At 46.4% G+C, this 71,525-nt stretch overlaps 3 protein-coding genes across 3 annotated transcripts in view; 1 reads left to right on the top strand and 2 right to left on the bottom strand.

Moving 5' to 3' along the window:
- Positions 1-7,250, bottom strand: part of SLC9A6 (solute carrier family 9 member A6) — a 20,731-nt gene extending 13,481 nt beyond the window's left edge. The window contains exons 1-3 of the mRNA XM_084269156.1: positions 6,974-7,250; positions 796-995; positions 359-436 (exon numbers count right to left, since the gene is read on the bottom strand). Coding sequence (XP_084125282.1) covers positions 359-436; positions 796-995; positions 6,974-7,235 — 540 coding nt within the window. The 5' untranslated portion in view covers positions 7,236-7,250. The remainder of the gene's footprint in view (positions 1-358; positions 437-795; positions 996-6,973) is intronic.
- A 1,046-nt stretch (positions 7,251-8,296) lies between these two features.
- Positions 8,297-12,605, top strand: MMGT1 (membrane magnesium transporter 1). The gene is made up of 4 exons (XM_084269118.1): positions 8,297-8,418; positions 8,878-8,930; positions 9,813-9,916; positions 10,467-12,605. Exons 1-4 carry the CDS (start codon positions 8,334-8,336, stop codon positions 10,627-10,629), a joined length of 405 nt encoding a protein of 134 aa, XP_084125244.1. The 5' UTR covers positions 8,297-8,333; the 3' UTR covers positions 10,630-12,605.
- An 8,731-nt stretch (positions 12,606-21,336) lies between these two features.
- Positions 21,337-61,842, bottom strand: LOC311195852 (integrator complex subunit 6-like; the record flags this gene model as incomplete). Its single annotated transcript, XM_084269295.1, has 19 exons — positions 21,337-21,594; positions 21,960-22,336; positions 22,749-22,842; positions 24,673-25,065; positions 25,855-26,086; positions 26,449-26,591; positions 27,150-27,273; positions 27,782-27,997; positions 29,650-29,760; positions 30,497-30,591; positions 36,442-36,574; positions 38,180-38,332; positions 38,907-39,070; positions 40,972-41,100; positions 41,902-42,085; positions 42,384-42,473; positions 43,172-43,321; positions 61,556-61,633; positions 61,732-61,842. The coding sequence occupies 18 exons, from the start codon at positions 61,840-61,842 to the stop codon at positions 22,237-22,239; spliced, it is 2,700 nt and encodes an 899-aa protein (XP_084125421.1). The 3' UTR covers positions 21,337-21,594; positions 21,960-22,236.
- Between the last annotated feature and the right edge of the window lie 9,683 nt (positions 61,843-71,525).

Here is a 71,525-nt window from a genome sequence, read left to right as displayed (position 1 = left end):
GATCATTTTCCTCCCCTTCCAAATCAGCATTTCAGAGAGCTGCTGCTTCTGAAAACCTTCCCACCCTCCCGTGTGTTTGGAAAGTAAGGATGGCTGCAATGGCCCAGCTGACCTCACCCCCCCCTCGCACACCTGAGCTGGAAATGGTGAGTTGTTGACCCTTCCCAGGGCAGAGCGAGGGACAAGAAGGACCGGGGCACTCTCAGCCCTGCCTCCTACAACCCTGCGTGCGCGAGGGAAAGCCGTCCCCAGCTCGGCAGCCTTGCCCTGCTGAGTAAGCACCCAAACACTCTCCAGTATTAAAAAATGCTCCAGAGGCAGAAGGAGGAAAAAACGTAGGCGCTGTGAAGGCACGTACCCTTTTCAAGCTGTAGCCTGCATAAAATATAATTGGAGGAAGCAAAATGTTGAAAAATACTTCAGGATCAAAGGTCACCTGTTGAGAAGGGGGAAAAAAAAGAAGTTAAATGGTTTGTCAAGACTCTGCAAGACAAAACACAAGTACAAATGTCATAAAGTACATAAAATGCTGATGGTTGAACACTAAGGATGTGCCTGAGACCTTTTGGAGACTCGGCCCAGAGTCTGAGCAGCTTCAATTAAGATCAGCTGAAACCAGAGTTTCATTTCGTTGTGTTCAACTTAAATTTTATAACTGATCACAATTGGACTGAAGTTAAAAAAGAATGTTTTAAAATAAAAAATAAAATATCACTGAATGCAGCAGACAGTGGATCCGTTCCCATGGAGGGAGCGGGGAGCACCGGTCTCCTCTCCAATTGCTGCCTCCCCTACCTTTCTCAGCATCTCATTATCCTGGACGTTGTTGAGCTCCTGGGCGCTGATTTCCCCCTTCAGGGTGTACTCATAGTACTTCCCACTGACGTTCACCAGCAGCGTGGCAGGGCTGGTCTGCACTTGGCAGCTCAGCGTCACGTTGTTGACGTCGCTGGGGACGTGGATGCCGTAACGCAGGACCACACCAACCAGGACCCCTGGGGAACAGACACACAGCAGTGAGACACACAAGAGCAAACTCCAGGGTGAACTCTTTGAGCGGGGATGCAGCATCAGGCTCTCCAGGATCCTGACCCCCTGCTCAGCTGCGGAGTACAACCACCATCCTCATAACTGCCCATCTGATATTAAAACATCCACACCCTCCCACGAGCCACGCAAATGCTCATGCTGGCTTTCTAACCCCAGAGGTGGACTGGTCTTGAAGGCTTTTTAATTACCCAGCAATTAGTCAGACCCTCATGAGGCCGATGGCCAACATCAAGGGCACGATGCTTTTCTTCAGGGGAGCAGCCTTGCACTGCTGGCACGAAGCTGGGGACCTGGGCAGGCACTGTCCAAACCTGTCCCCAAACCAGGCAGGTTGCACCTGCAGACCTGACAGCACCGTGTTTCGCTCCTACAGAAAGACATTAAACCCTTTGGTTTTGGAGGGGGTTAAAAAAGGTACCGAGCAACCACCACGAACACTCTGAGGACAACAAGCACCCTTCCTGAGGTGCTGCAGCACCACCCAGCTTCCCCCCCAAGGAGGGGGGGCCAGGGAGCTCACAGCAGCGATCCCCATTTTATCACAAACACGAAAGTTCTGCTTTCCAGGCCAACCACCCAGGTCTGCTCCTCGCCCCCTCCCAGTTTCAGCTCCGGAGCACCAGCGCCAGGGCACCCCTATGAGCCAACTCTGCCTCCGGCTCAGGTGCCGCACAGGAGCACCGTGGGGTTAATCTGCAAGTCAGCGATTTATACAGGACTCCACGCTCACAGCACAGCTGATGAGGCTTCTGGATTAAAGGCATTCACACGGTGCAGGCTCCTCCCGCTCCTCCTCACCCACACTGTGTGCCCCGAGTGCTCTCCTGGAAGAGCTTTGTGACATCTGTGGGCTGGGGAGGAGCCATGTAGCCTTCAGCACAAAAAGCTTTGGGAACTCCTTGATTAAGGCAGCGCTGAGCCACCACAGAAACCCGGGATCTTAACCCCATCCCTGAACCACACGCTTATGAAAAGCTTTCAGGCACGTGGGAACTAAGCAGAGACCGCAACACTCCGCAGGCTTCTCCATTTGCCTCCCAGGATCCTCCTGTTTCTCCACTGTTGCCTTAATTAAGATCTTGCTCTGTGCTTTCCTATATGCAGGGCACAACCCTGACCGAAGGGAATACCAGACTCTTCCTCTGCCACCGTCTCGTGGGAGCAGAGCTGGGGCAGGAGCTCTGATGGGGCTCCAACACATCCAGCATCTCCTGCAGCCAGTTCCTGATCCACTGTTTTCCAGGACAAGATTTGTGTCCAGAAGAAAAGCGCCCACCTCACGCCCCAGGGGATGTCACAGACAGCAGCAGAGGCAGATGAATTGGCTGCAGAGACTCGCTGCTGCTAACTCATCACACCAGTGACGCACAGCTCACCTCGGGGACCAGGCTAACAGACCCAGGAGCTGCACCCAAAACCCAGCCCGTGGCACTTTCCCAGCACAGCTGAGCTGCTCTCACAAAGCTGCCGATGCTCTGAAGCTGTGCACAGGCAGCTGGGCTCACCATGCACGAGGGGCTTTGTCCTGTGATGGGCCACTGATGGGCAGTCGCCCCAACAGGAACAGGAAAGGTCTCGGTGCACAGCCAGGCATGGGCAGCTCCAGCAAGGAGAGCTGCTCTGGGGAACCTCACCCATGCAGAGCACGAGAGCTGCCCTTCCCCCAGCATCGGTACCAGGGCACACCAAGGAGGAACCCTTCCGCTTACTCTTCTGCTAGCCCCTCAGCCCTGGTGATCTTCCAGCACTCTGGACACCAGAGAACCACAGAATGATGAGGCTGGAAAAGTATGAAAGTATGGAAACAAAGGCAAGGATGTCAAGATGTCGCAGCATGTATTTACATGGAGAGGGTGCACGGTGCCACAGCATCGGGTCACAGACAATGACAATCCCAGAGGTACCAAGGGAAACAACCAAAAACTCTTCCCTGGGATAAAGCAGCTTCAGAGGGTTACTGGCATCTGCTTATGACTATTAAGCAGCTCTGAACAGTTACAGTGGGGATTGCACTGAAAAGGAGGAAAGCCAGACTGCAGAGCTCATTTACCCTCTGCCCTTGCAAGCGCTCCTCCACTCCTGCGAAGCAGCAGCACCAGGTACACTGTGCTCTGCCCAGAGCTACCTGGGGTGGCTTTGAAAGAGTCTTTATTTAAGGGGGAAAACAAAAAAGAAGAACAGAAAAAAAGAGTTTATTTTAGAGCTTCATGCAGGGGCAGAAACCTCCAGCAGCAGCAGCTGCCTGCAAACCCACCCAGCAACCCCTTCGAATGCCCAGGCTCAGCACTTCAAATGAGAAGCAGGATGGGCAGACATCGCTGCTGGGAATTCACAAAGGATCCTGACTCACCCTCCTCTCCACTCCTAATCCCTGTCCCCAAGCAGCTACATCTGATAGCCCCCTGCTCCTCCTCACCGTCTCGCTTACCCGGGCAGCTGCTCCCAGCCCACGTGCCAGCCACAGCCAAACTCTCGCTCTGACCAGGAGTAGGGAAAGGGATAAGGGACATGTGAACCACAATATCTGGGGCTCCAAGAAGCAGGCATTTCACCCTGCCCTGGAACACGCTGCCTGGGAGGCTCCCAGAGCTCCCCAGACCTTGGTGGGAAAAGACCCCCACTTGCAAACACACATCTGCACCCAGAGCTCTGGGGTGCGAGCCAGGCAGCGCAGGGATGCCCCAGAGCCGCTTCCAGGGGAGGCACACTGCCCCCCTGCCTAAAGCCCACCACTCTGCCCCTGCAGAGGTGACCCCACCACAGCCCCTCCGGCCAGCAGTGGGTCTCTAACCCACCTCCTCACCTAACAGTGCTCACCGGAGGCACCTGGGGTGAACCTGACTGGGATGCCAAGTTTTATCCGACCCAAACCCAGCGCTGGGCTCAGGCCACCCAGACCAAGCCTGGGACCTTGTGGGTCACGTAGGGATCTCCTGGTCCTGACAGTCTCTTAGGAAATGGTTCAAACTCCCCCAGGGCACAAAGGGACATCCCAGCAGCACCCCTGAGCCGCTCTGACAGCACCGACGTGCTTTTGCAGCCAAAAGTTTTACAGAACTGAGCCCTGGGAGGGGGCAGACGGAGGGAACCTGACACCCAGGGAGCTGCCAGCCCAAAGCTGCGAGGAGGAGGGAAGCTGAAGGCAAAGGTGGTGAATTAATTGAGTTATTTTATGCAAGTGCAAGGGATTATTTCCATTGCATCTCTCCCAACTTCATTAAAGAGAACAAAAGCCCATGGGCTTTTTCTTCTCCTTTTTTTTTCCAGGTGCTGTTGAACGTTTCCGAAGTAAGGTTTTAAATGAAGACTAATATATTACCACCCCAGCACTTCACAACCATGGAAGCACACAGGATCCCCAGGCGAGCATTAAGCTGGACACCAAAGGCAAAGAAAAACGTAGAGAGCAATCAAAGCCATCCGGACAGCCAGCAATTTAGATGTACACAACCCAGGGGCCAAGTGGGAACAAGCACATAGAACCTAAACTTCTGGAGATGCTCCTGCCACATCCTCCATCAGACCCCGAGAAGAACCAAAACAAGATTGTTCAATTATTCATCCTAAATGTTGAGTACCTCGGAGGTGGGAACCTCATCTTAAACACAGAAGTGAAGCTTAAGGGCTACTAAACACCTCCTACCACCATGAAACGACTCCAGCCTGTGTCCAGCTCAATTCAAAGCCGACAGCATGACCCACAGGATTTAAATCCACCCAGAGCAAGAGCTTACAACTTAGAGTAAAAACACAGACCCCAAGGAAACTCTGATGTCTTTCAGCAACAAGAGGTACATGCAAAAGCTTGGTCTGACTTAGTTGTGGGGTTTTTCCCTCATCAGTAAAAGGTAAGGTTTTGCAGATTGCTTCTCTTGCCTGGATGTCAGGACCGTTTCACAGCCTCCTGCTGCGGCACTTCCACATTTTCAGCAGACTTCCCCAGGACTGACAGCATGGCTGAGGGATGGGGACGGCAAAGGAGAAGTGGTACCTGCTTTGTTCCCTGCAGTTTTGAAGTCACTGCTGTAAAACAACAGCATCTCACCACTCCTTGGGAAATTACACATCCCTTTTCCTACAGCAGCCTCCACAGCCTGAGAAGCAAATGCCAAAAACCCTTGACAGCAGGGAAAAAAAGGAAAAATCAGGATTTTCCGCACGGCCAGAGAGGTGACGGTACCGATTTTGCCAGCAGCTCTCTAAGGACAGTCTGCAAAGGAGCAGACAGAAAAAATGCAGTTTATGGATTGGCAGGAGACCAAAAAGACCCAGGCTGTCCTCTGAGAGCAAGAGGAGAGCCCTCAGGTGGGCAAGAACCAAGAGGGAGAAACTCCAGGAGAAGAACAAGGTTCAGGGCAAGTCTGGCAGCGAGAAAGGAACAGAATGTCCATGTGCCAGGAGTTCCAGGGCAGGAGCAGAAGGAAGACCTTCCCTGCTGCAAGCACGTGCTCCCACGGCACAGCTGCTGTCCCATCCCGGGAGGTGACCACCCCTGCCCAGGCACCCCAGCACCGCCTGCACCGCACAGCCCTGGCTGGCAGGGACCTGAACAGGCAGACCAGCATTTCGTGCCTCCAGGCTGACACAAGTGTCTCCACCCCTTTCATTTGGACACTTCCAATTAACTGACATTTCAGATCACAAAAGCCAACGGCCCAAACGGGTCAAGCCACAGCCTTCAGAGCACAGCCTTCCGATGCACACGGGAGCCAGGCATGGTGCTGCTCCGACCAGGTTCGGCCACACATCACCCACAACCAGCAAGGACACGGGCAGCAGAGAAGAGGCACGAACCACAGCACTCAGCAGAAGACACCTCTTCAGCCCTGAACTCAACAGATCTCATCTTGGTGAGGATCCGTAGCTGCACTAATCACTCCACCAGCACAACTACAGTCCTACTGTGGTTGATCCCCAAGTCGTGGTAGATAACCCTGTGCATAGCAACCCCATGCATTGGTTCAGGCCACTTCGTGAGGCCATGTCACCCTGGTAAGTCACAGCCACCCTTAAAATCCAACCAGCCACAGACCTGCTCCCCTGACCCACAGCCTTCCTCCACTTCTTGTGGGGCCCTCCACTGAGAGGCCCTGCCACTGAGAGAGGAGGAACTCCAAAAGCACGCAGGTCCCAGAGCAGCAGGAGACGAGGCTGCTGGCCCTGCATGTCCCTGCGCACAGCAGAGGCTGAGAGCATCTCCCCAAATGGCTTTCCCACTCTTCTTAGACAGCTTCTGGAAATGCAGGTGCTCTAAACACAGGGTAGAAACACACCCTCTGGCCCCCAGCATGCGGGACATCAGGCTCCTGACCAGCACAAAGCAGAGCTGTGCCCCCACTCCCAGTCCTGGAGCAGGGGTGCTCAGCAGGCAGCGTGGCTTCGAGCCCGCTCGGCACATGGCAGCTTCACCAGGCCAGGCCGCCTGGGAAAACCCAGCCAGTCCCCCACTGCCAGAATTTCGGAGTCACGCTGCTCTCAAGAGCCCTTGGTATCCAAGGCTTGGAAAACAACCAACCTTCCCTCCAGCAACACCCAGATAACGCCCAGCACAGGGCAGCACAGGGCAGCCAGGCCGGGGTGCACGGCCCAGCTGTGCCAGCAAGACCGGAGCGCCCGGCCACAGCTGGGACAGGACGCGGTGTGTCCCCCTGCGTCCCCACACCCGCAAAACGAGCCCCGAGGAAGGGAACGGAGGGCTGTGGGCCGTGCCGTGACAGCGGGCAGCCAGGCACCCACCCAGCGGGCCCGGCTGGGAGCCGGGACTGCTCTGGACGGGGCTCCCAGTGCCGGGACGGGGCGGGCGACACTCGCTGCCGCTCCCACGCTGCCCTCCCGCTCGGGCTGCCCACGGACGGGGGTGCGGGGTGCGGGGGGGGAGGTGGGGGTGCGGGGAGGGCGTGCTGGGGGTGCCGGCGCCCCTCACCGTAGATCATGGCCAGGCCGGTCTCGTGGAGGAAGCGGGCGCGGCGGTGCTTGAAGAGCCAGATGGTGAGGATGGTGAGGGTGAGCAGCAGGATGAAGACGAGCAGGTTGGCGCTGTCCTGCCGGTGGCTCTCCTCCGCCGCCTTCTCCGACACGATCTCCTCCTCCAGCGCCCCGGGACGCGCCGCCACCACCTCCCCGCCCGCCGCCCCCCGCGCCCACAGCCCCGCCGCCGCCACCAGCACCTGCCCCGGCCCCGCCATCGCCCCGGTACCGGCCAGGGCCCGCCGCCACCAGGAAGCGGCGCTGGGCGCAGGCGCTGCGGGGCGGGGACAGCGCTGCCGGGAGCCCGGATAGGGACGGGGCTGGGGCGGGAGAGCGGGGCCGGGGGAGAGGTTTGGCGCGGAGGAAAGGGGGTTAAGCCGGCAGAGGGAAGCGGCGGCGCGAAGGCGGCACCTGGGAGCTCGTTATGGGGAAAGCGGGCTGCAGGCGAGCAGGGAGGGGCTCGCAAGGGGAGCGGTTGCTTGGCCCTGACGGGAGCTGCGGGGGGGTAAAGGGTCTGCAAGGGAAGGCGGTGGGAGCGCCCAAGAGAAGGACAAAAATAACCCCGAGGCAAACTTGCTGGAAGGAAGGAAAGAAGCAGCTTGCGCGGGCCTTGGCTGTTCTTCTTGGGGGGTATCTGGGGGGTCTCTGAGGCCGCTGCTGGCCCGGGTCCCGGGCACAGGGCCCAGCACTGACACAGCGGCAGCCCGTGCCCTGCCCCGGAGCCGGGGCGGGGGGTAATCCCGGCGAGCGCGGCTGCCAAGGCGTACGGGTGGTGCGGGGAGTCACGGCTGCCGCAGGCGGGATGCCGGTGAGCGTCCCTCCGCGGCGGTGCCGCCGGTGCGGGGAGGGCTGCGGCAAACGCCCCGGCGACCGGCTGGGAGGGGAGTCACGGCGAGCGCCCTCCCCGAAGAGCCGCTGCTGTGCCCCTCGCCTTGGCAGGGCGGCAGAGCCCGGGGGACGCGGCGGCAGGACAGGGGGGGGACGGGGACTGGCCGCGCAGGGTCGGTGCCGGGGCCTCGGTTCCGCCCGCCCCACGCCGCTGCTCCCCCGCACGAGTGGGAACTGCCCCAGGACCCGGTGGGTCAGCGCTGGGGGCCGGGGCCGCCTCCGCCTGCGCTGCCCCGGGGCCGCCGCGCCCCGACGCTCCTCAATGGCCGCGCGCCCGCGTGGGAAAGCGCAGGGGAGGCCACGCCCCCCGCCCGGCAAAGCCACGCCCCCTCGGGCGAGGCCTGGCCCCGCCTCTCCTGACGCCATCAGCAGGCGCCCGGCCGCGCAGGGCGCCCCTGGCGGCGGCGGGGCGAACGGCGGCGGCGACGATGGCGGCCGCCTCCTCGGTGTGGAAGGGGCTGGTGGGGCTCGGGCTGTTCGCCCTGGCGCACGCGGCCTTCTCGGCGGCACAGCGTGAGTGGGCGGCGGGGACGGGGACGGGGGTGGGAGCGGCGGCGCCGCCCGGGGCGGGGGGGTGGCTGCGGCGCGGGAAGGGCCCGCCGGGCCCGGCACCCCCCGCCCGCCCGCCGGGCCGGGCCGCGCCGCATCATGCCGGGCTTCGTCCCCGCGGGGAGCCCCGCGCCGCCGCCAGACCCCACCCCCGGCCGGGGTGTCCCTGCCCCTGCGCCGGGAAGTTCCCGGGGGGAGCGCGGGGCTCGCCCCGTGCGGGCGCCGCAGCGGCCGGGACGGGGAAGGGAGGGGAGGCTGCCGGCTGCCGGGTCGCGGCCGCTTCCCGTGGCCTCCGCCGGCCGCACGGCCGCCCAGCCTCCCGGGTGGCAGCGGGGGGGCTGCTTGGCAGCGGCCGAGTCTCGGGGCCCGGGGCGCCGGGGGCTGCGCGGCTCTTCCCTGACGCGCCTGTGCTTCTGCCCGCAGATCGCTCTTACATGCGGCTGACGGAAAAGGAGGATGAGACGTTGCCCATAGATGTAAGTTTTAAGCCGTGTCCCTCCTTTAGCCTCTCTCGGTTGGCCTTTTCTGCAGGTGTGATGGGCGAGAATAACGGGCAGGGCAGGCTGGGAACTGCCCTTCCCCTTGGCTTCCTCTGCCAAAACTGTGTTTGCCATCCCGACCTCTGCAGTGTGCTCATCGGTCAGCAGCAGCAAACCCCGGGCCCACAACGCCCTCTCCTTCCTTAGGACTCCCCTGAAGCATCTCGGCCAGCATCTCCCAAAGGGAGCTCAGAGAGCTCCTGCACTCCTCTCTTCCTCCGCAGCACAAACATCCTCCTCCCTCTGGCTTTTGTCGGCTGACATTTGTTTATCCAGCGTGGCCTGTTAGATCCCAGCACAACCTGCTTTGGGCAGGGGGGTGGGGTGGCTGTTTTATTGACTAGGGGGTTTTTTTGAGGTTCTACTTCAATTCTCCCGTGTTCTGCTGAATCAGGGGGGTAAGGAAACCCAGTACCCACCACTGCCAGACGTGGCATTTGGACCCAGCAGCAGCTGCCCCCGCTGTGTGTGTTGGCCGCCCGCTCGTTTCACAGAGAGGGGATTGGATCCTTCGTGCACCTGAGCACAGGGCTTTGGTCTGAGGGTCTTGCTGAGGAACGCTGTGAGTCGGTTCAACCTGTGCAGTGCAGAGTGGCTGTCAGGCAGCTGAAGCACTTCTCAGCTCTGCCTCCATTTCACCATGCTAATTAAGTGGGGTGTTTAATCGTCCTGTGCCTCAGTTTCCCAGCCACTGGGTCACCTGCCCCTGTCAGGCACATTCTGTCACTGGATGAAAAGCACAAGGGACACTGAAAGATGAGGGGGGGTTGGTAAATGTGAAGTAATATGTGTGCTGCATTGTGCTTCCCTCTGTTACAGATAGTCCTGCAGACTCTGTTAGCCTTTGCAGTCACCTGCTACGGGATAGTCCATATCGCAGGAGAGTTTAAAGACATGGATGCCACTTCAGAACTAAAAAATAAGTAGGTTTTAGTTCTTCTTTTCTTAAGCAACTCTACTCTGTATATACAAGCTGAACACTGCAACAGCTCGCTCTTTGGCTCGCTTCTGTAACACTCGGTGTAGACAGTAACACTGAGAGGAACAGGCACACCTGGGAAAGCCACAAACACCTGGAATTTCAGAGAGAGTTAGATAACCAGAACAGACTGAATGAACTTCTTGCTTTTCCTCTTCCAAGCTCTTGCTCTGTAGACTTGGTAGAGGAACAAAAGGTCTGTGTGGGAAGTCATCTCACCCTGAACTACCCAAGGCAGAATATCCAAAAGACTTCTAAGAAAATAAGGGGTTTGAACTGATGCTTCAAAGAGGATGTGAAATTGGGTGGGCGGTTGTGGCCTCTCTGGTCATTTCCAGCAGCACAGGGGAGTATGGGGAGTCAACAACTTGATGTTGTTGTATTGAGAACTTGAAGTGTGTGTGTGTGTAAAAGCAGGTGTACCCAAGGCTGACTGTTCTAACCCCCCTGTCCTGCCAGGGCGCTAACATGGACTTTTTACATTTATTTTGAAGGACATTTGACACGTTAAGGAACCATCCATCTTTTTATGTATTTAACCACCGTGGTAGAGTATTGTTCCAGTCCCCAGACACAGTGAATTCTTCTTCAAACCAAGATGCTTTGTCATCCAGCTCGTCACTGAAGTTTCGCAAACTGGAGCCTCTGCGCCGCTGAGACTTTTTCAGATGAGAATCCTCACAGCCCAGGACACTGAGATGGAATATTCAAGTCGGGGATGTAAACACTTTTTTTAATTTCTGGAGCAGTATTTATATTGATCTTCCAGACTTTATAAAGTATATATATATATATATAAACTAAGGACCTTCTTTGTACACTGTTAATGAAAATGACTGAATTGTGAATTGGCAAAGCAGTGTAAATTACAGTTACTGCTGTGAAACACACCTTCAAATTTTCATATATTAAACCGAGTTGCAGCTGATTTAACTTCAGTTAAAACAAAAAGCAAGCTAGTTTGTACTGCAGTTGTTGTTTGGCAAGAGGGAATGTCTGGGTGGTATTTATTTTCTCCGTTTGCTTGCACTACAGTGGAGGGAGCTCCTTCAGAAACACTGTGTGCACCACACTGCTTAACAGCAGGAGAAGGGGTGACGTCTCCTGTTCCTAGAACGCCTGGGAGACCCAAGGGTGTGGGCAGGGAAGGCAAAAGGATTGCTTTCATTGTTGTTTTCCTTACGATGCTGGAGGATAGTTTTGTGAAGGGTTTTATTTTCTCCCCCTCGTTTTTCATCACCACTTTATTCCCTTGTCACCCTCCTCTGTTTAAGTGTAAACTGTCCTGTGTTGCCCCTGGGAAGTGGCTGGATGTTGGGTGCCTGTGCAGGGGAGGCAGCTCAGCTCCCATCATGTAGGAAACCTGCTATGCTCAGCTTGTTTACCCAACGTCTTTGTGTCCTCTGTGAATATGGGAACGTTCTTCAGATGGCTTCAATGCTGTCTTGGCACTGGATGCAAGTTCCCCAGCCATCTTCTACGAGAAGTACTTAAATATCAATAAGAAATACCCATTCCCAGCAGCCTGGGTAGGGTCCAGCAGCACCGTCTGCTGGCACTGGGACAGGGAGGGTGATGCTACAGCTCCCCCTCTTCTGCCAACAGAGCCTTTCACCTCCATTTCTCTTTTCCCAGCTGAGCCCTTTGTTGATTTAAGATTACTGTCTTGATTTTGTGTGTTAGGGCAGATGTTACAGTCCTTAACTCTTACTGACATCTAAATTCTCACCTCCCTGTAGGGGCTTGAATCACTGCTAAAATTACTCCTGGTCTGGCATTTCACCTCCCTGAGGTGGCAGAGGGAGGGTAGTTTGAGATACTGATGAGGCCAACTAGAATTTTGCCTAGTCTGAGGCTGTCTTGCTGCTGCTGTGAAAGCTCCTTTTGTCCTAGCATCCCTTTTATTTGTAAACTGTTGAAGGCAAAAAGCTTAGTGAAAAAATACTGTGTAAACCCAAGCCTCTTTTTTTTTTCTAGCTCTGCCCATCCTATGGAGTGGGTGCCCCAGTGCTAGAGCAATATCTGTAGCTGCTGCTCTACAATCACTTTTAAGCATCTGGTTTGGTTAGAAAGGGTTACTCTGCCAGCTGCAACCATCCTGAGCTGCCAGCCCGCTTCCCAAAGTGTCCTGGATCCCCCCTAGCTGGTGGCATAAAAGGCCTCAGAAATAGCGTCAGGTTAGTGCTGCAGACAGAGCTCTCTCCTTGGGGAAGAGGGCTGATGTGAGGAGGAAAGGGCTGAGCGTTGCCTGGGCGACCTTGGACAGATGGAATTAGCAGAGGGAGGGAGAGGCAGAAGGTCGGTAACCGCTGTACCAGCCTGACACTGCGACTGTGGTTGGCAGTGAGCTGTTTGCAGAGGGTCTCTGAGAGCAGGGCTGCTCACCCTTTGTGTCTGAGAAGCCCCGTGTGTGCTACGTAAGGCTGGGAGGACCTGGGTGAGGCAGAAGGTGCTGCTGTGGGACGTGTCTGCTCCTGGGAGCGGGTCCCACGGGGAACACCCACCGGCCGCACCAGCTCCCTTCCCGTGACAAGCAGCCTTACTCTTCAGCAGCAATGGTTATCTCACAAAGCTGTAAAAGTTATTTTTTCTTATTGATTTTGCAATGTCCAATAAAAATTGATCTCCTTAAAGCCTTTGGGAGTGAGCTTGTTTATTTCTGCCCATCCTGCTGCAGCGAGTGCCCCAGGATAGAGTCTTTAGAAGTGACTGTGACAAGAAGCGATGGTCCGAGCCTGGCCTGGGGTTCATTACTGAGAAGATCAGCAGGGGGAATTGAAGTAGCATGGTGCAAGGAGCTAAACAGAACACTTTCAGAGGGAAATGTTCCCAGCCCGGGGCTATGCCCACTTTTGAGATTCCTAGTCCACCTCTGGCAGAGCTGGTGTGTTTTCCAGCTTCCACTTCACCATAGCAGAGGCTTTCCTGCCATGTGCTAATCACCTGCCCGGCCAGGGGAGAGGCTCCTGCAAGGTCTGCTGTCGCAACAGTTGCTGGAGGAAACGGCCTAATCCCCGGGCTGGAGATAGTTAAAACCTTGGACTTGAGCAAGAGGACTTTTCACTCCCTGTTCTGCTTTTCTGTGAGGGAGGTTGGGAAGTTGGCAAAGACCTGGAGGAGTTTGCTTAACTACCACATCCCTCGTGATTGCACCAGCAGGAGCAGCAGGCTCACTCTTCACCTGCTTTCCACGCTGCCACAGCTGCCTGCACCCAGCACTGGACAGGAGGATGGAAAAGAAACAATCCTCAGTTTGAAAGCCTGAAGGAAAGGGCACCTTAACCAACTCCCGGAGCTAGCTCATGCTTACCTTGCAATGTGCTGGCACCACAGATGAGCTGCTCTTCTCCAAAAGCAAAACAGAAGTTGTGCCAAGAGCTTCTTGGATCAGATGGAAGAGCTTCCAGCCTCATCTGGTACACACTTAATGCCATCACGCCTTGACTTGCTTTGGCTACAGGACGTGCTATTTCTACTACATTAAATACTAACACCCCCACCCCACCCCCCCAAGCACTGGTAACTCGTGTTCATTGCTGGAGTAGCAGGTTTAATCTGCATTTATTTTCCTGTTTTTTACTACTCACCCACCAGAGAGGGCTCAGTGGCTTTGTTTAAGGAGGGCAGGTCATTTAGACCCTCAGGAGGTGAGGAGCCAGGCACCGCAGCTTGTTGCTGCCCTTTCGGTCTCAGCAGCTGGAATCTTGTCCTAGAGCTCAGGGAGGGCTGAGCGTAGCACTGCCGGGGACAGGAACTGGCTGCACACGAATGGCAGCTGCAGAGGAGCTTTGTGCTTCCTGCAGTGCAGGAAAGCCAAGTGCAGCTGTGGGACCTGTTGGCAGGGTGTGTAAAGGGTGAGGCAGTGTGCCTCTGGAGACCTGGTGGGTAACAGCTCCTGCTCGGGGCTCTGGAGCACCAACACGGCCCCCTCCCTGGAGAAAGCAGGGAATGGAAACCACTTTCTAACTCTAAAATGATTTTTAGCTTCCTTATTACTCAGTTCCCATGTGCCAGGTTCCCTTGCCCTTCACTGTGCTGCTGCAGAGCCACTCTCCTCTGTCCCCAACTCCTTCAGCAAGGACATTAGCTATGGGGACATCCTGCAGCCGGATACAGCCCCCCTCATCCCCCTCCTGCCCAGAGTGATCACAGATTCTGCTCCCTTTCGGGAGTCACCCACACCAAAAGGCAGCAGATTTCCACCAGACAGTTTGCACAGGCTGAGGCTGATGCTGCAGCAGCCAGGGCCGCAGTGCTGCCACTGAGGTCCCTGCAATGACCCCCCCATCTCCCAGGCTCGGTGGGGCGGGGAAGCTGCAGCTCCACTTGCGGTTCCCTGCGTGGCTGCCTGAGCTGGCAGGCTGCCCGCACAGAAGGTGAAGGAAGGCTGTTTTGAATGTTAAACAAGCAGGAAAAACTTTGGAACCAGTTTTCCACAGCTGGCACCAGCAGCCAAGGCAGAACACTCCCTTGGTCTGGCCTTGAGGTTCACCTTGAAGCCGTCATCACCTTTGGGAGAACCACGGCGGAAAAACCCCAGTGCTTGGGCTCTCAACCAGCCCCAGTTGGTGATCCAGTATCATTTCAAAACACTTTCAGACTGCAACAAAAGCTACATCCTTAAAATGGCAGCTAATTAATTTTCCTGTCCTGCTAACTTAATCCTTTTTCCAGCCAAGAAAGGCAAACGGGAGTTCAGGCCGCAGCCAGGCCCGGCAGCCTGCAGGAGCACAGGCCCCAGGGCTCTTGGCAGGGGCCCAGGCCCTGCCACAGCTCACCCAGCCCTTTGCAAAGGAAGGGGAAAGAGGAATCAAGTAATTAAAAGGTGACATGGAGATCATCAAACCAATGGTTTGCCCTATGCTAGTGATCCAGGGAACCCCCCCCACTCCAGACAGAGGTGGCCATTTACTCCCAGTTGCAGCCCCAGTGCCCAGTACTGGCCGTGCCCTCCTTGCCTGAAACTGGACCAGTTTCCATAGGGATTAGCCAGAAGGACAGCCGTGCTGCAGCATTTAGGATCTTAATGAAGGAAAAAAAAAGATTCCCCCTTCTCCTCCTCCTCCTCACCACCCCAGGGCAGTTCTGCTGTGTGGTTCAGAGCAGTTTGGGCTGCCCCAGCGTCCTCTGTGCCCGGGTCTCTGCTGCAGCGCAGGATGCAGAAGAGCGCCTGGTGTGCACAGCAAGTGCTGAAGCAGCGATTTACTTGCCCGTGCTGGACATAGAAGGGCACGAAAGATTCAAGTTAAGACAGGAACACTAAAAAAATCCCCCCAAAATAAAGCAAGTCACATTGGAGGCAGTTCCAGGATGAGCAGAGCAGACATCCATCACCCCCTCATGAGGCACTGACTCCAGCTGTGCACTGAGCACGTGTGACAGCCACCCCAAAGACACTGCCTTGGTGCAGGCTCCCACCTTCCTGAGGAGCTCCCCACCCACAAGACCGTGCCCAGGGGTGTGCAGGGCAAAGCCTTCACCATCATTTTCAACCTCTTACTGGTTTCTGTCCCGACAAGACCAGTCCCCTCCACTTCCTTGCTTTCACAGCCCCTTCTTGCCTCACTGGGCACACTGAGCCCTGGGGTGCAGCGCATCACCCCTCTCCTGGGAAGGAGAGCCCGCTCTGCTGACAGCTGCAGAAATGCAGGACTTGGCTACCTGGAACCCAGACAAAACACAGGTTTCAGCTGCCCTGCGAGGTCAGAACCTCCTCAGGGTCCTGTTGTGTGAACCGCTGAAGAGAGCCATCACTCAACCAGCCATCACTCCACCTATTATCCGGCCACAGTTTCCCATCACAGCCCAGGCCGTGACTCGCCAGCAGCCTCCTTTCCTCAGGGGAACTGACAGCCAGATCCCCGGAGTCAGTCTCACCCCGTTTCACCCGCTGCAAGCCGCAGGGACAGGCACGGCAGCAGCTGGGCCAGCATCCTTCCCAGCCCCGCTCGCCAGCACGCCCAGCCCCAGCACGCCCTGCCTGCATCCAGCTCCCAGCACGCCAAACGCTGCCGCGCTCACATTCCCGTTCTCTAACAATGCTCCTGCAGAAGCATTTGCTGAACACAAAGCACTTAAAACGGCCTCTTCCAGAGCTCGTCAGTCCCCCACCGTCTCCTTTTCTGCTAATGATCTTTTTGGATAGTGGCTTCTGCGCTCTGCCCGCTCCTGGCTGGCAGAGGGAGGAGCCCTGAATCCAGGGATGCCAGAGGAATTTAAAAATACACTTTTACATGGCCGAGAAAGAAAAAGCACCAGAGCAGCTCAGGTCAGAAGCCAGAACTTGAAGCAGTACCAACCCGACTGTCTATAGGCCTGGGTGACTTCTCTACAGCCTTTCCAAGGTCCCGCTTTCTTCCAGCCCCAGAACCACACATCCAGCTAAAGGCACCCTCTTCAGCCACCACCATCCCCACCCCGCCCCGGTGCCAGACCCAGGCTGGCAGGTCAGAGCACACAGGGAGCAGCCCACCGACACGCACTGACAGCCCCGCTGGCACTGCAGTGGGATTTTCCACACCAGGGAAATTAATTCAGAGTACAAGGCCGAATTAGGGCATGAATTTTATAATCATCTCTACAACCTCGGGTCAGTCTACAGCCTGTCTCAGAGGAGTGCCACAAGACTTTAATTAGCAGCCCTAGAAGTACTCAAGATAGTTTTGTCTCTCCTCCAAAATAACCGGCTGCAGATGGATTAGAACAACCTGATTTCTGAATTCCACAAGCAACTGGGAGCAGGCAGCTCTCAGAGCAGTCACCTCACCAGCAGCACCAGGCTCCACGTGCCAGCTGTGCAGGAAGGATTTCAATGTGCTGCATGGACTGGGAAATCGCTCCGAGAACCGGTGCTGTTTTCCCATGGCTGGGATGTTGCTGTGGAGCAGCTGCATTATAATCATCTGCTATCAGCAAAATGCTTTAGCACTTTTTAGTCTTGGGGAAGAGGTTCCTTTTTATTTCTGTCCTACTTAGGAAAGCACCCTCGAATCCTGAGGCAGATGCTACCAAGGGATCAGGCAGCTACTACAGCATCGAAACACCTTCAACTGTCTACGATCAAGCCCCAATTATCTTGACAGGTTCTCATGCTTTAGAAGTTGCACCCTGGCAGTAACTGTTCACCACCTCAAGAAACATTACATGCATTTCCACAAATCCAGCAAAACTCCGGCTCCAGTTGCCTATAGCCACGTATCCAAGACCTGGGATGGCTCCAGAGCCGAGTCCCTCTCCAAGGAAAACCTGAGCAGAACCCAGCATCCTTCATAACCGCAAGACAAAGCCAGAGGGGAACCCTCCCAACTCCATCCTTTACAAAAGGCTGAACCTCTCTGATATATTCTACACATTAAATCTTTACAAACAAAATGTAACATTTGAGTACACACATATTTTGGGGGAAATTACCAGAAACAGGCTGAACACGCAGATAAAGCTTTGCTCTTCTATCCACTAAAATGCTTTCCAAAGCTCTCCTCCTGCTCCACTGCCCTGCGAGGCTCCAAGTATTTTACAAGAGGGGACACACCGTGAGGATGCTTTGCTAACAGCCTTCTGTCCCTCCTACCACCTGCTCAGCCATGGCGAGTGGAGCACTGGGACACAGTGAACTGCCAGAGGTGCCCAATGTTTTGAGGGACGTTATGCAAGACCACTTGCATTAGAGGAGTGACAAGTGACTGAGCTGACAGCAAACATATATACATGCCAAGGATCTGGCTACTTCCACTACTGCTGCTGGAGCTGCTCCAGGAGTAGAAAAGAACTGTGAAATTCCCACTGCAGTTGTGGAGATGAAACTTCCCCGAGTTCTCAAAAAAACCCCAAATAAATCTCCAGCAAAACTCCAGCCGGGGGTTTCCATTCCACCGCCTTTCCCGGACCAAAGGGTTCATTGGGAATTCACTCTGAGTTAAGAGCTTCAGCTGAAGTTCAACATCTTACGAAATGCAGCTTCTCTGATGGCTTCCCAACTCATGGGGAAAGGCAGTTTTCTTTTCTTCACGTGGTATCTGCAGTCACCCTGGCAAACCCAAGTGGCCACCAACTTCGGGAAGACATACACAGCAACATCCCTCCACTGCACATGAAAACACCCTCCAGTATGTTTAGCACAAGGCTGAACCAACAGTTTAACTCCTTCCTCGGCACATTTTTCTTCTGAACTCTGAATAATCTGCTGAATTTGCCAGATTTGCACTCCCAGCATCTTATAAACCTTTATGACAAAGGGTCTGAAGTTCAACAGATGAAGTTGAACCAGCATGCAAGCAGCAGCTGCTTTTCCAACTCCACCCAGAGCCTCCCTCCATGCCCCCTGCTCGAAGGACAACAGGGTTCCCACAAAACTGCCACAGTGTTTTAGGCACTACCACGACAGTAAAAAACCACTGAATGCCAACACAGGATGCCAGAACAAAACCACCAACGCTACAGGAAAGCTAACAACCTATTTTCAAGGATGAAACAATGTTCCAGGTTGCAGCTGAACTGGAATGGAGAAAACCAGACAGGTCCAGCATTTTTGGTTTAACCTTTCCTCCCTCAAATGAGGGTCTAAGCAAGGACGTCAAAAACTGATCACAAGGTTCAGATTTAGAAGTACAGCTTAAAAATTCCTGCAGCCACAAACATTTTACTAAATCCCAAGGTCGTCTTCTTCTTCCTTTTCCACTTAAGCCAGACTTCAGCTTGTTTTTGCAGACCTGAAAGCAGCAGCTCCTTTTAAATCCAGTGACTAACATCCTTCCTTCACATCTCTGCCAAACCTCGTTTCTGCCAGATCTGAAGTGTCTCTGGCCTTGTTTCCAGCTTAACTGGGTTGTATATTCTCCAAGACACATGCTCCAGTGTCCGTTTGCTGAAGGTGCTATATTGTCATGTTGAGGGTATGGAACATCATAGTTCAGCTTTATAATAGGGTTTTTAAATGATTTCTGTGAGCCAACACGCTTCCACTCATGTTTCCATTTGAAGTTTCTTCGTAGCTATTAAAAAACAGAAGGAAAAAAACTTAATACCCTATGTTGCTGCCATTTCAGCCAGCCAGCTTAAGAGGCAGAACCTGGAGTAAACTGCCAGCAGAAGAGGGGAAAAAGAAATAATAGCATGTGGGTTGGGGGGTTTTGGTAGTCAATACAATTGCTTGACCACTGCAAAGTCAAGCACAGCACAGTAACAGCCTCTGCAGCTTTTATTCTGGAAGATGACAAGCGCCTGTGATGTTGGTTAAGCCCAGGCAAGAATACTCATGCCCATCCTAAGAGGACTGAGCACACACACGGGAACGACAGCACCTAACAAACACCCAGCACCAGTGACTGGACTGGGAGCTGCCTGGCTACAGGCTTGTTTTAGGAAAAACCTCTCAGTGCTTGTAAGAGAAAAATAAAGATAGCAAGTCCTGAGGATGCCTGGTTAGGAGAGGGTCAGGAAATGGAAGAACCAGCACACACGCAGTATCTGAACTCCAGTACCCCAGCCAGGTCGGTAAGAGCTCCATTTGTTGACCCAGTGTTAAACCAGGCTCCTCCCAGCAAACACTGCAGGCCCTGCTGTTTTCCTCACTTCCAGTGTTCCAGTTGAACTGTCCTGGTTGCACAGTGAAGGTGTATCCTGGTTGCCATCCAAAGCCTGTGGATTTGTTGTGCATTCCACCCACATCCAGCATCATGGCTGACTGTCTCACAACGAGTTACCTCCAATCAAGATCTTCCTCCATATGGAGCATTTACTGTTTCCTAAGCAAGCTATATCAATTTTGGACTCTGTTTGGGATGCAGGACTTCAAATGCATGACTGTCATTCCTTCTTCTCCATCGTTGTGCTGACACAACCTGTGAGGACAGTACTTCTATCTTCATTCTCACAAAGACTCATGTCCAGTTCATCATAAGGGTTCTTCCCCTCTAATATTCTGATCCAAATTAAATTTATTCAGATAAAATAATGGCCAGCCAAGGGGAAAAGTCTCACTGTTTGGAGCTGAAGGGATTATTGTGTCATTTCTGCACACTGTCTGAGGATTCCAATAATAAAAATCACCAGCTTCCTGCAGCTAATTTAGCAGCCAACTGCATCACATCAAAAGAGCAGGTTTGGATCAGGGTTACATACTAATGAGGTCACTAGTTAAAAACTCAGGCCCTGCTCAGACACATCATGCATGAGTGTCTCTGGAACCAGGAGAGAAAATTAACTGTTAACTAGACAGACAAAAGCTGTCTCCTCTTACCACCTACTACTTCAAAAATAGCATATTACATGCAACGTGATGTATGCAACCAGGCCATTTTATAGCAAGGTATGCACAGTATAGCTGACCTTCTGCAACTAAATGCCCTTCAAGCAGTCCAGCATTAAGCATGGGAAGTCTACCAGTGACATACAGCCCCCACGGAATCATTCTGGAGGTGTGAATGCCCCTTTGTGTCGTTCCAAGGTATTTCTGTGGGGGGGTTTTAATGTCCAGCTGTACAGATGAGTAAAAGTCACTTCTAGGAGAAGAATTAGGACACATTTCTAGTAATGCCTTTCCCCACGCCGCTTCGCTCCTGTAACACTGTGACAGAGATTGGCTGTTGCTGGATTCTGTTTTCTTCTTGAATTTCACTGGTGTAACTCCAATGGTCAAACCGCATCTTCCAGAGAGACAAGGCCACTGCTTCAGAGGGATGGAAAAGATGCCTCACAGGCTGGCTAGTGCAAAGAATACCAGCAGGAACAGAGAAGTACTCAATCAACAGCTAAAATCTGTTTCCCTGCCTTTTGTGCACCTGTTAGTCAACCAGAATCCTATTCACAGTACAAGGTAGACAGCTAGTTAATACGAGCACAGCTTCAACTCGCCTTTAGAAGAACACTGTTAGAGGATCAGAGGATGTCAGGTGTAACAACTGAAAACCCACAATTATCAGCAGAGCCGCTTACTACAGGCACATTATTAGTACTGCTTTAAAGAGAAAAAATAGTTAGATGCAGGTGCTTCAGTCTTCTTTGTATGTTTTGCAATATTTAAAATCACCTTTGGACAAAAGAGTAGAAAAAGAGGTGAGGGTACCACCAGCTCAGGTAACCAAGGGTTTGGTGAAGTGGAACTCGCTGCCTTTAACACCCAGTGCGAAAACGTGCACCCTGCACAGCCCCAGCTGAGTGATGGGGCAGGTGCTCCAGGGTACACACACGGTCTGCAACCATAGCCACAAGCTGGATCTGAGGGCATGCAGATCAGGTGCAGCTGCAGTAGCTGCACTACTCACTGGTTTTACAAAAATACTAGCAGCCTGTTGGTAACAGACAACTGGAGGAACTCAGTGCTGCCGCTACAGACTCCTCAGATTAGCGCTTATTAAAAATTAATAAAATGGTTTATTTTATATATACATATGTTCCAAAAAATTTATACAGTTAAAATATCAAATTAGTGATCTGGTAACAATACTGTTCAAAATAATCTCTTTTGTATGAACATTAAAATACACGTTTTTAAAAGCGTTTCCTTTTAGTGCTTCCAAAGCACAGCGTGTGCCAAGGCCACCTGAAGAATCTCCGTCCTCCTCACAGGATGAAAGAGAACTGAAGTCGGGGACCTGGGAAGCCTCAGGTGCACTTTCATAATGTCTGCAGACAAAACAGAAGAGAGTCTGAGGTAGATTGTTTAGTGACCATCGGGTGGTAACAGTCACAGGGCTGTCTTTAGCTTTCATTAACACAATAGCAGTTTCTTTACTCTCAATCTACACTGAATCTCAAGTTTAAAGGCATGGCTAGCAGTTCTTGGGAACAAGACCCTTGTCTCTGTGGTGGCAACATGCAATTTTACCAGTGCAGGTGTTTCTGGGAGGGTTTATTTTTTTGGGACCACACGGGCTCTCTCCACGATGCAGACAGTGTGTACATTTGACAGTGCCCCATTTTAGTGCAACCTGCTGCCTACAGCACGTAAATGTCTAATGACAGCGTTCAAATGAGTAAACTCTCATCACCTGCAGGAGGGGCAGCAATGGTTATTTTCTTCAGCCTGTTGAGCAAATAGCACCCTCCACAGGAAAAAGCCACACCTTTCATAGCAAATCCTTAAGGTTATAGCCCAGCTTCTGCCGATAGAGGTTCTTAAAGTCAAAGCTCCACTGCTTCTTCTCAGACTGCGACAGTAAAATCACTTGACTGCCAAGATGGTGAGGGCAGCAGCTACATCCTCTTCCACTCTTCTGCGGCACAGCAAACTCACTCCTGGTCCGTATTCACCTGGCCGGGACATTATTATCTACTGTTGACATGATTAACTCTGTTGGGTAGGCTGTTCAACTCTAGTTCCTCTAGTATTCTCTCTAAGTGTTGTATTAAGACCCGTTTTTTAAACCTAAAGAAAAAAGAGGGAGAGTAACTTAATTTTTTCTTCCAAAAATACAGTTGCACAACTCAAGACTATTCAGCCATGACAAATCTTATTACCAGAGGCTCTGTTTCCAGTAAGGCAGAGCTAGCTTTATTTCTGGCATTAGAATTAAATAGAAATTTAATTTGATACAGCTGCCCTTCCCCAACCCACCGAACTTCTGAGTCCATCTTCAGTAACGACCCATGTCTCTATTTCACATTTTAAAAAGACAATTTACTGCATAGAAATATAATCATATTTATATTGGTTTAGTGGTCAAAATATGTCCAAAAGGAGAACAGAAATCCTAGTACTGGAAAAGTTTAGGATTTACTATCATCATCCAAATTAAACGTTTGATTTACGACTCCAAGCCACTCATATCTATACAAACCTCGCTGCTTCCTTGATAGCAAATTCAATGAAATATTTCTGAATTTCCATAGGTCCTTGTATCTCCTCAAGAAGAGAAAAGATTTTTTCATAATCTAAAAAAGATGGAAATCCAACCATGTATTAAAACCAAGTCTTGCAAATGCATTATTTTCAATAAAGCTTAGCAGCCAAGAGAGAAGCCCAAACCCAGTCTCACACTGTTGTGTATGGAAATCAGACATTAGTTTTATGAACAGCAAGCAGGTGCTACCAGTCATTTGAAGTGATATTGGTGACCTGGTATTCAAATGTGGCACCAAAGAATTAGGTTCTCTTTAGAAGCCAGCACCTAGAAACATCTGCCCTCAGAAAATTCAGGCTAGGTGGAAAAATAATCCCTGTGAAAACAGTGCCATCAGTTAGCAGGTAAGATGCATGGTAAGCCACCAAGCCCTGTTTTAACCTGGGGCTGTCATTTCTGAAAGCAGAGGTTAGAATTAGTTCTCTTCAAAGGACTAATTATCAATGGCTAACATGAGAACAATTATGACGACTGTTTTACTGGTACAAAGTAAATATATCCACTGCAAAAGAATGAACTGGGTACATTAAACTAGAAACATTTAAAACCAGCATTGTTCCAGTATTTTCTGGAGATGACCCCAGTATGAAGGTATTTATGGTGCTGCAAGAGGCTGCTCAGAGCGATGCAGCAGGCACAGATAGGATGTATGGTCAGAGCTGTCAATATATGTATGTACCCAACCCACTATTCAGCGTCGTTCTTTGATGCCCTCCCTGAGTCTGCAGGTGACTCACACTGAGCTGTGTAACTCTACACCACCGTTTACTAGATATGACTTAGGCAGAAGATTAGATGAACCCACCTTGCAAAATAGAAAGCAAAGACATATCCAAGTAGGAAGCTAAAAACATCTTAAAAAATTAAATACAGAAGCAGCATAGAAACAGCTTCATCAACAGCACCAAGGATTCTACACCTCAGTGAGATTCTGTGTCTGGGAGAGCAACACCAGGAGTTATCAATACTCCATCACAGTAACTACTGGTACTTGATGACGTATTAGAAAAGTATTCAGTAGTGTTATTAGTAGAAATAATTCAGTTACAGCCCAGATATAGCAACATCTGCCATTTCAGGGAGAAGGAGTAATGATGTCCATGGCAAATCCTACAGCACTTAGTTGGGAGCTTCAGGTTTGTGTTTTGTGTTTGATTCTGTATACAAGTACAGGCAAAACTTGCAACAAAAGCTGAGGAGGCACCTTACTTTTCCTCGCAACATTTTAGATTTGGGGGGGTGTTAGAAAACCTTATAGGAGAAAAGAAGAAAGCCATTTTTGGTCTCCAGTTCCTAACAGCTTGCAGCAGTGTTCCATCACTAATGCCACTATCTCACAAAATATTAAAAACACAAAAACCAAACCACTTTGCAATTCACTGTTACAATTTCCTTTCAAACGCATTCCAGGATGCACCTTGTAGCCACACGTGCCTCTGCCCTCCAAAGGAAGTTCTGATGGACACTAACTATATATATAACTATATATATATATATATATGCAAGGAGTAACACAGTGCAAGGCAAGTCTATCTAGTCTCATTAGAACATCAGCAACAAACCCAAAACCTCTGAAAGGTGCTTTCAAAGGGTACCTCACACCACAATTAACACCTTAAGAGCAAACAAGGTACCTTGGAACCCAACCACCCAAGCACTGCTGTCTAAACTTCAACTCACCTGCCCAGCACAGAAGAATTTTGTTCCTTTTCTGTCCCTTCATTGCTCATATGCAAGCAATTAGAAATTATTTAAAATCTTTAACTGTATGTACATTGAAAACAGCTCCTGAGGGCATCAAAGTTTTCCCTGTAGCACCACGTATAATATATTAATTTAAAAAAACCCAAAACAAACTTACTTCTTCCAGGTTTGCGAACCTCCTTCATCACTTTAATTTTGATATCAGCATTGTTTCCCTCCAGCATCATAGGTGTTATTTTAAAGGAGTTTGGCACAGACTCAGAAGTAGACTCCAGCGCCCGTTTCTGCTCATCTCCAGACACGCTGTAGTTTACAGGCCCCCGAACAAGCGCGTTGGTACCGGGTTTATGATCCAGCCCATCTTCACTTAAACAGTTGAACTCAACAGGCAGAGAGTCTAGGTCATTGGGTAACATTTCATCCTCTCCCCCAGCAGCTGCAACAGAGGGAGCCATCTGTGCAGGTAAGCCATCCAGCTGCTTTTCCAGTGACTGACAGTTTTCTGCTTTCTTCTCTCCGTTGCCTTCTTGGACCATGCTGTTGTTGGGATCTGCAAGTTAAATAACATGTATCTTACTAGTGCATAACTGCAGTATCAATATAAACACCCAAAAGGAAATACTGCTACATCCTTTCTTGTTTGAAGTACAAGGTAGTGATCTGACAGGGCTGAACAGCTGTCCAGTACTTCTATTCACAGAATATCCTGAGTTGGATATCCTGAGTTGGACCATCAAGTCCAACTGCTGGCTCCACACAGAACCAACCAAGTCAGAGCTCTGATGTGACCAAGGGAATACTTCCCTTTGGGCTGTTGCCATCTCATATAACTAACATGAAGTCACCATTTTCTGTATTCCTATCACAATGTCATGACTTCTAAAGAAGCCAATGTTCTCCTTTCCTCCCCCAATTCCAACTAAATGAGTTTTCTTCCATTTGCCGCAACAAGTGGGTAAGAAAATTACTACTTGGAGGAAATGAAAACATAGCTATATTTGAATTTTCCTTCCCTACCAGAATACAAAAGCGAGAGCTAAAACCTGTTGCTACCTCCAAACCACCTTGGTGAGAAATTTCACTATTTATTATTTTTTTCTAACAATTCATTAAAATTTGGTGGCTTTTTTCATTCCAGGCTTCATTAGCTATAGCAGCAGCCTGTTTATGTAGGCCAGGAGAATAATCTCAGCCCTAATTAATACTATAGCACATAAACACACCAATACTCCTTTTTGACTCGACACAGAAAGCAGAGAGAACTTTTGGGGTGTTTTTTCCCCCACATGGATATTCCTGCTTGTGGTGATGCTGGCTGCTGTATTACAACTCCATATACCTTTATTTGCTGGGATGCCTTTGAAATTCGGATACGATGGGGACCCAGAAGCAGATGGTGGCCCTTTGCCACCAACATGGTTTGTCACAACGGGTGGGGACTGTGGCCGCCTCAGCAGTGGTGACATGCTGCGCCTTCTCTTCAGCGAGGCTGGAGTATTGGGCTCTCCAGGACGCTTGATCTTATTCTGAGGGCCAGTGACAAATTCGTCTGCTTCATCTATCATCATACCCTGAAAAGAAAGTGTTTATTTAGAAAACAAAACCAAAACTAAAACACAGTATAAAACCCAAAAAGGAATCGTTTCACCAAGGACGGCCTGTGTCCCTCAGTGGTAAAACTCAGGTGGCTTTCAAAACACTTTACAGGTCTTGACAAAGATACCCAAGGTACTTTGTAACCAGAGACCAGCCAGTGTCACTCTGTAAAGCAGTGTGATTCTTTACATGCCTGCCCTGGAGACAGCGCTCCTTTCTGCATGTGACAGGAAGGCTACACAGCTCAGCAACACACTGCAGCCGAGGGACTGAAATTCTGCCCACAAATTATTTCAAGCCTTACATGAAAATACACAGACAGTGTGGATCCTCCTACCTTCTTATCCTGCTTGAACGGATTGCCAAACGTATGAAGTCTTTTTGGCTGATCTGGGTCAATCTCCCGAAGGGGGGACGGCATCATTTTCAGGTATTCCTGGTAATTCCCCATTTGAGCAACAGGAACGCTGTGAAGGCAATCTGCAACAGAACAAGAGATCTTCATTTAGTCTGCCTTCAAATTAAGGCAATGCAAACTTCATACACTTCAGTTGCAAACATTAGCATTTAAGAACTAAAAATGCCTATTTCTTTTCACTAAGGAGGAAGAGCTGACAGCTGCAATTTAAGAAATAAGGCTGGCAAGAGTTGCATGTTAATTGGCAGATGAAAAAACAAGCAAGTTTAATCTCTATGCAAACAACTGCATATTTAGATCACCAGCACCTAACAAGGGTAAAACATAGTAAGCTTTGAGCCACCATCACTATGAAAAACACATTTACTAAGAAGCTCTCCCAGGAAACTTTTTTTTAGAGTTCAAAACAAGCATGACATCTTGCATGAGACAAGACAAAAATGTCTTTATTTCCCTTTCAGAGTCAAGAAAAGGACACTGACTGACACAACAAATGGTGCAACGTCCACTTCTGCTCCCACACCCAGGGCAGAAAACACTGCTTCAGGGAGTTTAAAAAAATGAATTAGAAAATAGCTGTGCAGTCTCCAAACCGTTAGTGAGGAACAGCAAATCCTTACCTTCATCCTGCCCCACAATAAGTCTGTGTGTTTTCAGAAGATTGGCTCTCATTCTAGTGAGCTGGTCTAGAAGACTGTGACGAGGAATATCGTACGCGTTTCTGAATGCCTGGGGCTTTAAATCCTAGTTTGGTAACAAAACAAATTTCAGTGAACCCATCAGTCCTCATGCACAGAGAAATCCCTCTATGAACCATACTAATGTTAACTATGAAAAAAGTTATTCTGAAGTAACTTTAGAGCTTCCTAACTGGATACAGCAGACTCAATGACTGCCTTTCCAACAAGACCTTATTCAGCGTTACCACTTTCAGCTCCATTAAGACTAAGCACATTCATTCCTGGATGAACACTAGCTGTCTTTTGCAGACACTGTCACTTAAAACACAGTGATCTTTGTTTACTACCAGGAGATTTTCAAGCAGCATCCCAAAATCAAACATAAAAAAATTGCATTTACTCTTCTCACTACTTATGCCTATACTGTGTTCTTCCCAATTTGGTGAAAGTACTTCCTCCTTCTATACTCTGGTGAAAGTACTTCCTTCTTTCATACTAACTCCATAAAAAGTTTCCCATTTAAAATAGATGAGATCAACTGCTTAGTAATGCAAGGTCACTATGCTGTTTACCTTGTTTAGAAGTCCGATGTGGAAGCCAGCAAATTCTTTAACATTCATTTCCGACAGTCTCAGTGGAGATTCCCCAGTAATCCCTTGCAGCAGTTGCTTAAAATCCCTACTGTGTACCAAGGAGAGGCCACTGGAGTGATTTTTCACTTTTATTCCAATTTCTTGTGGAACTTTCTTACCCACTGAACCTATTATCCGTTCCGACTCTATTTTTGTCTAAAATGGAATCACATCGTGAGTTAAAGAATCAGCAGGCATTGCAGGATTCCAGCATAAAACACACAGTACATCAACAGAATAAAACTATACATTTAGTCCCCAACTAGTCAAATGGGAGAACTACCTCCCCAGGGATATACTGTATTACATAGATTAGATCTCAAGCAGGAAGAAAACCTAATGTGCCAGCATATAGAAACACATATGTAACCAGTGTATCTAAATTTGTATGCTAGTAGGAGGTCTGTGAGTATCCCTGATTTTGCTGCAAGTCTTGTGACTTTCTTTTGTGTCCCCAAAGAATCATCTTTAAAGGGGAAAACAATACATAACAGAAGGTGGAATGCCTTAGGTTACTGTAAAGCTGCAGCTGAACCAGTATCATTCAGGTACAGTAACGTCATTCCAGATTTCATGTTTCAGACAACCTACAAACTGAGGTTTGCACTACGTGTTTGCAGCAAGGGAGAAAAGTCATGTAAGACATCTGCTTCATCACTAAGTTTCTAAAAACATATTGTTGTCCAATTAGCACAGATTTCTTATTACAGCTACGGGTAATTTTACTGAGTTAAGCTTTAGCTGTAATCAAAGTAAGACCCCCACTTGCGATAGCTCCAAAAAACCCCAACCAACCAAAACCCCAAAACCCACAGTGACTGCAACCCACTTCCCCCAGATCTCATCCTCTGCAGTTTGCTTTATTATCTGTGGGAAACTGAATTTTCAGCAGAATTCTGGAACTGCTTGTCCCTATACAGGAGGTGATAATGCATCCAACACTTAAACAATTTCGTGTGCTAAGAATATCTGTAAAAACAACAGCAGCCCTCTCAAGCCACTCCAGCTCCACACTGCATACATAGAATATGAATTTGCATATCATTAAGTTAGCAAAATACCACAGGCTATCTGATATGTGTCTGATAGATGCTGGGGCATTCAGAGGCTTTTGGGATGTACTTTGTGCATTCTTTAAGGCGGAGGATTTTATCTTTGTCATTTTAAAGGCTACACTGCATCCCCAATGACCTCTAGATATTAAACTGCTGTTGTGAGAACTATTTGTGCTAAGGAGGCATGGCTTTCAGACAGTCAGACCTGAAATGGCACTCTTGACAAAGAGAAAAAATACATAAGACTGTTTCCCACCAGGTTACAATTAACATATAGGATGGATTTGACCTGAAGGAAACGGGAAGCTCAGATATAAAGCTTGAGCCATGACTGTAACCCCCACGGACAAGAACATACACTTTTTTGGAACACACACATTGCCAAGGCACACATGGAGATAAACATGAGACTGAGAGCAAGCCTCTGAGTTCAGCTGTGAAGAACAATGGCAAGAGCAATCACAAATCCAATTAGTGATAATCTCTGGAGTCTGAAGATCTAGCAGATACTGAAAACGGTAGCTGAGAGGGCTCCTTCACACTCCCCTCCACCACTTACAGAAGGCACAATCACTGGCTACAGAATCACTCTGGATTCATCCATATTTGCGATGGAAATGCTCACCAGTCTCCCATTATAATATAAGCTGTACACCCAAATCAACTCCCACAGGGATCAACTGCTTTATAATGAGATTACCACAAACTAAATAATCAACGCACTTCTAATTGCAAAGGTTTTATCAATACTACCTGTTGGCTGAGTTTTTTAAGGTAAGAGATAACACTGTAACTAAGTCCACAATCTAAATTATCTGATATCAGATTTGGAGCTCCCATCATCCTTAGGGCTTTCTTTAATGGCTATAAGGAAAACAAAATACACAATAGTAAGAGAATAAGTCTTTAAAAAAAAAATTTATAAGATCAATTACAGGAAGCTAAGGCACAAGGATTGGTGCTCTAGCTTTTCCACTTTTGGCCACTAAAATCCAAGTCTATTCCATTAACACGTGACGTGAGTTTGGCAGTCTAACTAGCTCGCAATGGACGTTATGCCATTACCAAGACACCACACGGTGTGGTGCCACTGGCAATTTCCACTCAAAGGCTCAGTACCAGAATAGCCGGGATGATGCAAGTCCATATTGAGGTGCATTGTCCAAGCTACATGTAAGAGGTGACACAGTGCCTCCCCCCACCCTTCATTTGGCCCAGGCAATTCTCTTAGTATCAGCTTCCCAAGTTCTAGCACTTCACCCACGTTAATAAACAAACAGATCGGCATTTACCTTCTAAGTTACCAAAATAATGCCCAATTTAATCCCTCTGAACAATCTAAAGTACTTTAAATCAAAGCTTATTTAACAAACAGAAAACATATTTAATATCTTAACATAGTTACCAGTACTCAATATTACTGGAAATTAATTTATTTCTTAAAACTATTTGACCTGGCTCACATACCTCTGCAAAGCAAAATTATTTACTACCTAAAATATCATTATAGTTATGTACACAAAATTTGAGGTATGGTGCACTGGACTCTGGTCACACCAGCCATTATACCCAGGAGGATGAAACAAGAAAAGGAACATACCAGTAAGTAGTAAGGAGGCATTGTTTTTAAGTAGTTGTCAAAAGCCTGTCGCCACTTCAGATTTGGCTTAAGTTTGTGAACCTTAAACAAGTCATCTGCAACAAGGAAAACAAGAGAAAGAGATTTCACTTGTATAGTCCCAGACCATCAGCATTTACCCAAAATTAGACGTGCCAAGTTCCCCACCCGCTTTTCTTCGCCCTCCACCCGTCTCCCAATGGGGCTTCCCCACAAAAGCTGTTCTTAGCCTCAGGTTTGAAGGATTGTGAATCCCCAGTCCTAGCTGCAGTAGACAATCCAGAACAAATCCTCATTACAGACAAACTTACAAGGTACACCAGACTTACAAACTGCACACAACTACTAGCAGCACGGAAGGTTCAACAGATCCACCTGTTAAGTTCCACCTCCCCTGCCTGTCTCTGGGATCATCAAGGACTCCCTGTATCTGATTAAACCAAACAACCACCATTTGATTCAATTTCCATTTCAGACCAGCTTTCCTTTGTTCAACCTGTGGGATGAATTCTGGTCTAAAACAAAACCATTTTTGGGCATCAAAGTAGAAGAAAAAAAAATAGAAGTCTTTCTGTTTGGCTTTGCTGGACTCTGCTGACAACCACAGCACGTACCCCCAGCAGAGAAGGGGGGTACCACCAGCCACACTGCCTGCCTTGTGCCAGAGCAGAAAACTTCCATAGTTGTAGACAAGAGGGAGTAATTAGCTAGAAAACCTCCTGCCCTTTAAGAGAGGGGCAACCAGATTATCTCCTTTGGATACTGCTTCAGCAGTACCTTACACTAGAGGTGTGCATGTGGCTGTTCCCAGTCACTCAGCTGAAGCAGGTACCTACTGGCCATGCGCACTGCAAGCTGGAACAGCGACTGCTGAGCATGGGCAACACACACACAGCATCCTGCAATTTACCATTCCAAATCATGGATCATCAATTGAGGTCAAGCTTCTCCTTAGCAGGGCTGTAACCTGCTAGCAAAGTGAGACTCATAGAAGGATATTCAGGAGTGGAGAAAGGGATGTCCAAAAATTAACTGGGGAGAGCTGCAGCAAACAGAGATGCACAGAAGAGAGTGTGCAAGAGACAGATGCAGCAAGGAAATTGTTTTCTCCAGATTGAGCTTTCATGAAGATATATTTGGAGAAGAAAATTTGACTTGCATAGTGTTCTGCTCAAATCAAACAGATGTTACAATATGGTTCTCCAAGTTCTCAGTCAAACCACACTTAATCACAGGTATTTCCAATCTAAATTAATTCTGTATCACACAAAAACATACTACAGATGCCAATTGATCTCTTTCCTGGCCTGAAGGAAGTGGGGTGGAGTTTGAGAGTATAATTTAGAACTCCATTTAAAATCTCAATACACCACATGCTTAGTTGGCACTATTACCCAAGAAAACCTGTGGTATCATGACATATGGCAAATATAAAATAACATCTATTTTTATCTTCTAAGCCTATTAGCTTTTTTGCAGCAAAATGGAACTTAAACTATGTTCCCCTCAAATTCAAAAAGAAAAAGAAAAATTAAAATGTAGCATGTTCAGTATTATACCACATCCTAATATTTTAAAATCTGTGAGCTGGTTATGAGTACAGCTTGAACTTTAAACCCCTTATCAGCCCTTTATTGCTGTATCACTTCCTGCACTCCGAAGGCTGTACCAGTGTGAATAACCCCTACAGCTGGGCTGCAGAACCACTCTGAAATGGCACACACAGTCGTAATGCCCAGCTAGCTCTGACTTAATCCACAGCATAGCTGTAGCCCCAGAAGTCACACACAACAGCACCTCCCTGATCTTTGCTCTCCAAGTAGGAAGTTCTTTGCTGAAGCTCTTAGATTTGAGATTTGTCTAAGAACAAGTCTCCCCACAGCACAAACTCACTGCAGGAACTCCTGCCCTCTAAAGGAAGACAGTCTCAGTGGTAAACACAGCCACAAGTTTCAAAGAGAACATCACCATCTTACCTGCCTCTATCACAAGAGTTTGAGACATACACTGTCAGCAGATTGCAAAGGTACTTGTTCCACTGTGCCCTGGGCTGCACGTATTCATTTATATAAACAAGCAATCACAGTAACCTGGTTAACTACATCTTTCACAGATTACACCCCAAACTTTTGTAGATAAAACCCAAGAGTATTGAAAAAAATCCCTTCATAAATCAGTTTTAATCCAACCTACTCATTTTCAGATACTAGGCTGTGTAGTCCACTTAAGGAATTATTATCACTTCTAAACTCAGAGGGAGCTAAAAGCACTGGGTAATTTGGAACATGGTATTAAAAAACACTAGGAAAGGGCCACAAGCTGCAACAATTCAAGAGAAGAGGTAAAACTACAGACAGTTATTTAAAATTATTTCCAAGACTTTTTCCACTTCAGATTCATGTACAGAACAACCAAACTGTGACAAAGAGAGTATCAATACACATCTTCAATACCCAGTACCATGTTAGGGGACTTGATGCGCTTTCAAGCTCAGTGAGCAGTTAAAGGAGGCATGAGAGAGTGGTCAGCAGGTTCTTTTAGTAGTTCAGATAAAGCCTAATTACCAGAGCAGTTCATGCAACAGTCTAGCTGTGAGTGACAGCCTGCACCATATAATCCAAAGGAAAAACTTACACTTTATTAAAAAATAACCCAATCAAAACCCTACCAACAAACACACACCAAAACCCACCACTCATTAATGTCCACCACCACTCCACGTTGATGCCTGTAACTCTGAGCTTTCTAACACCTCTGCATTAATGATACACTTCGTTTTAAGCAGTAGAGGCTCACGATGTTACATTGACAGAAAGCAGCACCCCTCTCTGCAAACAACCTAACCAAAAATAAGGCACTATGACATACAATAGCAGTCACCATGACAAAGGCATCGTGGCACTCTTCTTCCATCGGTACCAAACGTTTTGCCTCTCCCTGCCCAGTGCCACAGCTTGCTATGTTCACATCTGTGAGGAAGACAGCCCCAGGTTTCCAAAACACAAACTCCCTGCTTGCAGGATGTCTCCAGGTGCCTGTAGAAGCACTGCAGGAAGATGTCCATGTCGCACTCCTTCACAGGCAGACGTTTTCTAAACGCTCGTCCTTCCGCACATTTAGACCCACAAAGGGCATCCACCACCTTCTCATGGCATCGCCACCTCTGCTGTTTCAGCACTGCTTCTGCCAGTGCTCCCAAGGAATCATCACTTCCACTGCCCAGCAGTGCCTGCCCTCCCAGGAAAGCAGCCAAGGGAACACCTGGGGCACGGCTGGAGCATTCAGAAGTGTACCTCATCTTTGGTAAATTCCCTCTCCAACCCCTCATTTGACTTCTGCTTTATTCATCTGGCTGTACCGTTGTTTTCAAACAGAAAAACATCTCAAGTACAGTATGTTTTCTAGTATAAGCTAAGAGCAACAATCCTTCAAGAAGTAATTCCTATAATCTGCAGGGCAAACATTCAGCATCTGTCTACAGAAGTCTGCCTCACACTGAACAAGAACTGCCCCCACCTCCTCAGTTTGCAGAGCAAACCACCACCCCAAGCTAGTCACAACCAGAATTTTGTCAGACAACCCATTTACCATTGCACATAGATCAGGTTAACACATGGGCTGCACAGCTTTACTGTTTTATGAAGTCTCATTTGTTGGTTCTTTTCCTTACAAAGCTCCAGATTCTAAAAGCAGACCCATTAAGTTCCCAGCTAAGGGAGCATGCAGCATTCCCAAACCCACTCTTGCACAGACAGAGATGTCAATCAGCAAGTCCACAGGCTGTGGTACAATTTACCTCCTTCAGTCACAGACCACTACAACTTGTTTCCATTTGCTCAAGTATCACCTGCAAGCTTCCTCAGACACACCCCCCTATCTTACCTGTCTTTTACATCATTTTCCAAGAACAGAGTAAAAACTTCCCCTGCCCAAGAATGCAGGAAGAATACAAAAATGCAAGAAAAGTGATTTTAAAGCATCCTGGTGTTTATAAAGCTGAACACACACAAGCCACTTGGTGTTACATTACAAACAATACAGCTGTGAAGTGGTTTTGGCTGTGTCTGACAGTCACTAGAAGGGAGGGAGAGAGATTATCTATGGTACTATCCCAAGGCCAAGTTCCCAGTCCTCCAACCCAATATTCTATCTGTAAGCAGCAGACACTAGAACCTTGCAGCTGCACCAACACAGGTGGCAGTGGCTGAATAGAACAGACCTATCCTGGGCCTGGAAGTTTAATCTGTGGGAGAGGAATCAAGGATTGGTTTTACATATGCAAATCAGTCCTCCACTGAGCCTTCACTATATCCACTATTGCTATGCATTAAGACAGACACAGGGGGAGGGTTTAGAAACAGACACAACCCCTACCTACCTACAGGCAGCCAGCGTCAGGATTGGTTTTGAACATCTATATATAATTTAACAGGTATACTGTTTATCATCTAAGTCACTTTCTGTACTGCTAAGCAGAAAAGGGACCAGACCTGCTTTCATGTTTTATGTATATTCTGCAGAACTTAATTCCACCATGGCTTAGACACCAAGGATAAACAAGGTCCTGGAATGAGATCTGAACATAACACTTTTGTCTATGGGTTTGTGTTAACAGTACTGAATACACAGTGTCTGCATTCTAGAGAAAACATCCACTTCACAACACCAGCAACGTGGAAGGTCTGCATTTTCCTTTCAACAGCCCTCAGAAATTTAAGCTGTGGGATACCACGTGATTAAACTGCAGAACAGCACAACACATACTGAAAAATGCCTTTCTCCAAAGAGCAGGAAGAGCTTTACACCCCTGCAAAAAAACCCAAAACAAACCAAAGCAGGGGGAAGACAAGAGCTGCCAGGGAGGAAATGGCTAACTGCAAGTGTCAGCATCAAATGGCTAACTGCAAGTGTCAGCATCAAAAGGACTAGTGAGATTCATTTAGTAGCAGCACTGGCTTTCTCACTGGTGGATCCACTGCACTAATTCAGTCGCCCCAAACTTGCTGAAATTGTAATTTAGCCTACAAGTATCCTACAAGCATATGTTGGGACAATTATTAGGCTACACAAGACAGATTTGATTCAAGTTATCAGCTCATATATACATATATATATATGTTTATCTCCAGGATTATGAAAAAGCATTCTTCAACTGTGGTTCTTCCCTACGAATAAATGGGAAAATGCTGCCTAACACAGGAAGAGTCAGTGTTAGTTCTCTTGATCTCCACTGTTATTCTGTATCATTAAACACAACCACAGAAGCCAGGACAAAAAAAAACCTTACAGCATCTGCAACTAGAAGAGTTAGTAGCACCCAGGAAACTTCTCTCTGCCGTTACCTTTATGCCAGAACCCCAACAGCCACAATTATTACAGGAGTTATTCACACAGCACCTTTTCGTACCATCTTTCCTGTAGAAAGTCATTTCATTGTGGGGGTGAAAAACACCACACTGGTCCTTTGGGCAGGGAAGAAATGTAGACCTTTCCACTGCTCTAAACTGCGTCAGGGAATTCCCTCTTCCCAACACCCATGACAAACACTGCATCTGATCTTCCAGTAAAAAGTGAGCTGCTACAAGAGCAACTGCAAAACCTGGATACACCACACCCTAAATGAGGGAAAAGAATGGAGGTTGAAGCTTACTCCAGGTTAAGGAAGAGGCTACGTGTCTAGGAGGTGAACAGCATCAAACATGCACTGGAAGCAGGTAGCTCTCCTCCTCTGCTGGAGAGAAAAAAAGGGAGAGGGGGTATGAAAATCCTCTCCTCCCAAATTATGTTAAAGAGTTTGCAACATTCTCTACTCTCTGATCTCCATTATTTTATAATGTCTCAAACTAAGGCAGAACACCAACCGTTATTGTTTTCTCTTTTACTCTGAAGTAGCTGCATTGGCAGTCCAATGTCAATTAATTACCTACCTAGCAATGGAAGTAAAACAGGATAGTTGTAAGGCATCACAAAGAGGTTTACACAGGTTAAAGTAGTGCTTGCTTTTAAATACCCGAACGGATGACCAAGTTCGCTGTATTTTCCACTGCTACTCACAAATACCTGATGAAGAACAAGAGATATAGTTGTATTAGAAGATTATGAGGAATATTCAGCATGGGGCATTTAAAAATTAAAATCTATCTGAATCCAATTGCATTGACAGCTAGTTATCATTATGCCAAGTCTGAGGTTGCCCACATCAGGATGAGCATGCAGTTACACTCCCAGTCACAACATGTAGCATACCCCCTCCCCCCATCAGTGTGAAATGCTCTCCACCATATAATCTCTAGTTCAACTACTTTTAAGTGATGCTCTGAAAAGTTTTTGGAATTATTTAATATAGGTTAGGGCACATCTTTTGAATTTATTATTATTTAATATAGGTTAGGGAACATCTTTTGAAGATATGTTAAAACACAATGTGTTTGAAATTAGTCTTCTGACATAAAATTGCATGACTAAAATTTACAACATGGACAGAAATCTAAACTTAAGCATAGAAATGAAGCAAAAAATAGCTTGAGAAACATCTTTTCAGTATGCCAAGTACCAACATTCATAACATCAACTTTTAGGTGAAAATATATGGGGGCATTAGCCTTGGAAAGCAATACATGCAAACAACTACTGCAACAGGACAAAGATGGCACATAATCAGCCAAAATAAGCTACATCTAACTAAAAATAGCTTCCCTAGAAAAAAAAAGTAAGTGTTGCAATAAAAAGGAAGTGGTTTGCCTCTATTTTTCAGAGCATAAGGAACAGGGTTTGTTACATAGTTTCTATGGCAATGAGCCTAGTTCTTTTGCTTGCAAGGGTCTCCTACAAAAGGAGTAGGAGAGAAGGAAAGAAGAAAAGCAGTTTTTGGAAAACAGCTGAGTAGTGTTAATAACAACATACCTATGAAAGCTTCAAGGACATTTCTGAATTAGTTTATTAAAAACAACTTCATTTTTTTCTTCTGAAAATGCATGTTATATTTTCAGTTAGGTTGCAATACTTATCCAGGACACAGAAAGATGGAGAGACGCTGTCAAACCCATCTTTCCAGCTGAAGCATCACACTAAGCATACTCCTGGTGCACATATTAAACTATTCTTTACAAGAACACCATTGAGAAGGCAATTACAAGAATTATTTTACAGGGGATTCAGAAACAAGTCACTTATCAAAAAAACAAAATATCACAAAAGGAACATGTGATGAAGCATTTCAGCAAAAGAACTTTGACTCTTCAAGGCCAATCTAGTCAACAAGATCAACAGCTTCCATTCAATTCCCATTAGCAGTTTCAACCATCTAGTGGAAATTATTTGCAGCTGTTGATTAGGTAACATGATGAAAACTAGTGCCAGGTTTTCCCTGTAAGCAAATGGAAGCCTACAGAGAATTTCCATTTAGCCAAGAATGAAACCTGCAGGACACATTTCTTAACAAGATGAGATGTGCCTAGAAACAGAATTAAATGAGACTGCAAAGCCTGCAGAGGGAATACTCATTCTGACTCCTGGTAATTCTACTACAAAGGAGGTAACTGAAACCTTGACACATTTATCATCAACTGTAAAGCCTGCAACCAGACCCCAATTCTCCAGGCTTACAAAGACTCCAGTACCTCAGGATGCCCATTATATTTCTAGAATCAAATAAAGGGCAAATACCTGCCAGCAGGTATGTGGAGACTTTCGTTCCAGGATGTACTGTGTTAAGGGTGAAGGCTCGAGCTCGTACTTGTCAAAAGGAAGCTTGTCTATTACCATTGGCTCACAATCAACACAGGAGAACCTCACAACTGGGTGAGCTGTGCGTGGAGGCTGAAAGGAAGGGGGAAAAAGCATATCAATTGTGCAGTACCTATGGTACACAAATCAGTTCTCTTCAAAACATTCACACATGTATTTTATCATCTTGTAGGCCTAAATTCAGCTCCTACAATTTCCTTTAAAAGAGAAAGATACAAGCTCCCACAGTAGAATGTAATTAACAAGCAACAGTCTAACTTTAAAAAAAAGCCACACACACAGAGGTACAGACTTTCTTTCCACGGAGAGAAAAACGTGGTTAAAACATGATAGAAGTTTAATAGATTCACTGTGATTCGTGGCACGTGAAGTAATTTATAGTTAAATCTTATAATATTTAAAAAAACATTTACCAAATTAACTAACCATATACATGGAAGTAAGCCTTCCAAATGCAAAGATCACCACAGTATATAGTATATACATTAGATTATATCATTCTGTGCTACAAATGAGTCATTTGAAGCAATTCAGATCACACAAATAAACAAAGTAAAAAAACAATCCAAAGCACAACTTTCTATTATTCGTTTTCAGTCTGTTTCATTAGGTCTAGAATCCTTTTTTCAGTTCTTATTTTACTTACCAGTGTTGGTGAATTCTGATCAGGCCAAAAAGATTCTGGGATTGGCCAATGCCCAACAGGAACACCAGTTTTAGGGTTAGGCCGTACATAAATGAGTTTATGACAACTATGCCACGGTTGAGAAGCAAATGAATTGATGGGCCTGGATGAATCAACAAGTCCATCTAAAATTTAAACAAAGCAAAATAACAACAAAAAAGAAAAGAAAAAGCTCCATGCACGCATTTGTCTCCCAGCAAGATTTCTGTATTAGCAACCAATGAGGTGTTTCATTACAACTGTTTCAAAGACATCACCCCCTGATTGCACATCTGTATAAAACTACACACCAATATAGACCAGCATCCTCTGAGAAACAACGGTAACACTCGCCCACATCTACCCTTCCGCTCCTGTGGCACAGGGGTCAGGTAATACGTGCAGCAAGGGATACTCACATATTATCAGAAAGGCTATTTACTTAAGCTTAGTGCTGTGACATGCATCTGATGGGCAACAGCAAAAGCCTACCTATCATTTTTAGTTCTGCTGCACCTGTAAAGACTGAGAAGTTGAATTTACAGTCTTTCTACGAGGGATGCACAGCTCTGGTGCTGCCACTACTGGAAACTGGAAGTGGAAAACAAGGGAAGTCAGGTGCATCTTGCAGGAGCAGCCTTTGCCACATTTTTTAATTAGTAAGAATTCAGAGTTCACACAAATCCCCCTCCCCGCTGGGAAGCCCAGTGCTTTCCACTAGCCTGCTGCTGTGTGCCAGCACCGCCTCCCCTTCACACTGAGGACAAACAGGTCTGGAGCAGTACAGAATCTCAGCATCAGTTCTTGAAAACTGCTCTTCAAAGCAAACAGCACAGCAGAGAGCACCCCGTAAAGGGCCTTCAGATATTTCACACTACGACTATTCCCCACTTCAGACACATCACCAGTTTGGGTTCTCTGCAGTAGGTACACAGGGATTTTTCTAACACTGTTAAATCCCATCAAGTTTCTCTCTAGTTTAGGTTTTTCTTCATTCATGTAAAGAGGGAAAGTCTTGGTATTTATATACATTCATATCCACAAAGGATCATCATTTAAGTGATTTTAAAAATCCCTTTCAACAGCCTCTTTGTCACAGAGGGGGACATTTGGGCCAACAGACTGACAGGAATTTGCTGAGGTGCTGTCCTGCCTCCTAGTAAAACAGCAGTTAAATAAGCAAAAGGAGGAAAAAAAACATATAGCAAGAAAAAGGTGATTCAAAAATGAAAGCAATAAAGCTGGCTATGCTAGGGTGCTCAGGGGATCCTAAAAGCTGTTACATTTCCAACATTCCAGGAACATCCTTGTTTCCTAAACATGAACTAGTCAGCTCTCTGTCTTTTGTTTCAGCAAGTCTGAAAAACCAGTCCACACTGAATGCATTCTCCTCTTCCCTGTTACACACTTTACTTGCAGCCAGCAAAATGATTCCTTGGTCTTTACATGCAATTTTTCACTTGCAGCTAAGAACATTCACTGAAATTTACTGTGTTGTGATCAATCAGCAGAATGAAAACATAGAGAAGATTAAGCACTAAGATTAGAGATGTTTAAGTGTTTAAATACCCTATCCTGCATTTATTTTTAAACCAAGTTTTGACAACACTAGAATTCAAACTTTTCTACTTTCTGCAAATATTAATTTCCCTCAGCTCCCAAAAGAGGTGACAGGAGTGTGACAGGAGAGCTAGTAAGCAGGTAGATTGTCCATACAACTATGTGCAAACTCATGGCACCATTTAACTTACCAAGGATCAAACTAGCACTTGTAAAAATTTAACAAGATTAAACAGAAACAAACACAGAACTACTATGAATAGCACATCCATTACAATTTGGGGTATTTAAAGAGAGAGCAGAGCTCCATCACTGCAGCATACAAGCTTTATAGCCTCATTGCTTTCTTATAGTCTATTAGGCATTCGATGTATCCTGTACACCACAGTGAAAAGCTGGTAGGAAGGACACTGAACACACTTAAGGACATCTGCACACACACAAAATACTTATTCTAGAACATCAGGGAGAAAAACAGTTACCATACCTTCTCCAATAGGAGCTGGATCTGGTCCTGACTTTTCAAAGTTAATAACAACTCCACTTTGGACTTTTTGAACTAGAGATTCTAAACATTGATTCAACATTCTTTGTGTCCGAACGCAGTAGGAACGACCTGTGCAAGAGAAATCACACAGGGAAGATACAGAAACAAGTTTTGAGTAATCTTAAAGAAGGAAGATCTTTCATTGCATAAGTCACACTGCCAAGGCTTTCCCAAAATAGCAGCAACAAACTTTGTGCAAGTTTATGTGAAAGGCAAAACTTTTCAAATGCAATAGAATCAAGGGAAAAAACCAAAACTGAAACAACCTGCTGAGCTTCTACTCATTAGTACAAGTGGCCACTGAGGCTACACCAGGCTGGTCCAACGCCCTTAAGAGCATCTGATTTCACAAGTCTATGTAATCTATCTGCTTTTGTCTACTCAAGCCCTACCAGCTCCTGTACACTCCCAAACGTCCCCCTCCCACACAACATTTTTTTTCAAGCACCAGTTCAAAAGTTTCTGATGAACATCTCAAGGAACAGGCTCCAGAATTAACTTTAAGATTAAATTTACCTGATCAGCCCTGCAGCAGAATTAACATCTCAATAATACCTGTCCCACTCAATTCAACATTTAAATTACAAATCTCACGACTGAGCAAACCCACTGGAAGGGCAATCTATGAAATTTCCCAATTCCTCCTACTGGTGCATTAAGAAAATTCTCTCCCATGTAGAAGATCTGAAATAGGAATATATTTTTAAAGTACTCCTGTCCTATTGAAAACTAAGCTCAAAAAGCACCACACAGGTTCACATGGACACCAATTCAGATGGAGACAACATCAAGAGGAAGTTAAATCAAAGGAAGAGAAATACTTCAAGGCAAATACCAAATGTGAAGGAAAGCAGAGTAACATCCAGTTACCTCCTGTAACTTCACACATCTGTGTGATAGCAGATTCATCAGTAGGCACACTCCCAAGCTGCTCTGGTTCAGCAGATGCAGCTCCTGGCAAACGCAGCACTAGAGCAAACAGCCTTTGATCCCAACGAAATGGTTCTTTGGTTAGTTCACTTCCAGGCAAAGGAGAATTCAAAGGAAGATGAAGCTGATAAAGAAAGATTTAACAATATTTTCAAGTACTTGACAAATCAATGCTCAGAGTTACTCACTACACCCTACAGGACCCCATTTCTCTCTTATTCACTAATTTAACTGAAATTATAATCCAGAAACCCACATGAATTATGAACGCAGAGGCTGGGCAATGACAGCATAGCTGGTTTCTGTCCTCTATTATAAACCAGGTTGATGAAGCAGAAGTATTATTAGAAGGAAAAAAACAACTAATATTAGTCTCAGCAAAGTGCCAACTTTTAAATTGAAAGGATTTAATGTAAGTTTACCTCTTCCTGAACTCCAGCTGTATTTGTCAGTTTGTTTCCGTCTGTGATGGTAATCAAAATAGATGGTTCCAAAAAGAATGGATTCCTTCCCTGGAGACAAAAGCACAGGATTGTTAGGAGTAAGCTTAACGCTCAGTGATAGGCTTGTATTTTTGTCATTATAAAATAAACAGTAAGATGAGCAATCTTTCAAAATAATCCTGCAATTTTGTTTCAATTGCTGTGGAAATACACAGAATTACACAAGCCAAGTTACTCTCTACACACACACACCCTCTGAAGATTTTTAGAATTACTAGGTTTTTCCCTCCAGTAATAGTACAAAACCCCTCAAACCTACAGAAGTGGTGTATAAATTGGTAGTAATACAGACAACTTGGAATTTCATGGGCACAGTGGAGCGAATAGAGTGCTCTGAACTGGACTCTTCAAAGGTGAGAGAGGGGAAGTCGGGTCGTCAACCACAGATAACAAAACTGCAAGGCAGATTCACTGCCATCCAGTGTACACACTCCCATACAGCAACTCTTTACAGTCAGTGTCTTTTATACTACTCCTCTGTAGTTCAATACAGAAAAAAGTGCTAGTATATTCCAGGGTGTGTTCAGTAGATGTAACATGAAAGAAAAAAGGAGGAAAAAACCAGAAAAAGTGTGTTCACAGTTCAAGTTCACACACAGCTATGCAACGTTTCAAAACAAAGGAAAACACAACTTGAACTACCAAAATCCCTCTCCCACTACAACTGCAAAGAACACAGAAAAATAGAAGACTAACAAATTTGTTACCTGTCCATAGTTGTCTATTCCAGACACTAATCTATTGAGATTTAACAAGTCAAACGATGACCTGAGTGCCTGACCAAGGGTCGTTAGTCCCGAAGCCTGAAGGTTTTTCAGTTCGTTCATGAACGTTGCGTGGTTTTCCTTCCATCCAGCCTATCAGGTAAGGGAAAAAAAGCAGCTTGTTAGTCATTTCAGCAACAACTGCAATCAACTGCAAGTTGTTGATCATCTCCCTTCCCACCAAAAAATTAGATTACAGCCCTAATTAATGGGTGCACTGCATCATTCACATGCTACACACACCTAATCCATGTGTGCATAACCTGATGTGAAACACACAGTTAAGGCCTTCAGCAGGAGACTCACAAAACACCAATGTCAAGCATTTGGAAAGATTTGCAAATAGCCAGCTCTTGCCATGAAACCTGCTGTAGAAGCAATGAGATTAATACAAGTATTTGGATTAAGCATATGAATATTTTATTAGAAGAAACCATCACATTTGGAAATCAGAAATGCAGCTGCCAAACTAACAGCACCAATAAAACAAAGACACAAGCAGCATAATATTGCTGCTGCTTCTGAAATATACCCAGCCACCTATCCTTCATAAATCAAGACTGGAAGAAAAGAAAGGTTGCATTTGCAGGATGTAGTAATCCAGGAGTTTATATATATATATAAAATTATATATATATTATATATATATATATAATCTTAACAGTCACAGTTTAAAAGAAGAAAGATACAGGAGCAATAGCACCCGTGACTGCCATCTTCGCTCGCTAGGCACAGCCTCCCCTTCCCACCATTTCCCCAAGTAGGAAGCAAGCAAGCACATCTATTTAGTAGCAGGAGGGGGGGAAAAAAAATAATCATTATCAGCTATTTTTAATATGACTGGTGCTCAACTTTCCTATTTTTCTTGCAGTTCCTCCCACCCCAGCCCACCGGGCTCAGTTCACACCTTCTAATGCATTACCAAGCACTCTGTCATTTCTGCATTACCAACCCCTTGCCTTTCTGCCTCTCCTGTATTTCACTGCCAGCCCTCCAACTACACTCTTCTGCCCTTTCTATGGAGCAGTTGCACACACTCCACGTGGCACAGAACCAAATCACTGTTTAGTCTCAGTACCACAGCTTGAAGTTTTGGAGGTCATGAAAAAAGTTGTTATTGCCAACAAAGCCTGCAGAACATTCAAAGGGACAGCAAAAAGCCATGAGGATGGATCAGTCCTCCCAAGCACTCTGGATCCCATGGTAAGAAGGGCTAACACAGCATCAGTATGATTCACATACCTCTCAGAGTGGTATGCTGCAGAGTTCAGAAGGTATTTTAGAAGATAGTTGAGGCAGCTCACAGGGAATCAGTACAGGGTTTAAGCTGTCTCAACTAAAACAAGCAAAGCTTAAACCCTCCAGATATTCACATGATTATCAGCCTTGCTACCCCATCTAACTCTCCAAGCCATTCTTGCAGTAAGCAGTTATTCACACAGGCTCACTATCATCTGACCAGAGACATTCCTGTGCTGCAGCAGGAATCCTAGTCACACAGAGAACCATTTCAGCCTGATTTCTGCTGGGACATCCTCTGTGTAGGTTCTCACCTCCCCGGTGCACGGGGCTCAGCAGCACTGACCTGCTGGCTATGCCACGCTGCTCCTGTAGGCTTTGAACAGCTATATCCCACTGCCAATCTCTACTCCTGTCATAGGACTGACAGGTTCAGTCATGAACAAATACAAGAATGGAGTAATAAGGAAGGACATGAGGTGATCAATATCTCTGATGATTTCTCAGGCCTAAACCAAGTGGTCTTCTTTTCAGAATGAAGAATGATCAGAAGATTCAACAAAAGCAGTTTTTGGTCAAGTTTAATTCCCTGAACCAGATCTTCAAGGTTTGGATTAGTCCAAGGGAGGCAGAGAAAACTCTGCAACTGGGGAAAGAAAGAACTTTCAGCAGGACTAGCCAGCTTTATCAAACCACACCTGAAGCTCAGAGGAACAGTGTAGTTCTGTCAGCCAGGTAGTCCTCAGTAAAACACCTCCAACACCCCTCATCCACACACCAGCCGCAGCTTAAGGAAATACAGCATCTCATCAACCAAGCCACTGCAACTCCAACATGTGCTCTCAGCCCAAGGCAAGAGTACAAACACAGGGTCATTGATCTGCAGTGACTTGGTTAATGATTTCTTCCCCCCCCCAGAGTAAAACACCACCAAATCTCATCAAGACAATCTGTGTTATTCTAAAAAAAGGTTTGCCTTACAACAATTTAAAGGGAATAATCATGAGACTTTTCTTATATGAACTCTGTGAATCCGTAAGATACATGTGAACCTGCTCCATTTCGTCTGGTAAAAACACCTATGTGATCAGTTCAGCTTCTTGGCCACAGCCAGGTTGTAGTTAAAAACGTGTTTTCCAGGAAAGACTGTTTTGAGTTACTTTGTTCCAAAAGCACACAGGGGTGTGCAGGGATGGAGCCTATAAAACACTTACAAAGGAAACACCACTCCCAGCCTGCAACTCTGAATTTGAAGTTTTATGAATTCAGAGGTATTTATTTGTAAAATCAACACTAACAACCTTCTGGGATATTTAGAGATTCTGCTGTTTTCCTTTTCTGAAAACACTTGCTTGGCTCCCAGCTCCTGCTGCATTAGATCCAGCTGCAGTGCAAGCAGCTGCCTGCGACACGCTGCCCATTCCCCGGCACGTACCCCAGGAAGCTGAAGGGACAAGAGCAGCTGATCACTACTGGTTTGCCTTCAAGGGAAATGATTTTTCATCTTACAGCCTCTCACATGATCTTGAAAGATAAAGTTGAGGAGAACTGTACCTTTTAAATAAACAGCATAATGCCAAAGTACTTCTCTTGCAGCACAGGGCCACCAAGATGATGAAGGGAGTGGAACCCCTTCCTTATGAGGACAGGCTGAGGGAGCTGGGCCTCTTCAGCCGGGAGGAGACTGTGGGGTGACCTTATTAATGTTATAGATATGTAAAGGGCAAGAGTCAGGATGGAGCCAGGCTCTGCTCAGGGATGGCAGCGACAGGACAAGGGGCAGCGGGTGCAGCTGGAGCAGAGGAGGTTCCATGGGAACATAAGGAGGAACTTTTTCCCCTGTGAGGGTGACGGAGCCCTGGGACAGGCTGCCCAGAGAGGCTGTGGAGTCTCCTTCTCTGGAGACATTCACACCCTCCTGGGATGTGCTCCTGTGTGATTTAGTCTGGGTGATCCTGCTCTGGCAGGGGGGCTGGACTAGATGAGCTTTTGGGGTCCCTTCCAACTTCCAACGCTCTGTGATGAAGTGACAAGGGCAGAAAACAGAAGAGTTCCTAATTCCATGCTCAGTCTCAAAAAGCATCCAATTCTCCAGGTTATCCTCACCCCCCCCCCCCCCCCGTTTTTTCAATCAAAGCCACCAGAATTAATGACAAGGTCTCCTTCCAGAAAATGGTGGTGGCAGATAGTCTTTTGTTAGGTGGGGTTTTGGGGGTGAGATTTTTCCCCCCAGAAAGACTCTGGCCATTGTATTTAACTAAGTACATATTTCAGGGGCAAAAACTAAAGCCCCAAAGAACTCCGTATCTCCTCCACTCCACAGACATGGCAGGGCAATATAATTCTTAGGGCAATATAAAAAACCCAACTATGCAATATAAAGCATATATGGATAGAGTTCAACAAAGCACTTTGAAGTGATTAAATAATAATCCTTCCTAAATTCAAAATACTGCCACTAATGCTGCTTAGGGGAAAAAAAGGTTTTATGTAGTACTACTTCCATTTGCCAGCAGAAACACAGATGAACAAGAAAAAACAGTACCAACCAAAAATATACCAACCCCACCATCCAACGATCACCCTGCAACCTCAGAGGATGAAACACAACCATATTCTACAGAAATCTATATCGCCTCTACTGGTCGTTAATTAAAGTCAAAACAAAACATTAATTTAGTTGTTTATGAACCAATTCTAACATTGTGACTAATTCCTCATCATCTTCAATACTACATTCCTCCCTAGTCACTTTTATGCCCAGAATTTATTAATAGCAATATGAGCAGCCTCTGTCCTGACACTATGTTACTAGCTTCTCCTCTGATAATTTATATGAACAAGTAATTTTAGCCTGTACATACATACCAAAAGACTTACAAAGAAGGCTGGGAGGGAAAAAACAAGTACTATAAGCCAAAGTTTCATCCTGTTTGCTCACATCAAGAACAGGCCTAAAAGCAGTGTCGTTTAGCCTTTTGTGTTGACAACCTCAAGCTTTGGATACCATCCTGTGAAGCCCTGATGTTTGGAAGCAGCATACCACCTTCCAGCTCCTGGCTTCAGCCCTTGCAAGCAAATCACACTGAAAACATTTTTTTCTGGTGACTTAGCTTTCCAACAAATCCATGCCCTGCTCTGTTTCACCATACAGCTATAGAAGTCTCAGCTGCTTCAAGAAGCAGGTACAGCCAAAACTGCTTTTTTTCCAGCAGTAGACAGGCCCAGATTGCCTAAAATTCAGACAAAAATCGAGGTGAAAAACCTAGTGAAGAAGAGGTTAAACAGGTAAAACACCAAGCTTTGAGTATGTGTAACACACACATGTTGTAATCTCAGCTTTAGCTTAACTGGTGTATTTACTGGTTTTATTGCATGTTGGTTGGTAGTTGGTTTGTTTGGGGGTTTGTCTTTTGGGGGTTGTTTGCTGGTTTTTTTTAATGCAACGCAGAGCAGCACAGAATCATAGAATTGGTTACGTTGGAAAAGACCTTTAAGATCAACTCCAACCATTATGGTTGTTCCCAACCAGCATCACAGCTCGGTCAGCCCAGTGGGGCAGACCCAGGGGTTGGGTATTTCAGGTCCAAAGGAATCTCTCAGGATTTCACCCGCTCTGTGAGTCAGGGCTTTGGAGGCCACAAGACTTCACCTTTAACGTTTCTACAGGTGATGCCAAAGGCAGAACTGTAGAGTTTCCTGTTCACTGCATTCCTTTCAGATCCAGTTCAAAAACTGTAGCATTACTAAAAATATGTCAAGTAAGAAGACAATTTGCAATCCCACGTGCCAATCACAACAGTCGGCGTCACAGGAAGCAATTGGTGCTCTTTAAACACACATTTTGAGAGTTCTGCTAATGTTTCTCTAGCACGAAGAGTTGGGGTTTAGATACCACAATCTGCTTAAACTATGGAAGTGTCTCAGTAATTCAAGCCATTATGAAATGCACCCATCTTAGGAAAACCAAGACTGGTTCAGAATAACATGCCTGCCTGCTAGGTTGTCAGCAACATCCACTTGGGAAAAGGCAAGACAAAATCCATCTGCTGAAATCTGAACCTGCTCCTGCTACAGAACAGCCAAGTGCTGTGTGAAGAGAGTGACACCAACAGTGTTTTGCCTTCCAAACCACCAAACCAGTTAATTCTGATGCTACCTTTCTGCTCATGGGTAACTACACAGCTGACCACCACTCAAACCTCTTCACACATCCGTGTGGGAGTCTAGCAAACATTTCATTTCCAGGGAAGTGTTCTTTGGACCCCTCATAGTGCCAGAGGCTGCTTCCCAACCACCACAGTATCTTCATCTCTTTGTAATCTTCCAACTGCAGCCCCAGCATTGCTCAGCTAGTTCTGCAGCAGGCAACACCCTCCTATGTAACCTAGAGCTCACCAGCCCCAGCAACTCAGGAACAGGGATTGTGGCAGCCACAGACTACCTTGGTCATCCCAGTTTTGCTACAACAAAACTTAGAAAAGGGGGAGAGGAGAGGTCCTGGCACCACACATCTGTTCCCCAAACGAAGGTCAGGGTTATGCTGCTTGTTGATACAGAAACAGTGGATGTCCACACTTACCTCCCTCACTTTCATTTGATGTTCAGAGATTCTATTTAGGAACAGTGCACAGCAGAAGAAAGGTACTGACTGTGCTATAAACACTGTGTATGCTTTTATTTAACATTCAGAAGTCCTAAAGTCAGCCAACATCATGCTACTTGAATCATCTACTCATCTCATCCTCACAAATGTTTGCCTGCATTGTGCAAATGAGGCAGAAATCATAGCTCTGAGACAGAGACACTGGCCCCTCCAAACACTCATGAATGCCGTTTTTGAGGAAACAGAGCTCTCAGTTCCTATCTATACTTTGGCTGCAGTATAACTCTCCTCTCATTTCAGTACCTGTGTTCTCTGGTTACTTTTATGCAACGTACCAGTCCTGTCACTGCACAGCATCAAAAAGCCCTTCATAAAGAAACTCAGAGGATCAATTCTGCTTTGTTCTTGGCACAAGACAGCTCCACAACACCCACCTCTGAGGAGCTTAGCATACCTCCAGCACAGAATGATGCTGGCACACATGCCTGAAATCAGCTTATCATCAGGGTAGTGCTGAACACAATGACCCAGCTTAGATCCACGCTGTACGATGCTGATCTGAAGGACCAGTGAGTGCTGTGGAGGTGCATCAGCAGATCCTACCGCTCTGATGCAGAACTCAAGGAGCAGGAAGGTTTGATGGGACTGAGCCAGCCGTGTGCAACTGTTACCCCTGTCTGGCTCTCCAGCACACTAAATCATTTATATTACTAGCTTTAGTCCCCATTCCTCCAGTCTCCCCAAATAAGGGTTTGAAACATGATAGTGGCTACCCTTATCCTATACTAGTAAAATTCTAGGATAAGGATGGATGAAGAGACAAGTAAGTCCTGGTTTGCAAGCCAGGGGAGCCGACCCTTAGCTTTTCACATGGAAATCTGGTTTTGCAGAACAGAAGAGGCAACAAGTTTCGGAATAAAGCTTCGATATGACCCTACTGCAGGCACAAGAGGAACAGGATCACTGAAACACACATACACAGCTGTTCACTGTGAGACCAGCCTAACAAAAAGCCACCTTATCATTTTGTATTTGAGTATTTTAATGGACAGCAAACTCACAGGTTTATTCCTCAATAAGCCCATGGAGCATTCAAGTACAGTGAAGAGTCTACAAGAGCATCATCCATCATCAGCTCCTCAGAGGTAGTGGGCAAATGGTTAGCGTTTCAAGGATAGGGTGTTGTGAATAGTAAATAAATTGTTTCTTCCTGTCAAGTTATTTCTGCTGGGTTTGTAGAACACTCAAACAAACCTAGTGGTCAAGTGCTTCTTTAAATCCAGAGAGCACTTCTTTAAAATTTAAGAAAAAATAATTGCTCAAGTCCCAGTCAAGTAAAAATAGTCACAGAACTGTACTGTAAATAAAACATCTCCAAAAGATCACAGAAGTATAAACTGCTTTAATACATCTTTAGAAAAAAACCCTACATCTTTAGGAACAAAATAAAAGTCCCCAGACTAGATGCTTCCTTTAATCCCCCACAGCCAGGATTTTGACATCAGATTTTTACCAGAAAGCTGCTGCTTTGCTTGTTCCTTATCTCCATCCATTTCCAAGCACCACAATTCTTCCTTTTCCTCCAGTTCTGGGACAGACTATGAACTTGAACAACAGAGGCTCTCCTCCCCTCACCCAAATTATTTTTGACCGCACCGTTGGAGACAGTTTTGGTGCAAGGAAGAGCGTGCCATGTGCTGGGTATCTTGAGGCCAGCAAATGGTGCAGCATCAGGCTGTTGTTTTACTGAGGTGACAACAACCCCAAGTGCATTTCAGAGGTTTTACTTCACAAGAGCTGCCCTCTTGTACAGTCCTGTAGAGCCAACACTCAGGGGATCAGCAAACCAGCTCTTACACCCCAAGGCAGGTCTGCTACTGTGCACCTTGGTTCACAGAGATCCCCTTAATTGCACATTTCTAAGCTGAACTCACTGGTCGGTGCACCAACCAAAGACTAATTAGTTTATACAACAGACTGGACCCTCTTGTTTTCTAAAAGCATCTAGTAATGAATGTGAAAAGATCAGAATTGCATTCCAGCATGATATATAACTGTTCCAGCAGTCAAGTTACTAGAAAAATAGTATGTCTCCATGAGATCTCAAAGAAAAGAATGGTTTAAAAAAATAAAAATCACATACCTTAGGAAACAATCTCAAACTACACCATGTGGTTCACTACCCTTTTAAATAACTTCAACATTGAAAAGACACATAAATGCTTTTCCACCAAGAATTCAATGTGTTTATCTAAGAACAACTCAGTATCCATGGAAAACACTAGTAGAGAAGCTCTTAAGCTCCAGTTACAAAACAAGTACTGAGGCATTTATCAAGAAGCAGTAACTTCTCCTGTCAGAAATTTCAGAGAGAGATGCTCAAAGCTGGAACTATGCTTGGAATCAAGTGATAATAATAATCAATGCCAAGCAAAAAAAAAAGTCTACACTACCTTGTTATTTATTACCCACTGCTCCTGCTTTAATCCATCTCTGGATTTAGCTTTCTGGTCAACAATATTTCATGTGTTTTGACAGCTACGCTCACCATGCTTTTTGCTGCACAAGGATGAAAGGACTACACATGAAGAAAGGAAAGTATGAATACCAAAGATATCGCTGGATCACCACGTTTCAAGACACATTCTTATTTTAAAGGAAGAGCATTATCCAGTTAAAAAAGCAGTGTTTCTGAGAAACACTTGACAAGCTATGATATTTCAGTACAGAATTGAACCAGAGCAAGCTACATTCCACACAATAGCTTAATGGAGAGGGAACACAGATGTAATCATACAATTTGCAGCTCAAGTACAGTAAGCAAAACAAGAAGCTACATGCTCCTGGCTCAGCACCATAGCAGTCGTTTTAGAAATACCACTACAGGTGCATCTAAAAGAAATGCTGCAGAGAAGGCAACAGTTGAAATCTGGAGGTTTGACTCAAAAACAATACCTGCATTTACCAGTAGTACCCACTGCTCTTCCAGACTATCAGTCGTGCTTTCAAAGCTGGTCAGCCCTCAGCTCTGTCTTCCTGGCCCCTTTCTACTCCCAGCATGGCTGGAAAAGTCACAAGGAATGAACACAATAGCTTAAGAGGTTAATGAGAGCGTGCTATCAGCACAAGGGATTGTTCATAAGCACATTTCTGGCAATCAAGTAGAAGAGAATTACTGATGATCCTCTAGCTTTACAGCCCAGAGCTGAGATGACACAGCATGATCCACGCTCATTTTGAGAGCTGCCACACTCATAGAATCATAGAATATACTGTGTTGGAAGGGACCCATAAGGATCATTAAATCCAACTCCCTCCTCTCCCTCCCTCCATAGTGCAGCACACCAAAGCACTGCATGTACTGAAAGTTTAGGGTGAATCTCAAAAAGGTAACGAATCTAGAGAGGCTCATCTAATCAGATTTCCTCAGCTCATGACTGAAATGCTATCCAAGGCAATGTTGGGGGAAAGAAAATAAATATGTAGCTATACTTTAGATCATAATGAAATTCACTTACTCACTGAACAAGCACAAATTGAAAAACCTCAACTAACTAGTCTAGCAACATCAACCTCACCTTCAGGTCGGATATAGCAAAACCCACACTGATAAGAGTTGTTAGTACTGTTTTTATTTTAGGGGAGAGCCACAGCTTTCCTCTAGCTGGCTGGTTCAAGAGTAACCACACCAGCTTCAGCTCCTGTGACGAGCTGGAGGCACTCCCTGCCTCGCTGCACCTTGCATGCTTCTTCCCACACTGTGACACCAAGGAGCTGGCTGGCCCGAGCGTGCCCACAGACTCAGGACACCCAGCACCCCCATGCCCAGCCTGCCAGCAGGCACACACCCCATCAGGGCGCCTGGCAGCAGCTGAAGGCACCGAGTGTTCTGGCTCTACAGATGCACATTTTCCCACAGAGCAGAGCTTAGATTTTTTTTTTTATAAATCTCAATAAAAACCTACCAGCTCTACTGCTAACAGGCCACGAAGACCAATACTAATGCATTATTCTCACTCATAAACAGAGCATAGCAACACCAGCTTAACCACACTGAAGATCTTTGTTTTCAGTCAAATCAGTCATTCTACAACATCCACCTTAGGAAGATTTTTTAAAAAATATTACTATACAGTTTTAAGAATTTAAAAGCATCTCTGAAAACAGCCAAATCAACAATTATCTTAATCTTTAAAAAACAAACTTTTTAAAGAGTTCTGAAGAGTTGGTTTTGCAGCCTAGAATATCATTTAACACACCCAGTGCTGCTTTTCCTGGAGCGTTTGCATAGGAGCCCAAGCAAAGAATCACAGTAACTGTAACATGTGAAACTGAGTGAGAAAAAAAGGAGGGAAAAAGCTCTTTAAAAGAAAAAAGGGTCTGGTTCACTGATCTGGTAATAAGCAGTTCATGTTTCAGAGACCAGGTCTGACACCTAACGCAACTTTTGTCTTTCAAACACGAGCTGGGGAGCTGCTTTGGCAGGGGGGTTGGACCTGATGATCTCTCAAGGTCCCTTCCAACCCCTGTGATTCTATGAAACACTCTGCTGAGTGTGATCAATACACCTCTATGGGCAGCCACAGATCCTGATCTGCACAGGGATCAGCCTCATCACAAGAACGTACCTTCTGCTTGGCACCTTACTAAAACTGTAACCCTAGAACACACTTGCAGCAGAAATCCATTGCTACACAAGTATTTTCTGACTACTCCAAAATTGGTAAGAAAATTACAAAGCAAAAGAATCCTCTAAGTTACTACTTACTATGCTTTTTTTGCGGAGTAGAAGCACAAGAGTTACATATGAAATGTTACTCTATAAGCATAAATTTTAAGAAGTCCAAGACTCTAAATCTGGAAGAATTAATTACTTAAATAACAACCTGCATTTAAAATTCAGAACAGCAGCAACTGCTTTTTCCACTGATTATTTCTTTTTAGTCTACATTATTAAATAAAAGCGGGGTAGAGGCTTTCAACATAGACAAAGTCACTAAAGACTGGGAGACATCCAGAACCTTCTCACAGGGTCCTTGGACTTGCACTGCTTTCCCCTCCAAAAGCACTGGTCTTCCAGAAGACATGTCACACCGTGCAGAAATTGGGTTTTCCCCATTTGATTCCAACTGTCTGAAGTATGACATCACTGTAGGAGACAGCACTAAGTTTGTCCTTCCTTGTTCACAATTAGCTCAAAACACCATTCTTGAACCACTGCTGCCAGTCACCGTGCTTTCTGGCAATGCTTTTTTGAAAAATATGCAAGAGTGAGCATTGTAGAAGTGTCTGCAGCTTTAATTAGCTTATCCCATATTTAAAACATGAGAGAACCAACACTTAACACGTTAGTTTTGCATAAAACCTCAACAGAATAAACGCCCATTTTCAAGACCCCACAGAAGTATTTTACACACATTTTTATGTGCACCAGAAAGCCAGGTTACAAGGCCTATGGCTTCTTCCATAAATAACAACCAAAAAGAAATCTTTAAGAACCCCACATGTGAAGGAGGCAGCCAATAAAGACTACACGTGGCACGAACCACCAACCTCATGAAGCCCCTTCCTTCTGACCGAACATCTCACTACAAAAACACAACTAGAGGGATACAATTTAACTGCTTGATTACACATTTTAAGCTTCTATTTTTAAAATAAAAGCGACCTTTGCACTGAGGATGAGTTAAGCCTCTTAGTGCAAACATATCTACTTTTGTCCAGTTTATCCTGTAGCCTTAAGGGCTTACATCTTCCAACGTGTCCAAGATCAAATAAAGAACCAAGTGCAAAGATGAAAACAATAAATGGCCACAGTGGCGATGAACACCAGATGCTGGCTTCCATTCAAGGCCTCTCATCTCATCAACAGCACAAAGCAGCAAGAGACTTCCGATGAAACAGCAAGCTTTTAAATCACAAGTCCCTGCAGAAACACAACTGGTTAAAATACTTTTAAGAATTAACCTTGCACAAGTTAATTTCTGAACTGCCCTGCCATTTAAAACCAGTTCCTTTCCAAAACCTCATCATCTTCTCTTTGCACAAACTAGAATTTTCACAAGAGACCTCAAATTCAGAATGCACCAAGTTCTTTTAGAAGAATGAATCACTCTGATTATCACTGGTTCATTTTTTACAAGGGAAAGGTACATTACTATGCACAAAATTCCTTAGTGTAGTGCTTTCCACTCAGCACACCAGTTCCTGGCAAAAGGGTGTTCACTGCAACTCACAAAAAGCAGCCAGCCAGCAGCAGTCACTCAGGACAGGGAGAGAGAAGACAGACTAGCATGCTTATGCACATTTAAAAGCATTTTAACATGCTTTACACTACTCAATATGTTGCCTCTCACAAAAGGGAATGTGCTTTTTAAAGGATGCTCTCTACCCTTCCAGTACTTCTAGAAGCTGAGAGGAGTGACAATACTTCACCCCATGCTTGCTACAGGGAAGAGACATGCACTGCAGCATATAAAACACAGCCCAACTTGCACCAACAGGAACTTTTTAACTGTCTTTAGCCTTACTTGTCCAATTCCAAAACACAAACAACCCACACAACAAAGGACCTTTCTGCACACATACACACTGAGCACACATCCTTCATTGCAACATTTACGTGATAAGGCAGCTCAACAGGAACAGGTAAAAACTGTTCTGTGGGGGACTCCAGGCAGATTTTATTTTGTCCTTTAAAAAAAAATAAAAAAAAAAAAAATCAAGATTTGCATGAATGCTCCTTAAAGAATTAGGTGACTCCCTTTCTTTCTGAATTCATTGTGTTTAACAGAGGAAGAGCAATTGTTGGCTTTAACCTGTCAGTCAGCTTTCTGGAGACACACAAACTCGATGACAAAACCCAAACCAAACACAGTGAAAGACATACTGCAAGGCTGGAGGAGAGGTGTGCTTCATACTGCACAGGGAAGGGAAGATGTTAGTGTTCAGAAATAAACACATTGCTATGGCTGACTCAAAATGTGTATGGTGATACTTTACCTAAACAAATACAGAATATAACCTCCTGAATTAGTTATCAGGAACAGACACTGCATATCCTGCCCACATTTCATCCAGTTGTTCAGTACTGCACTCTGGATTTTCTTTCTTTTATGCTTCCAATAATGCTTGGCTAGTAGGGACACGAGGTTCGTACATTATTTACAGCATATCTGGACAGAAAGATAGACCTCTCCCACTTCCCTCAGCTTTCTTTCCCTTTTGCATCTCTCTGATATGAGCTCCCTCCTGCCCTTGGAGCTGCTATCTGCCTTGCACCAAACAATTCTGCCTGCATACCTCACTACCAACTTGTAAAACCTCCAACTGTTCACACATCCTCTTCCATAGCACGTCAGACCACCAAGTACTTTCATTTGCCAGAGGCCAGACTTTTTCTGTGTAAAACTGATGTCTGATGGTCTCTCCAGGTTCCTGTAGAAACCTAATCAATTTAAGATTATTCTGCAGATTTGCTACAGGTCAGTTTACCTCTGGTTTTCTTCCTTGACAAAAGTTAAACCACACAAAAACGCATTTCCTATCACTTCAGGCAGCTTTCCTGAAGATCTCTGCCTCAAACCCAACAGGTTTCACAGCTGGGTTTCTCTTTCTCCCTGCAGCTCAGGGTCAGGAGCTCTGATTTCAGTTCTTCCAGAAACAGACAAATAGATCTGACATCTCTGTTTCGCAGTGCAGCCTGTTCATTTGCCACCTCCCTGTGTAGAGTCAGCAGTAATTGGTCACATTCTCCCCCAGCACAGCTTCTACGTGAAAAAAAGAATTTAAAAATGCAGGCAAAAGCTTTTGTTAGTGCTACAAAAAGCAAAGCAAAACCAAACAAAAAGCAAAGTTAGTCTCTCATGTATGACCTTATGATCTCCTGGTTTTGAAGTACTATTTTAGTACCACAAATGAGATTATTTACATATGGTAAGTACTCTTTGACAGACACTTACACAGAGCCTTCTATACATTCCTCTTCCAGCCTCAATCCAGCACCCCAACCCGACACCAAAATCAAAGGTCATCAAGCTCAATCCCTTGTGAGAATTTCAGAGAAACAGAAGAGGTTGCTCAGGGTCCACTGCAAAGGGCTGTTTCCACAGGACACACCTTCAGCACCGACCCGTGCTAGGGATGTGTCCCTGTAGCAGGGATCAGCAACAGAAGTGGAAGGCATCTTATCTATCAGCCCCACTCTGCATTTCTCAAACTGTGGAGTGTTTCACATACCCTGTACTAAGAATTCTGATCTACTGCTCCCACAGCTACATACATATTTCTGTACCCAGCCCATTTGTAGGGCAGTCACAATGGACTTGAATCTGGTATAATGCATCAGAAAGAAGAGAATTCAGATTCAGCAGAGTAAACCTAAGTTCTCTCAGTCCTCTGACTTGTGACCAGACCCTTTATGAAGGTCACAGAGTCACACAAGAACCTAAAACAAAAGCTGTATTTCATAAATAATACTCCAGCAGTGAGGCAAGGCCCCATCACTGCCAGAAGCCAGATCTCAGTCACAAGGGTCAGGGCAGTCCAGTTCATCACTATTTTCATGTCAGACCACCGTTATTTTTGTTTATTCAGGGCCTGAACTAGCCACCTGCAGCATAAACCCCCAAGACCACCAGAAACTGTGAGGTTTGAGGTTTAACAAAAATCAAGAATGGAAAAAAAAATAGTAATTGAGAACTAAACCTTGCTTTCCTCTTCAAAAACCTTTTAGGCCAAGATTTTGGTATGAGCTCCATTTACAGAGAAGTCACGGTAAATCCTGCTGAAGCCTCCCTCCTTTTCTGCATCCCTGGAAAGCAGGAAGAGCTTGGGGGAAGGAGGCAGGCAAGAAGACTCTAGCACCACTAGATCAGGAAAAAAAACCCAAATAATAGCTTAAGGTTCTGTCCATTTATACCACAGCATGTGCTTAGCTCTAGAAAAACACAATTTTTTTTAAAGGGGGGGAAAAAAAAGCACTGAAGATGCTGTGAAGCTTATGCAATTTCAAAAAAAAAAAAGAAAAGCAACTGGGCAAATTCAGAGAACAAGCCACAGACAACCATTACTGGCATACCAACCCTCAGCATGGGGCTCTGAACCGCAAACTTGGGTAAGTGATGTGCAGAGCTGTCAGTAAGGTGCTTGGCCTGTCTCCACCTTCCTCCCCAGGCACTGGGTACCAGCCAGGCTTTGCAGGAAAGGATGAGAAGGGTGAGGCTGGCAGCACTGCCTTGGAGGTGCTGCAACGCCAGGCCAAAGCACAGATGGGATGGAGCAAACTCTGAGTTATAGCAATCTATGAACATTAATGCTTCAGAAGAACATATCAGAATCATCAAACCAAATAACACATTTATCTTAGCTGGAAATCCAAGAACATGAAATACTGAGACAGCAAGGGTGTACTCAAACCAATTTTTCTCACCCAAGAGAACTGGACACACATGGGAGAGTAAATCCTTCACTACCTAAATGTAAGCACTAGTGTAAGCACTAGCACAACTATTGCCACAAATCATCTATGCATGACGTAACAAGCAGGAGCAGAGGAGCTGACAAGGTTCCAGAGGCACCTGCAGGGGAGTGGAACCAAAATTCCCACCACCCCACCTTGATGTCCCCACCTTCCCACCAACCACAGCTCTCTGCAGAGCCACACAGCAAACTCAGGGACTAAACAGTCCCGCTGACACAGTGGCAGAGCGCTATGACCAGTCACTTACTAACAGGAAGAACTGGGAGAGAGGCCACAGGTCTCCAATAATTTCAAACTCTCTATGCTGAGGACAGTTCCAAAAGCATCATTTTACTTGCACAGATTTTTAGCAAATCATTTGAGCAACAGCAGGATCCTCAGCACAAAACCACCACGTGCACGATGCTTTCTTGAGACACTCTTGTCCACCAAAACCAAGCCAGCACTGTTCACTTAAAATACAGGTACATTCATTCTGAAACAAAATCAATGCATTCTTCTCACATTACCCCTGCTCCGAGCTGAAGTTCACACAGTTCCTCTACCTCCTGACTATTTCCCTCAACTGCTTCACTGGCAACCTTAAGAACTATCTGTGAGGCAATATAATTTAATCACTGTCAATCATGAAGAACACAAGGGATAAAGCAGCCACTAACAAAATCAGCCACTACTGCACATACTTGGAAAGGAGACTTGTTAAATACATTCACTCATCAAGCTTGCTTTCCTCTAAATGAAGAGAGATTAAGTATCTAACTACAGCAGCATTAGGTAAAGAAACTAAAACGTATTTCTTTTACAAGCATGTTTTGTAAGACATATAGAATCCAGCCTACACCAGGAAGTTTTCCTGGCATAACTATGGTTGTTAGAAAACACAACAGAGGGGCATCATAAAAACCAGTAAAAGGCCTTGAGAGAATCATGCTGCTGCTCTAAGGCTTTCTCTGCTCAAGTAAGAGACAGGATGACAGCCTAACCCACTCATTTATGCCACAAAGTCTTTACATAATAGCTGGACTGGAATTGTAATCATAATTGTTATAAGCATGTATTTATTGCATCTGCAGCCTGCTCCTACACAAGTTACTAAGTTTTGAAAAAATATTTCAAGATTGTTTAAGGCCCAATTTACAAATCAGCACACTAAAGGTAGAAAAATAAGTATCTAAAGACACAACAGCAAGTTACAAGAATTGCAATACTTGGGGTTTTTCCCCCCTTGGCTATTTACTGCATGTCAAACATGACTCAATACTACCATGGGTATCACACAGTCCCATCTACTTCAATTACTATTTACTTAAAACTGGGAACACAGGCAAATGCTTATTAGTGCCTCAGAATGTACACAGATGCTCATTAAACATAAGGACCTTCCCTCAGCAAATCTGAGCACACATGTGCTAATAACCTGTAGCATTACCAGAGAGGTAATTTTATTTTGTCACCAGTATGCTTGCTGTCACTGCAGTGGTTTCTTCCTCAAACTCAGGAGAGGTCAACAAATACCCAACACAAAAGAACCCCTAACACAAGCCATCTGCAGTTAACACTGGCACAACAAAGATCTGGATTTTGCATCCAGCAACAACTTGAATTGGAAGAAGGATGTGTGCACTGTGCCTAAAAAGCCCCAAATCTCTCCAAGGCAGGCCTAGGTTTTTGACAGTAGGTTTAACTCAAGAAGGATGGTTTCAACTTACAAAAATAGGATGACTTCCTCACCTTCTTCTGAGGAAACAAAAGGTGCAGTAACAAAGAATAAATACTCTCACTAAATCACTTCTGTCACTGCAGAATGCAGACTGTACTACTTAGCTGGGTAAATACATTGCTGATGAAAGGAGCCAGGATTCATAGCTTTTGGTAATTAAGTTTCCTCATTATCAAAGATTAGAACAGGCAGCATCAGTGAGCACAGTTATTTTTGCAACTTCTCTTCAAAAAGTTTTAGCAGGGGGACCTAGAGAGGGTTCTCTTTTCCTCTCTGGAATGACCAGAAACAAATTTTTATATAAACTCCCTTGGCCTTTGCCATAAGGGTCCAAGGCCCAACAGTTACAGCTGCTACATTACCAGTCAGGAGGATGCTAAAGCTTCCGTGACAGTGTGTTTTCTGTGGCATGCTTTATTTCAATACTCTGGATCAAGCCAGATGTTTCTCTAGGCAGGTTCAGGAGACGCAGAGCACCGCTTTTTGCCCTCACGGGGCAGCAGGCATGATGCACAGCACAGCCCTTCTTGCCTCAACCCTGAGGAACGAGGAGACAGGGACAAGAGAGGCTGGGCAGGCAGCCTGCCCTCCGCCTCAGCACAGCCCCGCCTCACAGCAAACTGCTGCGAACCACAGGGCACAGCAAGCGGACTCGGGGCGGGGTGGTCCCCCGGAATCGTGGCCTCTTGGCCCGCAGAGACACAGAACAGCGCCGGGTGCCTCCGTCCCAAAACCCCACAGCCAGGCCGGAGACGGCGGGGAAGGTGTCAGGGGGGCCCCGCGGCCGCCCCCTGCTCCCCGCTGGCGGGCGGGGGTCCCGCGGGCGTGAGGCGGGCGCTGCCTCCTGCCTAACGCCTCGTCCCCGAGCCCGGCCGGGGCACGATCTCCGTTAAGGGCGGGGGCAAAGGCGGCGGCGAGAGGGGCCGGGCCTCGCGGCGGAGCGCTGAGGCGAGGCGCGGCCACCGCCTCACGAGGGGCGGGCGAGCAACGGCCCGGGAGGCGGAGCGGGGTCAACCGCCCGCCTCCCTCCGCACGCCGGGGCGGTGAATCACACTCCCGTCCGTCTCCTCCCCCCCCCCCCCCCCCTCCTCCATCTCAGCAGCGCCCTCAGCCTCTCTCCTCCATACAAAAGCAAAATGTCCGCCATCTTCACAGGCTGCTGCTGCCGCCGCCGGGCCGGACGGGGCTGCGCCGCGCCGCCGCCACGCCAAGGGCGGCCCCGCGCCGGGGCCGGGGCGGCCGCGGGAGGGCCCGGGGTGGCCGCGGCGAGGGGGTTATTACCTTGATGCAATAGGGCGGCTCGTCGAAGGTAACCAACATATACCTGTCGCCGCGGCTGGCCGGGTCCCGGGCCCGCAGCTGCGGAGAGAGCAGAGAGAAGCGGCGTGAGCGGGATAATGGGGGGGGGGAGGGCACCGGGGCGGCAGCAGCGGCTGCCCCTTCGGCTCCACACTCACCTTCATGAAGATCTCCACGGCGCCCTTGGCGATGTCCAGGTAGCTGGTGCCCAGATACGCCCGCTGGTTCATGGAGGCGGACGTGTCTATGAGGAAGAGGAGGATCGGCATGGTCCAGGCAGAGCCCCGGCCCGCCGGGCACCCTGCGGGGAGGAGGGAGGGTGGGAGGGGGGGGGAGCGGCTCGTTCGCTCACTCACTCACTCCCCCTGGCCGGCCGCCTGTCCGCCCGCCCCGGCTGAGCTCGGCTCGGCTCGGCTCCGACCGCGGCCGCTGCGGCTCGTTACTGAGCTGCCTGTGTTCGCCGAGACTCAACTTCTCTTCCCTGAGCTTCCACCAGCACCATGTGACCAGCGCGCACGCCATTGGCTGCCAATTATACCCGCATTTGCATATTCATGTCGGAGAGGGGGAGCGGGGAGGCTGCGGGGTGACGAGGGATGCGGGAGGCGCCGCCGCCGGACCCCTGCGCGCGCGCGCGCCGCACCTGTCACCCCGCCCCTCTGCGGGGCTCCCCGCCCCTCGCCCCAGGGGCCGCCCCGCCCCGCCGCGCGGGCTCCTCAGGGCGGGAGAACGTCCGGTGGCGCCGCCGCCTCACGGCCTCTCGCCGCCTTCCCCCTCCGGTAAGCGTCCCGCCGCTGCGGCCCTTTCCTGCGGCTGAGTCACCGCACGGCCGCCAGGCGCGCAGCCGCCCCTCGGGCCCAGCCGCCGTCTCACACCTGCCCGCCGCGGCCTGTCCTGACCGCGGCCCGGCCTCAACGCCCACACGGCACTCGACGTCCGGGGGAGCCCCACCAGGGCTGAGGGGAGCGGGCGGGAGCTGTCGGCTGGCCTCGGGGAGCCGAGTGAAGCGGCTCAGCTGATCACCTGGAGGCACAGTCCGGTTTCTGCTCAGCGGGGGTTTTACTTGAGCGTTAAAGCCTGTCAGGGCCCGTGGCCATCTTGCCCGGCAGCAGCCAGGCGCGGGTGCCAGGTCCTGCCCTCCTCTGCTCGCAGGGCGCCCTGCGGTACCCGGGTGAAGGCAGGATGGCAAGTTACCTGTGGCAAAACTAAGAACACACGAGCCCCGGTGTTACTACCACTCAAGCGAGACAGAAAAACCCTCAGCTGAGAAGGAAGGGCTTGAGATGTCCTGCTCTGAGGAGAAACCCGAGGCCTCGGCCCTTGAGCAGGCCGCGCAGGGATGGGCCCCGGCGTGCACAGGCCTGAGCAGCTACCACTGCCTGTAACTGTACGAGGAATGAGGCTGAGGAAAGACTTAGCACCATGTCTGCTCATGAGTGCTTGTTCACTTCTAGGATAGACTCCAAAAAACACAAAAGCAGCACTGTCAACATGAATCTTGGTTTAAAATAATCATTAAGGCACTGATAATATTTTCCAGTGCTTTTACATCCAGAGACTTTCTCTGCAGATTTATTTGCTGTCCATTTGAACAATAGGCAAAGACTTGGTTTCAGTTTTCACTCCGTTTTTGTGAGGCATTTGGACAGTACTGTTGTTTCACACCACCACAGGTGAATTCTAAAATCCCCATTACAAAGCATTATGAAATATGAATGCTTGTAAAGATACCATTACCCACCTTGATCAAAATAATTGAAGACATAAATCCATTTATATCAGGGATGTGCTCGTTCCTTTTGTCACCAAAAAAATCCCAACATCTGAATACAGGACAGCAGCAAGTTGCTATACTGGTTTTAGAAAGGTTTTTTGTTTCGTTAAACTCTGCTTCAGCAAATATTTTTCATATAACGTTATGAAATTATTTAGTGAATAATACATTAATAAATTAGCAGTTGAAAAGCAAATACTGTCAGACTTGGAGACTGTCCGTTCTGTTAACCTGGGTGTCTCCATAAGTTGTGTGCATGCAAGTGCAACTGTGATCAAGGTTTCTGAATTTTATTAACTGGAGCAGAAATGTCAGGAGGGATAGAGAGAAATATTTTTACACACGTGATTAGGGCACATGTATGGAGCCAAACTGAAATACAAGGGAGTTGAATCTCTCTAGGTAAGAGAGAACGTGCAGGTACTGTATTTCGGGACTGCCTCAGGTTCGCCTGGAAAAAACAGCCCCTGGATAGGAATAGATTCACTAAGGAGTGAATGGAAACTAAACTATTAGTAGGAGATGCCAGCTAATACTGCTGGGTCCCAGCACTGAGAACTTGATGAGGCCACCTATGCATTTCTTTCACATCAACCAGATGAGGTCAGAGACTAACTTTTGACTCCAGCTGACCTCAGCCAATTTGGACGGGCAACCCAGAGGCCCCATGTCCTGAAACGTCCTCAAGTCTGACTAGATGAAATGCTAAACAATTGCAAGTTCACACACTCACCTTTTTTTTTCCTCTAGACTGCAAGATACCTAAAAGTCACTTCTCTCACATCTGAGCATAGTATTTAAAGGTCAAGATGAAACTCTCTTGTTTCCTGTTTCAGAGGCTGACCTTTCCAAGGGCAGCAGCAAGCAAGGTTCCTCTCTCTGTTCAGGATTTTGGCTTTTGGAACCAGCTCCTGCTGGACACTGCAAGAGCTGAAGTCCAACAGTTTTCTGGGCACAATGCAAGGCATTTATGTAGTTTAATGAGATTTTTTTTTTATTCCTGAAAAGAACAGACATTGTTGTTACCAATGTGAATGAAGTTCAGGTGGTTCTTTACAGACTCCCTGTATCAGTCTAGTTTGTGTTTGCAGTGCTGAGCACCTGGCAGCAGACATTGCTACATCTAAGAAATTCAAACTTTTCTTGGGTTTTAATTGAAATTACACTCATCTACATTTCTTCAACTGCAATAGTTCAAGAAATTCTCTCTATAGGGAAATTAATCAGAGCAGCTACTGCAGATTAAGCTTTCCTATAATTAAATATTTTGAAATGGCTTCTGTGTAGATACTGTATCCCACAGTAAAGAGGAACATAATTCTTGAAGAATCATTTCAGTCAAGTTATGACCAAACACATCAGTGGTATTTTTCCCTGTTGTGCTGCTAAGTTACTATTTTTCTGTTCCTTGTCCTATCACAGTCTAACATCTAAGCTGTTGCTTCTAGCAGGATTTTAGTTCTAACAATCGTCCTTTCTTCTTAAGACTTTTACATTGCTTCACCTGTTATTTTCTCCTCACCTCGCTGCCTTCTGACCTGAACAGGTAACATACCTGTGAGACACTAGCTGTGCTCTTTTAGGTACCAAAGGAGGTCATCTTTGGCACCAATTAAGCATCTGAATTTGGGGCACACTTGATATCTTAATTGTCAGAAATTGTCTACATAAAATCTAGATCAACAGCTAAACCCTTCAGACTGCCCTCTGCTTCTGTGGCTCCCTAGCTCAGTCCAGTACCTGTACAGCACAGTGAGACTGCAGAAAGTTATATTCAAGAAGCTGAACAAATTCAATACTGAACAAATTGGTGCTGCGTGCTGTATTGGGGCTAAACTTTCTCACCTGTCAGCAGTTAGCTGCCCTTAAGCCAGACACTAGAAAAGGCCAGGCTCCTCCTGCCAGTGTGTCACATAGTCCTTTCTGGAGAAGAAAAAACAAAACAACCCCCACAGTATTTTCTGGGATATTGCTCAGCAGCACCTTCCCTCTTCCTCCCCCTTTTGTAACTACAGCACAAACTTACTCAAAGTTCTAACCCTTAAAGATTTCTGCCCCTTTTACTTGCTCCATCTCCTTTCTGCAGTCGTTTCACTAAAGAGGAGCAAGAACTTGGGAGTCTGATCCCACTGCCTTTCAGGAGTCTGGTGTGCCAACGGAAGCTGAGGTGCAAATCTGACATTACCGTGGGCTGTCAGACTTTGTGGAAGGCTCCCGTGGAGATGTGCACCTCAATTTCTTTTCAGGGGCTTCAGGGAATTCAAGAACTCTGTTTTCAGCTACAGTATAAGGAACAGACAACAGATAGATGCCCTGACTGCAGCACATTTTCTGCTGATTTATTGACCGTGCATAAATAATACACTATAACTGTCATATTTAACCACAAAAAGAGCAAGCTGTATGCTCAGGAAAATTGTTCAGGGCAACTCAGATTTTTCATGTGTCTTCCATGTACTTCAGAAAAAGAGGCCTATTAGCAAAGGGCCAGAGTCCAGCCAGGGTGATTTTGCTTCCCAGCACATGGGTTAACCCTTTGCTGTGCATGGTACAGAGGGACCTTTCCTCCTCCTGCTAGGTTTTCATGTGAGCACAGCCAATACTGCCCATGGTCCAAAGGTGAAAGCTGGATCACCACAGCCTGTGTAGCAGCAGCCACAGTTTAATTTCCATTTTGCTTTGAAGACCAATGAAAAGAGAATGAGGAAGTGATTGGTTGCTTAAGATGGTGGATCTTTTTGCAATAATGGTAGATAAGCAGAATTGTGACAAAATGTCTCTGAGGAGGGACAAAATGAATCCATGAAGTGGCACTTTGAACAGCAAACCAAGCTGGAACACGTTTCCAGACAGGCAAGAGTTTCCATATGAGAGCTGGTTTCAAAGTCCAAGAGTCTCTCCAAAAGAAGAAACAACATTGAGAACGAAAGTCTGAAAAACATGCTTGCTACTGAAAAAGAAACTGAAACACTCTTGTTAAACCTAACATACTGGAGAATTGAGTTATGCTAAATATGAGGGTGAGAGATGGTGCTGCCCCTGTGCATGTACAGGGAGAGAGAAAATTGAAAGCGAGTGCTTCAGCTTCATGCCCCTTTGTGCTCAAACAGCAAACAACATTAACAGGATAGGTCCCCCAGCTCTCAGACCCTCTGGGTCCCACCACGTTCTCCCCCTTTTTAAATGCCAGGACGGAGAAGAAGGGAAAGGGATTTCTGTCTGAGACTTGAACCAGGCAGCCATGGCCATAGGAAGAAGGGGCTCACAGCCTGGGGATGCTCCGACCTGTAGGTATGTTTGAATTGACAGCCAGCCAAGAACTGCATGAAATTCCCTGTTACTTCCTTTTACTGGTCATATGCTAAGTGTTGCTAAGCTGTACCAGGGAATTGGGCCAAATCAACTTGGGATCTTTGGATGAAAAGAATTATTAGAAAAAATACAATGCAGAGTATTACCCATGTGGAAAGCAACAATATGAATTAAATGAATGTGCAATGTAGCAGGATTTGGATTTTATTATATTCTACAAGGTAAAAATATAGACTGAGACTAAAAAATTGCCTCTTCTGTGGAAAACTACATCCTTCTGCCTGGATTTCTGTGAGGAAGAGTCATAAATGCAGTGTGTCATTACCAGAACTGACACCTGAAAACACATTTTTAAATAGACTGGAGCCCACAGGGACTAGTTAAGAAAGTCATTTTCCTAGGCTGGGGTACACAGATGTGTGCCACTGAGTGAGAAGTTACCATTGCCTCATCTATTACCTACCTTATGACAAAGAATACTCGTGGAGGCTGGGGACCTGCTCTGAACTGACAGGATTCATCATAATGGGAAAGCCATGCTTGGCTCTCTCATCTCCGGACACATTTATGGGCTTTTTTACTATATATGTGGCTTGCTGCAACAGCAATTCTCCCTTACAGAGTTCAAAGTATCTCCCACAGAGAAAGTTTCTCTAACCTGGCTCTACAATCCACATCTGCTTGTGCCTGATCCAGAGCAGACCAGACCTTGCTGCAAGCCTCAGCCCTCTGAGTTTGCCTCTGCAAGTCACTTTTCAGCCCTCAGCATCCTCTCACTCCCCTGGGAACATGTCCCCTGCTGGTGTGTGTGTCAAAAAAATAAAGTGTTAGGAATAGTCTCCAGAATACTGAGAGACACCACTTGGTGGGACATTACCTCTGTGTTGGGGGCACCTAAAATGAAGTTACTGATCCCAACCTGGAAATGTGAAGTATTATTTAGGGATTAATACTCACATCACCTTAAAAGATAATCACCATCTTACTGAAACGGAACACTTCTATGGCATCAGTATGGTTATCATTTAGCTGAAAACAAAACCAAAACCCCACAAACCAAAAAACCAAGCCAACCCCAAAGCTGCCACAGAAAACACTGTGCAATAAAGGTATAGCATTTTACCAGAAAGATTTTTCACAAAATATTTTTTTCCCCCAAAGGAATCCAGTATTTCACCCTAATGAATATTCATCGTTGAAGACTGCTGCAGGAGTGGATGGAATTATCTACCTGGAGCACAAGCTTTGGTGCCACATGAACTCTTGCTGCACCACAGGCCTTCAGCATCGTCCATAGGTACGTGCCCTTCCTGCCTTGGTTTCCCTAAGTGCACAAGGCTGTGTTTTATTGGGTTTACTGTTCCTTCAAAGCCGTGCCAAGCCTTGACTAACTTTGCAAGAGAAATCAACCCTGCCCTGTAGTTCTTGCAAGCTAATTTCAGACATGATCTAATGAGTGGGTGGTAACACGACAGCAAGGCGGGACAGGAGAGGAAGGCCCAAGCAGCACTGGTGAGGTTAGAAGGGAGCGTAGCAAAAAGCAAGCACACAGGAGAATAGAACAAAGATTCTCACATTGTTCAACAAGTTGGTTTTTGTGGGTTTTTTTAGATAAATAATGAGGAAGAGGAAGCAAAGGCTCATCCCCTGAGGTATCCGGTAGGTGTTTGGAAGAAACAAGTTTCCAGTAAGAGCTTAGGCAGGGTCACAACTTTTGTCCTGTGAGACCAGCTCTGTGTAGTGGCATGAAAAAAAGAGATGGCAGGAGCAAACAGCACAGTGCAGTAGCACTGCCAGCAGCACAGACCAGATGGGAAAGCCAGAGAACTGAGACACAGCAGCAAGAAACCTGCAGAGACCTGACGAGTCAGTTTGAACGCAGCAGGGTAGGAAGAAAGGGCACTGCATGACTTTGTCAGGCTGAAAGGGCAGCAAGGTGCTCCCTGCAGATGCTTGCACCTGCATCTGAAGACACTTCCCTCTCTTAAGCAGGGTATTTATACCAGGTAGCATATTTTTATTTTAAATGTCCACCTTTCTTATTCCTCTGTCTCAAGATTTACACATGATAGAATACACTGTGCTTATCCTGGACCAAGCAGAAGTAAACTCCTCTCTGCCTCTGGAGTTGCTGTCTTTGTTCCTGTTTTGTGCTGCTGACCTCACTCAGTAACAGACCAAGTTACTGAACTTCCTGATCTCTCAGGTCCTGATTTTGTCACTTCCTTGCAGTCATTTTTTTTGTAGTAAGAACATTTGCTGGCAGCAAAGGAGAATTTCAAATCCAGACACTTCTCCTGTTCACTTTCGCTGTGCTGTTACGTACTTTTGGATATGAAACCTCAACCTCGAGCCTGAGAGGGTTATGAGAACAAAGTTTTCACTTCCTTTCAGCAGCTCTTGGACATTCCAAAAGCTGAAAGCTAATTGTTGTGGCACAGAGGGGCACCAAAGGTACTCTTAACGATGGCATTCCTGTAGAAGTTTTCTTGACACATTATCTGAGACAGAAAAGGAGGAGAGGGGTAATAAAAAGGCCACATTTCTCTTTTTTGATATACAGAACACCTTCACTACAGGAAGAAATTAAATAGAAGAGAGGTCTTCAGGATGGGAAGGGGACACTGCAGAGGGAAATGACAGCAGTCCATAAAATGCTGAATGGGGAAGACAAACACAGAATAATTGTTCACTTTCTCTTCCAGTACAAAAGCTGAGGGGGCATCCAACAAAGTCATTAAGCAGCAGGTTTAAAACAAACACACCCAAAAGGAAGTACTCCTTCATAGCATCCATAATTGCATTGTGGCCATCAGTGCCTCAGGAGGTTGTAGAGACTGAAAATGGATTTTAAAAGGCATTAAACAAATTCATGGGGGACAGTGTGATGAGCAGCAAATAAACACAGTAGCTTAGGTAAAACGTTGGGGTTTTCAAACCCTTACTCAGCTGATTTCCCAAAGCTGGGTGGAGACACCAAGTCAGAATGATTTGGTGCAGGGCCTTTTTCTTCACTGCTAACCATCTGCTGCTGCCTGCTCCTGGAAACAGTGTGGCAGTTCCTGTTGTTCAGTGTGGGGCCATGAGGCAGAGCATTGCACAGAGGTAGGAGTAGTGAAGGGTTCTCTGTGTTCTGCTCAGCTCTTCTCTATCTTCCAGACAGCTTCCTCAAAGGGCAGGAGCTGCTCCTGGCAGAGCTTTGCAATCCAAACCTCCCTGCCATTATCCCTGCAGCGACCACACTTATAATTGTGCAGAGAGAACATTGCATCAGCTCTTTCTAATGAAGTACAAATCTCAGGTTAAAACAGGGAAAAATTTCATCCTGCATTTTGGTACTTCATTTTAGCCTCTGTATCTCCTATTTGAAGGGTAGTAAAAGCAGCTGTCCTCCATTCTTGGTCAAAAAGCTCCTCAGTCCCCAGTAATAATTTGGTTACTATTGAAGAAGAGGGGGAAGAAAAAAAAAAGAAGAGGGGACAAGGCAACCAAACCACTGTTCTCCACAGCCAAGTGAAAGTAACAATTTCCCGCAGGCAGCAAAGAAAAACAAACAAAAAGAAAAAACAAACTCCACCCTGAAGTCACTCTGTTTCATTTTTAAATAAAGTAACTGCACTAAAAGATCTTACATGCAACATGTATAAAATAGGAGGATTTCCAATTCTGATTATGCCAAGTGTTAAAAATAAAAGGCTATAATTATTCCAACTGTCTCCCAAACAATTTCAGAACAGTCAGAAACATTTTCAAACTCCAGCTATTCCCTAATCAACTAATTCCATTGTGTTTCCTAGGAAGATCCAACAGAACTGGGAGTTTGTGGCAGCTGTTTCCTAGGTCACAACATGCTTGTTTGTCACCCCACCACTCCCACAGCCCCACACAACTCCTACTCTACAGCACCTTCAAGCCAAGGGTGGGCAGTGTCTCCCTTACCCCCCAGCAGCCCTCCCCTCTCCTGCTGCAATCCCCTTTCTCCCCAACACTCCTCCTGCACCCTCATTTTACCATCCAGCAGAAAAGAGAGTAGAAAGCAGCAGAGAAGCAAGGAGGGAACAGGACATGGTGGGTGATCAGTGCTGGGCACAGACTTCTGTACATATACACAAGAAATAAAATGGGATTAAAAATCCAAGGGGCAAGACCACAAATGCCTAGTGACGGGCTAGCACAGTGGAAGGCTCTGATGAGCTGCTGATGACTCAAGGTTTCCACAGCACTTCTATTCTCAGCTTTGGAGCACACTAAACAAAAAAATCTAAAGCAAGTGGTATACTCACACAAAGACAGGGGGGTCCTAAGGTGTTTAGCAGCCCTGATAATGTGGTTCTCCACAGCAGAGAGTCCCTGATACCAGACCATGCCCTCCAAGGGTTAGGATCTCACTAACAATGCTTTACAGCTTCATACTAAGAGCTCACAGCCCCTTTGCTCTCCTCAGATGCTCAAGTATGTTAAGGAACGGGATAAATGGAAGTGGCAGGAGAATGAACATAGGGAAGCAACATAGGGAATAAAAACACTCTGAAAAGTAGCTCCAGAACAAAAGCATGGATCAGAAGGAAAACAAGGACAGAGAGAAGCATTGTCCTAACAAGGCTCCTGTTGTTCTTTAGGAAGAGCCACAATTACACAAAATTCATAAATTAATAAACCAAACCCTGAAATAACCCTGTGATATACATAACAGGAGCTTACCTGACCACGTCCCAGGAAACCACAGTCACCTGATAAAATGACCATAAAAGTTTAAAAATTAAAAAAAAGTTAACCTTTTGGAGTTAGAAATTAGTACCAAGATTTTTGGCCATAAGATAACTTAAAAATAAAATCCTACCAGCATATTACATCTCAGTGCATCAA

The sequence above is a fragment of the Gallinula chloropus genome, assembly GCF_964237585.1.
Source record: "Gallinula chloropus genome assembly, chromosome: 11".
Taxonomy (NCBI): domain Eukaryota; kingdom Metazoa; phylum Chordata; class Aves; order Gruiformes; family Rallidae; genus Gallinula; species Gallinula chloropus.
The sequence above is the reverse complement of the archived record's forward strand: the minus strand, read 5'-3'. Positions and strand labels throughout refer to the sequence as shown.

Coding starts and splice junctions, on each gene's coding strand:
- MMGT1 (XM_084269118.1), top strand. CDS start 8,334: ATGGCGGCCGCCTCCTCGGTGTGGAAGGGGCTGGTGGGGCTCGGGCTG. Junction 8,419..8,877: donor GGCCTTCTCGGCGGCACAGC/GTGAGTGGGCGG, acceptor TTCTGCCCGCAG/ATCGCTCTTACATGCGGCTG. Junction 9,917..10,466: donor ACTTCAGAACTAAAAAATAA/GTAGGTTTTAGT, acceptor TTTATTTTGAAG/GACATTTGACACGTTAAGGA.